The 72089-nt window shown below is 34.5% G+C and overlaps 1 long non-coding RNA gene across 1 annotated transcript; it reads left to right on the forward strand.

Annotated features, from left to right (window-relative positions):
* The first annotated feature begins 14768 nt into the window (after nucleotides 1-14768).
* Nucleotides 14769-26952, forward strand: LOC148224851 (uncharacterized). Its single transcript, XR_015801547.1, has 3 exons — nucleotides 14769-15867; nucleotides 24507-24634; nucleotides 26665-26952. It is a non-coding gene; the product is annotated as an uncharacterized LOC148224851 (long non-coding RNA).
* The last annotated feature ends 45137 nt before the right edge of the window (nucleotides 26953-72089 follow it).

Consider the following 72089-nt stretch of genomic DNA (forward strand, 5'->3'; position numbering starts at 1 on the left):
ATGTATGGAATATGTAATGTTCAGTGACACAAATCAACTGAAACACTAGCTGAGTTTTTTTGAAAACACTGCTCTTGAATTCCTCTTATTTAGTCATTATTTTTCATATATTCTCTTCACGTATATTTCAGTTGATGTAAATCCAAGTTTTATCTAGATAGACTAAAATATTTCTTCAAATGAAAGTGTCAGCACTTACTGCATCTCAGCTCCTCTATATTCCTGACTTGGAATTTTATTTAATATGTCCTACTTTATGTCTCCATTGTCATGTTCAGCTGGAAAGAACATTTATGTACTAAAGAATATTCAAAATAGAAGTAGCTCCTTAATAATTTGTCATTCTCAACATTTCTTCTGATTTTATATATACCTAAAAAATACAAAGAAACATTAATTAATTTTGTACGGTTAATGAAGTCATTCGAATCTAGAAGCAAAACCGTTTTTTTACTTGGTTGCCAAAACTTAATGGCACTTTTTAAGTCTCTAAGCCCCAGATAAAATTAGGACCATTTCAAATGTACTGTGGAAAATACAAATGCATGAACACAATGGCATTGCCCTGTCATACAACCAGAAGGATTTTGCTTTAGAGGGAAACCTGATCTGAAATCTCTTCCTAGCCCAATGCTCATTCTGTTGACCAGATTCAGCCATTCTAAGGCTTTTCAAGATTTAGAAAGGCAAGGAAAGGTAATATAAGAAAAATATTTCTGTAAATTAATTTTATTAACTTTTAAATTATTTTCTTTCTCATATATAAGCTTATTTAATCTCTAGTAGTTGTTTAGTTTTTAAATTCCAGCCCAAACTATTCTATGATTCTAAATTTCTATAATTAAAATTTCTTTCATTTACTTATGCTGTTCTTGCCTTCATCCTTCTCTTAGGTTAGAATAGCTTCTTATAGACTATACAGTGAACAAAGTTTTGGCTTGAGAATAAAAGTGTAATTTATTCTCTTTTTTTTTGTTTATTTTGCAGCTATTTTCTGCTCTCATTCAGAATGTAGTCTTGTAAGCACTTATGCTGGCCAAATGGTGTAAGAAGCTAAATGATAAAACTGAGTCACCAGAATGAAAAGAAGGCTGGGAACTTTGTTGTTTCTGCTTTACATGTACGTTGAACTCCAGTTTAGAGTACTGAAATCAGTATAATTTTACTGCCACAGCATTTCAGTAGCATTTCTCAGATTCAAAACATATTAATAGTGGTTCCCTGCCTGTGTTAACTGCTGCCAAATTGAAAAACCATTTATGGTGTTGGTCTTGATGACAGAAATGCACAATGTAGTACTTGGTAACCATCTTATACAACCTTTTTTGTTTATTTGTTGCACCCGCATTTGAAATGTCAGGTTTATTCCACTTTTTTCTTCTGAAAATTATTCTTTTAGGCTTATCAGCTTCCTTTCAACATATTTTAAAGCATATTTATGATGAAATTGTACTAATTTATTCTTGTATCAGTACTATTCAGTAGCTTTGAGTATTCCTGCTTTTCTGTGATATCCTCTTTGTGATGAATTTGAGAAACATTTGGTCTCAACCTTCTTCATCTTCTTCTTCTTCATCATCATCTTCTTCTTCTTCTTCATCATCATCATCATCTTCTTCTTCTTCTTCTTCTTTTTCTCCATTTTTTTGGACTAGAATAAACTACATGGTATCCTGAAGTAAACCAGGTTATCTATGATACTCCTTATTCTTTACCTCAGTTTGAGCTCATCTTCCTTGAATGAGGATCACCAAAATGATACACAGGACTTCAGTTTGAACAGCTTCTCATACAATGGCAGTCAGATCTATTCCTGTTGAGCATAACCCTCCTGATGCATTCTGGCGTTGGAACTCCCAGTTTTTTGCCACCTATAAATTTTGTTACCTCGTGCTTGGTTTTGATTCTAATGTTAAAGAAAGATTATTCTTCAAATAATTTTTTTGAAGGTCAGAAACTTCCTCAACATTCATTGTTTCTCTTTTCCGAGACATTTACTGTTGTCTTTTCTTTAACATGGTCTTGGACATCACATCTTTCATCACTTTACATCTGTTTTTTGTTAATCCATAACTGTTTAAGAAAGAAAGAAGCCCAAATCCACCAACTAAACTATTTTTAAACTGTCATTTTTGACTAATAATTATATCTATACATATGGACAATAGAATTAATTAAATCATACATTTGTGTTTCTTGAAATGCAAATTTAGCTAACGAGATGTAATTTTATTCATGTTAATGCAATTGGCAATTATAATCTGATTTAAGAAAAATACAGCTGTCTGTGTTCTTTTTCGTGTGTCTAAAAGGAGCTATTGCCAACATTCTGACCACATTTGGAGGACATGAACTTGCTTAGTCTTGAGCAGGCAGAATATAATAACTGATTGTGTCATCCTTGCTGAGTGCCTTGTTTTTCCTAAATTGAATGGCATGTATATCACACAGAATTGTTGAGAGTCAACAGGGAGTTGCAGCTGGGAAAGGCTCTGACACAAACGTGGAAGATTACAGTTATTTTACACCAACAGAAGGAAATGCAGATCTCAGTGGATAGAAATTCCATCTTCAATTTGCAAACAAAATAAGTGAGCCTAATAAGATGTTGACTATTTCAGCTGTGAAATAGAGCCAGTAAGGGTATTTTTTTATTTTATGGACCAGATAATTCTCAAGGTTTTAGATTCTTGTGAATAAGAAATTTTTTGTTTATCAAAAAAGCAATAATTCTGCAAGACATTGTAATGAAGTCACAGTTACCTTCTATTTCTTGAAGGGACAAAATATGCAGCACACTTTTGCTAAAAGCTTGTGCCAACATACTGCTTCCTTTCTCCCATATTGCCATTTTATTATTCTCCATAGGGAGCCTTCAGCCCTCATGGTACACTGGCAGTGGAACATCCATTTATTAATGCAATGCTGCTTACTCTGTGTCTTCAAGCATAGGCCAAGTAAAACCTCTCTGTCATGCTGTGAAACTGGCTGTTCTATCCATACCTCAAAAAAAGTGTCAAAGTAAGAGAAAATAAGCATAAGAGTAACAAAAAACAATGAGAATAATCAGGGGTATGAAAATCATGATTAATGGAAAAGGATTAAGAAACTAGATTGCCTATTCTAAGATAGAACCAAACAAGAAAATAACATCAGTGAGGAGTATCATCTGTTTACCAAGTTCCTCAGACATTCAGACTGAATAGTGTATTAGGCTAATATAGATGAAGGACTGAGAATTAAGAAATAAGAACTGCAGCATTTATACCCCAGTTCCTAAAATCCAATGAGGCAATCCATACCATCTAAGTTAGGTGCAAGGATAGAATGTGCAATCAATGAAAAGAATCAAGAATATCTGAAAAAGGTAGAGGGCACCAGCACTAAAGCTCTCATTATGGGGAGAACTACCTTTACCACCATAGGGTTCTACAAAAACTGGAACTACCTCTACTAGTAGAGGCATTGAACATAATTCGATTAGTTGTGATTGTCAGCACAGGATTAAAGGATCAATCTTTCAAGAGAAACTAGTTGGATGCCTTTGTTAAGACCATAAAGTCCCAAAATATGTTCAGAACTCTTACTAGGGATGTGTAGATGGTTAGGAAACCCTACTGGTCTTTCTGGAAATCTTAGCCTTCTGAATCCTTTTAAAGCACAAATTTTAGAATATTGACTAAGAGTTTTGTCCAGGCTCATCCTTAACAAAACCAGTGAGCTGAAGTGTAGTTGCAGATGACTGGGCATTTTGATTTGTAGTTTGTGTTTATGTTTGTTTGTTTGTTTGTTTTTTAGTTTACTACATAAATTTGAGATTTACATTTTAGAGCTTTTTTGTTTGCTTTAGGTTTTGTTTTTTCGTTTGTTGTTTGTTTTTGTTGGTTTTGTGGTTGTATGTTTGTTTGTTTGGGGGTTTTTTTCTGCTTAAAAGATTATGCAGAAACAGATTGTTATCTAAATGAATAGATACTTCTGCCTGGACTTTTGATTTGGTTTTGCTTATTTTATTTTTCTGCTCTGCATAAATTTCACCCTAAATTCTTATCATGATAATGATAGCCGTGAAAAAATCAGCATTTTTGATCATCTGTTTGAGACGGACCTCTGGCTTGTCTATTGCAACAGCAACATTTTTATTTTAAGGAGCCAGAAATATATTGAAACAAAGGTCTTTTCTTTTATTTTTTTTTTTTCTGAGGTATTATGTATAAGCATATACTTCTTTAATTCTTGCTAGAGATGAATGGTCAATCACCTTTGCAGTGAAATGAAATTCTTCTCACTATTGCAAAGACAGGCTATAAGGCCAGCCTATTAATAGCTTTTCAAGGGGCTCTCTCAGTAGCTCAGCAAAGATTTGGAAAAGTTATTCGCCTGTAACTAATGGAGGGATTACCAAAAGAGCTTTAGCTACATCATTCCAGCAAAATTTCCTGTCACATCAGAAGCTCAGGATCACTACTTGCTGGGTGACATAAAACAGTTATCAGGATGCTCCAACATGTGGAGACGTTGTTGAATTTCTGGCCAAGGACTAGAAAACACATCTGAAAACACATACTTCTCTGTCATATGACACATGTCCTGCAAGCATTGCTGATAGCGCACAGCTGCTCTAAGATGCTGGAAGCCAAAAGTCCTGTTTAAACCTGAATGTATTATAATCAAGAGAGACAGCAAAAGTATAACAGACAAATGTATGCAAGTTAGCTGGTTCGAAAGGCAAGGCAGTAGAAAAACACAGAGTAAAGAAATAAAATGGAAGTTGAAAAATTTCCATGGGGAGGGAACAAAAGAAAAAAAGAGAAATCTAACAAGAATGCAACCAGAATAAGCTTAATTATCCAAAGTATATATCCTATTCAAAGATGCACATCATCATCTGCTGTCTAAGGTACTTTGACACATAGAAAATATTTTTTCTTAGATGGAGAGCACAGAAGTTTCCTTCATGCCAATATTTTTGGAACATTATTCACCAGCTGGAGCCAAAAGATATTTCATGGATTTGCATCTGGGTAGAAGATGAGAACAACCTAGTTACTTCTGTCTGCTGTGCTTTTGTTTTTTACCTGGACACTTGATGAGATTGCACATTGAGACATTTAGAGCTGAAGTAAGTCAGTCTAACAAAATCAGTCTAACAAAAATAAAGATTGAACTCACTCAGATCTCTGAAAAGTAGGTGTTTTGTTCCTTCTTTTCATGTATGTTTCAGCTTTACCCTCCAACAAAAATGAGTGTTAATTAACAGACATATGTGTACAGAATATATAGCAAACATTTAATATTATCTTAATTATACACATACATACATGTAAATGCACCCATATATGTGTGCATACATATTCACATATGTAGATTCCCATGCATGCATCATCCTTTCTCACTTAGAAAGACATGAAAAATTTATACGTATCTGTGACCGAATATTGTTAACAGTTACATGTATACATAAGACAGAATTTACGCACATCCATTATCTTATCTGTTTATAAATATATAAAAAGTTAATTTTCTCATAATTTTTAAGCAAAACAGACATATCAATTAATTATAAAACTAAATATTTTCCAATTTCAAAGTCATTCTAGAAAACTCCCACTGACAAAGGAACAGATCATGGATCCCTGACTGAAAATGGCAACCAGATATTCACATGAGTTTAAACTTACAGATTGCATTTATGCTAATCAGGATTAATTATTCACAATGATCTCACAACACAACAATGAAATAAATAGATTGAGTTCTTTAGAGTCTTACGTCGAATTTAATATTTAGTAAGAAGTTTCACTGACACCAGTATGAATGTTTGTATGAGTAACTTGGCTGGGCCAAACTTCTTATATTAAGAAATACTGCCAAGATTCTGTTGAATGACTGCCTGAAATATTCATGCGTTTAACACAGTTAAAATGCTGTCCCACTATGTAACAGTTGCATTTATCTCCCATATTCATCAATTAAAATGAGTGCCTATATAACTATCCCAATAATTTTTCCTTCCTGTGATGTACAATATATCCATTTTTAACATTCAAAAAACAACACTAAAATAACTTTCAAAAATGTTTAGAACAAGGAAACACCTACCACATTCATAAAACTTAACGTGTGCAGTTTTTCATACCAAGTTAATTTTCAGATTCAGGAAGACACACTGCAAATGAAGACACAGTGTCTTGTGAGCTGAATGTGAGCTGAAGTGCTGCACTTGAACAATCCAATAGAAATGTAAGAAGCAGTTCTGAAAGGTGGTCTATGGAACTTCTTACTGTAATATGGCCACAACATTCTAATGACAAGAGAGTTGTGAAGATGTGTGATATATTTATTAGAATCACAAAGATGTTAGACAACAATTATTAACTTCAGTAAAATCAGAAAGGTAGTATAACTTTGCAGTGACTATAGTGATAATAAGAATTTAAGTCCATGAGCAAGTAATTAGACACTCATTTAGAGACAGAGAATTTAAAGTCTAGTCAGCTTTTCCTTTGACTTATCATAAATCTAAGCTTTTAGTATACCTATAGATTATCTTTGAAATTCATTTTTCAATGAATGGCTCTTTGACATCCTTTTCTATTTAGGTAGATCTATATCTGTTGTGCACTTTGTACTGCTAAAGTATGAGGCCCTATACTTTTTATTGGGTTTTGCTTCCAGTAAATCTATTTATGAGACACCATTTTATTTAGATGTTATTTTCTAGTATATATAAGGTAAATTTCAAAGCTTTATAAGGTCTTTTGAATTATTTTATCCAAACGCATTCAACATTGGATCAGATCTATCATCATAAACTGACTCACAAATGTTTTTACCAGTAAAACTTGCAGGAAGTGATTCTTTCACTACCTCAAAATTCAAGTGATTGTTTTATTTATACCATCTGCAATGTGTCTACTGGATATTTGACTCTGATCAGAGACAACAAAGCACAAAACCCCTCCATAATTCATTTTACTTCCCCATCTGACACTTTTTTATACCAAGAAAAGAAAAAAGAAAAAAAAGCTTTCTAGCCTACTATACACTATTGATACAGGATTGAAATTTCATATAGATTTTAAAGTTTTCATAAGCAGGACTCTTCATCTGTGAGAAATAAATGACTCTGTATATTGCAGTGCTCCAGAATATTTTCCACCAACTCTTATCAGTGTTGTCATGCAACCCAAAATTACCTGGACATAAAGAGAATATCTAATAAAATTCTTCAGTCTTTTTACAACGGTTTTAGCATTTGTGTCCAGTCAGGAAATGTATCTCACTAATAACATCCCTAAACATCTAACATTAGCAAGTAGTTTGATTCAGTTACCAAAGCACAGGTGTCCACTAGCCAGCAGTCATGCACCAGGACATCCTGTCTTTTGTCCTGCTGCTACACAGAACAAATTTTGTATTTGTCAGCCATCTACCATTGTCTCAAAATACCACCTATTGCCACCCTTTTTTCATATAACCATATATCACTAAATTGTTTTGAGAAGGAGTAAGAGGTAAAGTAAAGAAATAGATCTCCTTGCCAAGACATTTGACTCTGACCTTTTTCCTGACTTTTCTGAACTAAACTCAAAGATTCCAGGATTTCATGTACAGATTATTCTGGATAACTCTATTGTATCCAACACGCCGTGGTTCTGTGAGTAAACACAAGAGAAACTATGAAGCTTGTGTAAGCTTTTACACCATGTTAACTTTAAGGCATCAGTCTTTAATCAACAGTATCTATGTCTGAAATTATGAAATTATGTTTTGTCATTTTTCTTTTCTTCCTCAAGTTTCTCTCGACTTTTGCCTGAATTTGACTCAGAAAAAGCTCCAGCACTAATTCAAATCATATGCAGGCAAAAGAGATATGCACTTTTCAGATGTTCCCAAAGAACAGTTTTAAAAGAATATATTTTCAAAGCAAAATGCTTTCCTTGTGTGATGCTTGTGTATAACATATCCAGTCTGCTTTCTGATTTGTCCCTTTGCTTTATTACTGTGTGACATGTTGATTCTAAAGCTGAAAGGCATACTCTTGTAAATTGCTAGTGATGGAATTATTATCAGAAACCATATAATTTGATGCAATGTCTTACTGGACACAGAATTACATTCAAATTAAAGTTCTCAAGGAGGCCATGTGCACAGCCTAGTAGCAGCAATTTAAGGGCAATGAATTGAACACTTTTTCACTGTGCCAGAAAGTGGAATGTCAAGAAACAGAATTTTTTACTTCAAGAAACATTAAAATGTAAGAAATCAAAATACTGTCTTGGAGTTTGCAGCCTCAGTGGGGAAGAGTAGTTCCTGAGAGAAAAATAGATATCACCATTTCCATCACTTCATAATTTCAGTTTGTGAACATCCTGATCATGTGGATTTCTGGACTGAATAACAATTCTTGGTTAAATATTGATTGCATTCTTAAGTAAATACAATCATATTTCTGGCCTTTCTTTAACCAGACTGTCCATATGCATTTTGATGGCATCAAAATGTGGGACTAAAATTTGGGAGTTAAGCATTGTATATCACTAATGTCTCTGTAAAATGTGTTAGCTTTTAAAAATCCTACAGATCTTCTCAATTACAAGGACTGTTGGAAACTCGCACACTCTGGTCAGAAATCAGAATATCCTTTAGCATATGCTCGAAAGATGCATTAATTAAGAAGAGGCTCATATGAAGCCTTAGCTTATGTTAATTTTAAATTTTACTTCTATTAGATGTATTTTCAAATTATCGACACTATGAAAAAAATAGTCAGCAGGTAGTGTTTTTAGTCTCTTGTTTAATAAAAAAGATAGAAAATTTGTAAATTGGTTTAACTGCTGTCCTATATTTTCTCTTCTTATTTTGGCTTGTCAAACAGCCTCTCCCTCCTCTGATTGTTGCTCTCATACAGTAAGTTGCCTTCTCCAGAAGAATATTATAACCTAGCACATGGTCTTTGCAGCATGGAGATGAATCCAAGGGAATTTCTAGATTTCAGGGTAACACAAATATGGGTGATCTGTTTGCAAATATAAGCAGTAACACATGACCAGCAGTTCTGTTTATCACCAATATAAAGAAGTTTCTGAGCTGCAGTTCATATGATACAAATTTTTATGTATCAAATGGACTACAGGATATGTGGATAGAATGAAATCTATGCCTGCATTCATTATCCACCTTCTGAATAAGTTTTTTTATCTTTTTTTCTTTCCTTATAACAGTAGAAATAAGAAAAAATTTCTTTCCTGACCCTGAGGCAGTAGCTTGCCAAAGCCTTGCTAACCAATGTATTTGTGGAGTATATAGATGACTACTAAGGGGATTTTCTTTAACATCTCTTCAGCATCTGACAAGACTCAAATAAATATGTCCTTGCAATTTCCTTATGACAATGAAATGAATTACTCAGTATTGAACTTTGCTTTCCAGAAAAAAAAAAAACAGTAGGCTAATATTCAGTCTGTGTAAGAAGGAAATATGCTCTAGAACAAAGAAATGAAAAGAAACAACAGATTTTGTACCATGTCCCAGAAGGAAATTTATATTTATTAGTTTTTTAATTTGTTAGACTCACTTCTAATACCAGGTAGTGAGCTATGAAGTTGTGGCCAAAATACCTTTAGTTTTTGAAAGCTTTATGTTTTTTTAATGTAGTCACATGCGTTCACATGTTCCTTTCAAAAATGAAGCTATGTTTGGCTACTGATGTTTTTCCCACTTCAAAATTAGTTGGAAATGCACAATGTTTGTCTACTCTTAATTATGCTGACATCTGAAATAATGACCCTAAAGACAGATACTGAATAACAAGATGTGACCTAAGGACAAGTAGAGATATTTGATCTGAACAGTCCAGACTCTCTAGATTTTTTAATTGTTTTCTAAGCTGGGAAGACGGGGCTAGACTTGACAGAGTACTTTCCAGTATTTCCAGTGAATAATTTTTTATAAGGTACATATGAGTTTCCTTTTTGAAGGAATCACAGGCATTGCTCAAAAACAGTAGTATGAATTATCTTTTAAGCAATGTGTACAGTCAGGGATTAAGAATTTAAAGCAAACCAGAAAGCCAAAGAGCTAGTCTAGATAATACAGAAAGACACATCCCAAATCTAATCAGAATATATGGAAAGCATTTGATTTGCTGCCTGCCTCTATGAGTAGTTTGTTGCAATGAGAACACAGGACATCTCAGCATATACTACACTATTTCCTATTATTCCTTTTTTTTTGGAGAGTTCTTAAGATATTATTTTTGACTGAGAAATCATATATAGATAGTCTCTCTTTAACAGTTCATCATTTTCTTGGTACTCCAACTGCACTTAGAGAGTAAAAGTTTTGCAAAATGCTTTGAGCAGTATGAAAAGTTAAACATTTTTGAAGTACCCTGTGACACCTTGTGTTTTGTAGTTAGGTCTTGTTCCCATTCGTACACTTAATGCATATAGTGGATCAATGTACTATTGAATTACTCTTTCAAGGTTATACTGGCCTTTCTGGAGTGTGTCTACAGATGGGTACAGATGTACCTTATTTCTGTCTATACTTCAGATTGACTGCGTTCAAGAGAATAACTTTAAAAACTGCATAACTCTTAAAATTCTTCTATGCCCATGTAAGAAAGCTGTGGCTCCAGTACAAGTAGAAATTCACAGATGTTCTACTTAACATTCAAAACTTTGACTTTGAATACCTTTTATTTTTATCTTTTGTGTTCCAGAAGAAAGAAATTTAATTAACACTACTACTGAATGCTGTCTACTTCACGTTTGTAACGACTTGACATCAGTGTTTGCTGTGTTGGTAAAATCGGTGGCTTCTCACTTGTTTCAGAACGTTAAGATTTAAGAAGTTTCATATAAAAGTAGTGTGTAGAAGATCCTATCATGAGCATGTTAACAATAAAAGCTCCTTTCCTTTTTTTTTTTTTTTTTTTTTTTTTTTTTTTTTTTTTGTAAAATTCTATGATAATTCATTTATTTAGGCTAACATTCTTTTTTTTTGAATCACAGAATCACAAAATACGATGATTTGGAAGAGACCCACAAGAACATCGAGTCCAATGCCTGGCCCTGCACAGCACCATCCCCAAGAGTGACACGATGTCCCCAGAGGCACTGTCCAAACACTTCTTGAACTTTGCCAGGCTGATGCTGTGACCACTTCTCTGGGGAACCTGTTCAAGTGTCCAAACACCCTCTGGGTGAAAAACTTTTTCTAATACCCAATCTAAGCCTCCCCCGACTCAGCTTCAGGCTATTCCCCTGGGTTCTGTCACTGTCACCACAGAGCAGAGATCAGTGCCTGCCCCTCCCGTTCCCCTCATAAATTGTAGACTGCAGTGAGGTCTCCCCTCAGTCTCCTCCAGGCTGAACAGACCAAGTGACCTCAGCTGCTCCTCAAACAGCTTCCCCTCAAACTCCTTCACCGTCTTTGTTGCCTTCCTTTGGACTCTCCCTAATGGTTTAATATCTTTTATACATTGCGGCACCCAAAACTGCACCCAGAACTCGACAAGATTCTGCATCAGTGCAGGACAGAGCTGGACAATCCCTTCCCTTGCCTGGCTGGCAATGCTGTGCCTGATACACCTCTGGACACAGTTGGCCCTCCTGGCTGCAGGGCACTGCTGACTCATATTCAACAGTGGATGATGCAATTAGGCATTTACTGACCAAAAAAAAAAAAAAAAATCTTTCCCAATTTGTGTAGTCCAAAATCCACCTAGCAATCAGATTTCAAATGGCTCAATCCCCTGTTTAAATCTCTTAATGGATTTTTTTTTAACACTGAAAGCCTCCTTACTAAGTCTTTGATTTGTTATAATTTGTGTTTAAGTCTGTGTAAGAGGATGGTGTCAGCAACAGAGCGTGTATCAAAAGCTTAATAATTTCTTCTCTCATTCTGTTGAGTTTGCAGCTACAATTACAATTCATTACCTTGAAAATCATAATTTGATTTAAAAATACAGATATAAAAAGAGAAGACTTTCAAACCAATCAAGTATGAACACTCAGTTATCTTGAGGCTAATGGGTCATTTACTGTAAGGGTCAGTGTATTTTTGTCTAAAATGAAAGCAACGCTTTATTTTCTTCCCCCTGTAACCTGCCCATTGCCAATCTGTCTCTATTCTATTCAAGCATTGCATTTCAATGATAGGCATCTAGGAAACAGATACTTTATTTTATTCTTGTAGCTAACCTACGAGAAATACAAATACAGAAAACATAAGCATCTTTAAAATTTATGCCAAAACAAATCCTGGGCTACAGAGGAACTGAAATTGCAGGAGACAGACAGATTTTTCTCTCACTATATTCTTTAAGGCAAATATCAAATTGGATACTTTTATTTTTCTTCTCTGTCTTTACCTTATATTGGCAGAAAGAAGAGGGATATTGGCAGATAGAAGGTTACAGAACATTTTTAATGCTTCCTCTTTAGCTCACTTGCAAAGCTGGTAAGTGAGTAAAATCTCTGCTGGATGATTTCACAGCTCAGCATGGCAGTCATGTAAGAAGGCAGAGAAAGTGTGGGGTTTTTGTTTTGTTTGTTTTTTGTTTGTTTTTTTTAATGCTATAGGCAGAGATCCAAAAAAGCAAAATGATCTCAAGTGGTTAATCACAAAGGGGAATCACAAGCTGAGCAAGCTGATAATTAAAATACTGAACAACACTGAAGTAATGGTGTACAAGAACAGTAACTTAATTCCCTATATTGGAAAGAGATGAGTATCTGATTCTTTGTTAAAGAAATGGTGAGCTACAATGTAAAAGTAGCGACTTTGTTGTGGTAATTTAGAAATAATTTAGTTCGCCTAACCTAAGGCCTGTGCAGATCTCACAGGATTCCAGCATTTTCTTTGTCTTTCTTTGTCTTGAAAAGCCCTTAGAGATTTACATATTTGAAATTTTATTCGAGCTATATTTTTACTTTCGCTTGAACTTTAACTCATAAAATCATAACTTCAACATAGGAGTCAATGGTTTTATTCAGTTGGCCTTAAATTAAGTCAGACAAACTAGTGGTCGGTTTCCATGTTTATCCAGCAAAATCTGAATTAAATCTGTTCAGCAAAGACAACCTGATGTTTTCTTGACCAGAAATCCTAATACAGTGCTTCGCAATGATCCTGCTGCACATACATAGTTCAGGTATATATGCATAGAAGGTTTGATTCTGTATATGTTGGACTAATTCTGAAATTGGCAGACATGATTTCTATATATTCAAAAAATCCCAAGCATTAGACTTATTGCATGTGCAGATTGATTCCACATTTCATGAAGAGTGAAATGTCTGGTATAGATCTAACATGAAGTTGTTCTTCATATGTCAGATGAAAATTTATTATCTAGGTTTTATGTAGAAGTAATTTTTATAAGTATTTTCAGAATGTTAATTGAAATAATTTTTATTTCTAAGAATGCTGCTATACTTCAGCCATACCAATCTTTTCATGTTTGCTGGTATTCAAAAGAATTTTTCATGCACTTTGAGATACAAACCTTTCACATTATCAGACATATATCTTCTGATTAGCATTTAATTCTTTCTGTGTTACAGATCATGACAGAATAATGAAAGTAATATGAAAAGCAGTTCTGCATATATTTTCCATGAAGAGATACTCATCTAAGATACTGAATAATTCAAGACTAATAGAAGGTTGCTTGAATCTTGACAAGAACTAGTTATCTTTCTTCCTGAAAAGGAAGAACAGGATAGTAGCAAAGCAGAAAAACAGAGTCCTAGTACCTAAATGTATCCATAAACTAGGTCATCCATTACTAAATATCTGAACTGTTGTAGTATTACTTGCTGACACATCCCAGGTAGCACGAATTTTATCATGTGTTAGTTGTCTACCACACAGCTGAGCTAGTCACCCTGGGTTCTCTTTATAGTCAATAGAGAAAAAGAAGCACTATTTAGGGAGAAATCCACCTGACCTATTTCTGACATCTACTTTAGGATGAAATGAATCGTGCCCTAGAAGTGCTTATTTCTCTTCACTGGGCAAAGAAGGAGCATAGAAAGACTAGCTCACCTGTAGAGATATACATTGAAGAGGTCTGAGAGGAGCCTTGTCATTTGATTCTGGTCCTTACTTTAATCAGTAAATTACTAGTTTTACAAAAGAAGAAGAGCTTTCAAAATATGATTGAAAGCCCTGCACTTCAGAATATTCTGCTAGCTGGTGCCATATGCAATGCTCAATAAGAACAATGATTTCAGTTAGATGGAATGGAAAATGAACCTGGAATCAAATGATTTCCTGCACCCTGGAGACTCACTCTGATCATGAAGTTTTGAACTAAACATAAATGACATCAAATACTTCCCTGTGCTTCCTTAGCTCTTACTTTCCTTGAGCTTACCACAGCCCTGGTTTTGCTCTAATGAAATATCTGATTAAAATAGTTTGAAAATATTTTTAAAGAAAAAAGAATAATGAAGTCATATGAATGGCATATTAATACCTTTTTTCTTTCCCTATATCTGAAGTAATTTGACAGATTCAACTTAAATTTTCAAATTGTTTTGAGTGTTTCACACTAGAGATTTGAAAAAAAAGAGGAAGTTTATAATTTTTTCCCTAGAACTTATTTTGTTGTATCTTCATTGAAAAAGTTTTTTCTCTTCTTCTTCTAAAAAAAAACCAAACTTTCTACAAATACAATGAGACTTAGTAGCACTAATTCTCCATTTATTAAAAATCTTCCCTGTAAAAGATACAATCATCATATAAATATTTTTTAAACTGCTATTGTTGTGGTGTTTATAAACTTATTCTTATTTTATAATGAAGAAATGAGAAAAGCATATTGCTTTTTCTAAACTTCTTGAACTTCCTTTTTCTTTTTTCTTTACTATTTTTTAATATTTATCTGTTGGTGATTCACTGTTTGACCTATTCTAATATTCAAAAGCCAATCCCTCAATCCTTTAGGTGTTGTACTCTAGCTGTTACACTGGAAAGCAAATTTCAAGGTATATCATTGAAATCTACAGGGACTCTAAGTGCAAAAAAAAACCTTAAATGATCGTCAATATTTTGTAAATTAATCCTCTGAATAATAGTCATTAAATTCTTAGTAAATTTTTCATGCTCTATACATGCACTTTAGTAGCTGCACTAGAAAAGATACAAGTAGTCTGGCTGCTGTTAACAGATAGAAGCTGATTTTTAGTTTCTAATTACTTTAGGTATGATTAAAAGAGCTGAATGGTTGGACCATTCAGATATTTTAAATGCACAGAGTTTTCCTAATAAATTTAAAGAAAAAGTAATTCCATTTCAATTTGAACATACTCACTTCTTTTAGTATTTTTTCCCACGTGCATATTCTTTCCAATAATTACACTTCAGTCAAATATTTGTAGCAGGATTTGGAGTTGGTAATTATTATAATATACTTGTTTTCCAGACAGCACACGTATTTATAACCAGTGTTACTAGTAGAGTAATGTTTAATATAAGAGGAAGAAAGAACAAAGAATACATAATGTAAAAAAACCCCCAAATTATTCTTAATATATGACAAATTTATTATAGAGCTTTCAGAGCTTTATATTTTTCATATTTATGTTTTTCTCTAGTCCTCTAAAATCAGCTCATTAAGTCACCATGTTGCCATTACTTTTCATAGGTAATCACAAGTGGCCTCATAGTGATATTAACTGGCTGATGTCAACTCCTTCAGTGCTTGTGGGTACATGCTACCAAATCCCATTAAGATGCATGTGTCCAGTTTGTTGAAATGGTAAAACTTTCTAAATTCAAACTTTTCCACAGGTTCCAGGAACCAGGGATCATTGAGACCCAGTCTTAACAATAAAGACCACAATAAAGAAGGTATTGAATATCTTAGCCTTTTCTGTGCCCTTTGTTGCCAAGCACTCTACACCACTTAGTAACAAACTCACATTTTCTAGGTCTTCCTTTTATTATTTATTTATTTATTTATTTATTTATTTATTTATTATTTATATATCTCTAGAAGCCCTTTTTTGATCTTCATGGCCCTTGCCAGATGCAGATCCAAATGAGTTTTGTTGTATCAGGTGTATCAGCAACAAAAGCAAGACTTAAGAACTGCACAACCTTCCCAATAGGATAAGGAACTTGTGCTAGGAACCATTACAACAAGATTTCTTTCTTGGACTGTGCCATCTTTCCCAAAGAATAGAAAACTAACACAATTCATAAAATTTCATATATACATTTGATTGAAATGTTTTTCTGTCCGAATCCCTCTACTCTCTTCCTTGATATTTGTCCTTAAACTGCAACATCTTTGTAATATCATTACCTGTATTTATTTATAGAAGAAATGAGACGGGTACAAATATTTTTGGAATATTGTTCAGCATTTTTGACCATACATAGCCTGAATGATGTTCCAAACATGGCTATTTCACTGATAACAATTATCCCTAGTCTAGAACTTTCTGGTTAATATCTACATATGGTGCATTAGAAATATTGTGTGCCTAAGGTTTCGTTCACCTGCCTATGTTAGCTGGCATCTGTCATCACCTGAAGGCAACTCAATTGACCCCCAGATGCCAGAAAAAATGACACAAGATGAACACTTGTTAAGAAGTAACGAGATAAAAGAATAATTTTAAAATAAAAACATTTCAAAACAATAAAAACATCAGCATCCATTTTATCAGGTCCTCATTGCTTCATTTTGGTAAGTGCAAGTCTATTTTTAACCTAAAAAAATGTCAATTTTTTGATTTTGTTTACTACATCTAAGCATAATAGAACATTGACTGTTAATGTGTTTTGAAGGTTATATTCCCTTTCTTTGTTTGAAGGATGAGACCTCCAAAGTCAGAATAAGATCTTTCTGACTACAGAATTAAAATTATATAACAAAAATCTGACAATAATATAATATATGAGTTGAATTACTGGTCAAGCATATGAAAGCATATGCATGGCCCCTTAAGTGTATTATATTTACAGAATACCTATAAACAGGTAGATTGTTTTATATTCAAATAGAACAATTCTTTTGTTTCATTTAATTTCACTTTTGGTATAAATACATATTCATTTTTACATCCGGAGCAATAAGAACATATGTTTAAGAACATATTTATTTTTATGTTTCTTATTCCTTATTTAGGCTGGTTTTGCATTGTTTTTTTCCTTTTTTTCTCATCAGTTCTGCCTGAAAAGAAATAAGATTGGGAATCTCTAGCCTGTTGAAAAGACTAGATGTGTGCAAGAATTCAAGTAATGTTGAGTTGTTTAATAAGTATTTCATAATAGAGACTAGTATACTTTCATGACATGCACTGGACAAGGACTAGAAAGTAGCACGTATGAGCTGTTCTCAGTACTAATTATGATTCATAAGCCAATTAAAGGGGGGAGAGAATTTCTATTCAACCTTCATTTTCTATTCAAATGCTAGGATTGCCTCTAAACTTGAATAGAAGGAACTGATTAAACTAACCCATAGATTGTAATTATTTTTCTAAAATAAAGTCGTTATTTATGGGTATACAATAAAACATTTCTACTTTAATACAATTAAATATACATAACATAATACTTCACCTGAATTTGAGATAAATCGATAAACAACCAAAAACCTCTAAATTTAAATATGTGCCTAGTGAATATACTAATAAACCAGACACTTAAAATGAAATAACAGCTGCTTCCTAACTGGTGAACATTACCTTATAATGACAGATAGATGAACTACTTCCAGAAAAACTTAGAAAGCAAGAAATATTGTGTTTATATAAGGAAAAGGGAGTTTGTACACCGAAAAGCTAAAAAAAATGCTTTCCAGCTTTTGCTTCAAATCTCTTTGCTCAGTTACCTATTCACTACTGTCAATAGCTGTGGTTTGCCTGACAGATTTACAACTTTTATTTTCTTTCAATTCTTCCTTCACCAATATCTACACTAATACAAATTTCTGCCACTTGTCTCTACAGTATCTCAGCCTTTCCATTCAATCTGCTAACAGCATTGCTGCTTTTTGGTGTTCTCTGTTTTTATCTGCTTTGCCTCATGTCTTTTTGACCTCTTACCATCTTTCTTCTCTCCCTACAGAGAAATAAGCAAGAAAACTAACTTAATCTTCTGTTTTCTTTGCCCTTTGGATCAACCCACTATTTTCTAAATCTCTTCAGCATCTTCCAAAGTTAATCTTTATATCCTCTTTGTCAGGCTTCTGTTGCTTAAACCTTTTCTTTTTTATTTCAATAATATTTTCCTTATTCAATATTTCTTGCCTAATCACATTTTTACTGTCTCATTTTCACTCTACATCTTAAAATTCTACAACTTAGTCCTCTTCTTACTTTCTTTATAGCATGATTTTTGTATATCTTTTAGTATTGAATGTATACTCTTGGTTAGACCCAATCTATTAATATACAACTCCATGGCTGTTCTCATCACCACAATTAGGTGTTATTCAATGCTAGGATTGTTTTCATGCCACCAGGTCAGCTGCTGTCAGATAGCATTCATCTTTCTCATCATTATGGAAGGTATCTCTGGAGATCATTTAGTCCAACCCCCCCTGCCATGGTAGCATCACCTAGAGCAGGTTATACAGGAGTGTGTCCAGGTGGGTTCGAATGTCTCCAGAGAGGGAGGTTACATGACCTCCCTGGGCAGCTATTCCAGTGCTCTGCCACATTCAGTCTAAAGATGTTCTTCCTCATGTTGAGGTGGAACTTCCTATGTTTTATTCTTCTTACATACCCCTTTTTGTATTGCATGTGTAGAGATTCCTCCCTTGAGTGGGGATACCTCTCAAGGTTACTCCTCAAGGTTGAGTGAAAGAGGTCTACCCAGGGTCTTTGGTATGGCTGAATGACATCAATCACTACTTAGTAATTGGCTTTGCCAGGTTTAATAGAATTGCTTTAATATAATTCCTTCAATATTGCTTCATAGTGTACTATATAATAACACTTGTTATAGCACTCATTCAGTGCAATAAATAATGCTGATTAAAATATTTTTTTTATCATTATCATAATAAAACCAGCTTGCCCAGAGAAGTAGCAAATACCCTGTCACTAAAAAAGTTCACGGTCAAGTTGGACAGAAATTCCAGTGATTTGATCTGATTGAAGATATCCTGCTCATTGCAGGGGGATTAGACCAGATGACCTTTAAAGGTCCCATCCAACCCAAACTATTCTGTGATTTTGTGATTCTATGATTCTTTTTCCTTGTCCTCTAACCTTCATTCCAGTCTGTTATATATGAAGACAGACACGTTTATTTCTCTTTTCTAAGTTTCTTCTTGCTGTGCTTAAACATAAAAATGCACAGAATTCAGGTGAGGGAGCAAAACCAAAAGAGGTCAGACAAAGTGATGGTGCTGTCAACTTTTGACATCATGAGTACTCAGATGTTAGTGAAAGGGGCTCAGCTAAGTTTTAAAGTAAGAAAAAATTCTCACAATTTCTTCTGTACTTTTGATCTATATTCTAGCTGTTTTAAGTGTTTTCTGTTGTGCATTTCTATAAATGCAGGGACATTTATACTTTGCTGAATCGCACAATACCCAGTCATTCAGCAGCACCTCCTTCAGTGACATTTTGCCTGAATATGCTCATTATCACCATAGTAACTGAACCCTTCCTTCGCTCAATTCCACATATGTCTTCCTTTTCTCTCATCCTTCCTCCTGCTTCTGAGGAAGAATTTATATGAAGAAGCTGTTATATTATAGGAGCAGTTACATGTTGTGTATTCAAAGTAATTGGCATCTTTTTACTCACGCCCCAAATTTAGGATAGGCTGATTTTTAACTATTTACATATGTATGATCAATAATCACTTGTCTAATTATTTGCCAATATTTTGTAATTGGTTTTAAAACTGAAAGATGTTGTCTGGCAGATCAGACAACAACATCTCAAGAAGAGATTATCAGCAGAAAAAAACTGAGTTCTACAAAAGAAGTGGACAGCAGAAATTGTACGCAACCAGCAGATGGGAACAGGCTGAAGTAAAAAGGAAGCTATCTGGTAAATTACCAGTGATTTGCACAAAGAATGCATTCACATATTCATCTAAAATAATATTAGTAATAACAATAAAAATATATTCCAAAGTTCATGACCATGCAGACATATTAGTCTCAAGTGGATTTTATTCTGGATTTTCCATTACTTCAGGGTGATGCATAGACATTCTGAACACCGGAAATTTTTTTATTATAGTAATTATTGTTTCTCATGTGCACCTTAATCATGTGAATGTATTTAGACACTTCTCCTAGGAAGAATATTTTTAATTTATTAAAAACCCTAAGAGTAGATTAATTACATGGAGAAATATATGTGCAAGGAGAAGATCTTTATACTACTGTTGTTCACTATTTATCAGCAAGCATCTTCCTGATGCTGAAATAGAGTCCTGCCCCAGGAAAACTTCCTTGATGGAAGATTATTTAGACAGAACACTTTTAAGTGTTCCACCTGAGGCAAAGCTGATTAAGCACTCTCCTGGGATATCTTGAATTTCCATGAGAACCTGCATGTCATTGATTGCCTAATATTAGTCACGAAGCCAAAGGAAATAGCAGGAATAGTGATCAGACCTTTCAGAAAAGTCTGAAGCACAACTTGAAAAACAAAGTTTTTGTCAGAGGTTGAATACATGGCCTCTGTCAAAGGTCATGACAAACTGGCTTTTGTACTCACACTGAGGTGGCTTAAGGCTACTAAGGCTTAATTTAAGATGCCTGAGAAGTTGGAATATAAATAGAAAACTTAAGGGAGTTCAGATAATCTTTTTTCTAGGTCACATCCATAGTTCTTCCAGCCATCTGATAGGGTCATATAAGAATGTGAAAAACAGGTTTTTTACCTGTTCCCTCTCTCCCTATGACAGCTACCCCTGCCTAAAATCCAGTTCTGTCAAGGACTGAGCTGGTATCCTGGTCCATAACGTGTCTAGCTATTCAATGATTTGTGAGTGACTCCCTCTTCCATTACTGAAGCATTTCCCTGGTTTGCACCCAGTCCCTGTTCAGTCTGCCCACTTGGATCGTGAATCCTGATATTGTCACTCTCTCTCCTGTCTTCTCTTTGCTAGCTGAAGCTTTGGGATAAGTCTACATGAAACACACTCTCATAGTGGTGGCTGAAGCTTGCTAGCAGGTCCAATTCAGATCCAAGCTAAGTGTCAAAAGATCTGGACTAGAGCCAATTTCAAGATCTAAGTTGCAATCAGAAATTTATAGATAATAAGGATAGAATTTGGAGTCAGACAAAATTAATAAGTTGGCTTATTTATCGACTGATTTGTTATTAGCAACAAATAAACAGACAAATCATGCTAAAACAAAAAAAAAAAAAAAAACTGAGAGAAAGAATCCTGGTAGTTATATTAGACATCTGTATTATGATGGCACATGGAACTCTGAGGTTTTTTCTCTGATTATCTCTCAAAGGAAATCCAGCTGACTTTTTACTGAGATGACTACCTCTGAAGCAGCAAAATTGATAAGTACAATAAATTGCTTTCTTATTTTTGGGATTCCATGGGTTAAGCCCAATTGGCAACTAGGCAATGTGGACCCACATGCTCGCACTCCAACCCACCCACTTCCATCCCCTTCTGGTGAAACAGGGCAGAGAATCAAAAATAAATCTTTTAGGTTGAGACAAAAACAGTTTAATAATTTTAACAAAGTAAAATATAATGATGTCAGTAGATAATAATGAAAATAGAGTGAAAAATCAGACCAAGTGATGTGTAGTACAATTTCTCACCACGCACTGACTAATACCAAATCCTATCCCCAAACCCTGACTGGTCCCTTGGGTCAACTCTCCTGCTTTATGTACTGAACATGACTTTGTATGGTGTGGAATAAACCTTTGGCCAGTTCAGGTCTTCTGTCCCAGCTATGCTTCTTCCTCATTTTTTGTCCATCTTCTTACTGGCAAAACATGAGACACTGAAAAACTCTTTGATTTAGGGTAACCATTACTTAGCAACAACCAAAATATCAGTGTGTCAGCAATGTTTTTCTCATGCTGAATACAAAACACAGCACTGTACCAGCTACTGAGATTAACTCTATCCCAGCCAAAACCAATATGGGGATGGATCTAAATAGAAAGAAAATTAAACCACTGAAAAATACAAAAATCAAAATTGTTGACTGCCAAAGGAACATTAGACCGCTATAGTAAAAAATAGAGTTGATACAAATATAATAAAAATGTGAAAAATACATAGATTTCTGGGAAATTAGTTTTCTTGTATGTATTAAATTAGTCAAATGTTACTAATGCTGCAGAATATTGACAGAAAATAGTCTAGGCAAATTTACAGGTAGTACCAGACTCTTTAATATTGAACTACTTATCCAGAGAACTGGATGCAAAGCTAGTAATCTTAAACACTATGTATTATAAACATTTAATAATCTTTATAAGCATGGAATGAAATCAATATAATAGGAATTAATCACTTAAAATCCATGTTTAGTTGATTTTCTTGTGAATTCTTTAAATCTAAATTGAAAATAATTCTGAAATTTTGCTATGGTCTTGTGCTTCAAGAGGGAAAGAATTCTTTACTCAATTCTATAAATAACTTTAATGTTCTCTTTTTTTTTTCCAAAACACACCTCAAAATAAAATAGAACACTATCAAAAATCATGAAAAAATGTTTCCCTATTTTTTTTAATTTAGAATTTTCTGAAGCTTATTTATAAGCTTATTTATTATGTTGATATTTAACATGATTATTAGCTGGTCTTTTAAAAGGGATGGGCCAATATAAACAGAAACAATCAGAATAATTTTAGGAAATTAATGCATTAGTCCCTAGAGAAAATTTTTACAGGTAGCTGACAGTTGACTGTGTCTGACTTTTAAGATTATGCCAGGATTCAATGTTCTTGACAGTGATATAATCAAGTTTTTTCTCCTAGATAGTAAACTTAAATCACTAAAGCAACTTTCATGTTTATAAATATATTGTTTGCATGTAAGGGTATTATCTTTTTCTTTTTCATTCTTCTGCCCATTCTCAATAAGAGGATGTTATTCTGCATTTTTATACACATCTGAATAGAAATTTGTACAAGATGTTTCTTAGAAAATATTGTTAGCAAAAAAAATTCCAGCAGTTTTGGGTGATATCCTTTTTCTTTCAGGAAACTATGATCCTTGTGGTTTTAGACATATTTTATCATGATTCCATAAGCTGGGCAGAAACCAAGAATCCAAATGATCTGTGAAGATGCACCATGTCTAATGAGGGCTGGGTTTAACGGTCCATGTTCAGAATATTTCGTGTGCTTCAAGAAATATATTTTGACCAGGGAATGAAAGCAGTGTGAATACATTAGGTTGAAATTTTAAGGATTCATTAAATGTATTTTTTTTTTATTATTTTCAACACTTACTTTTTTCCTTCAAAATGGATCAGATTTAGAAATTTTTAAGGTATAAAATGTTTCTCTTTCCCCCTCATCTTGGTTAAGTATTCTAAACATCCACATAATCTGAACAAAAAATACCCAGTCTCTTTGAGTTGGCCTGATATTTTACAGTCTGAAGAACAACACTGTATATTTTGCCTTATAATTTTTTTTTTAATTTAAATATACTGGGTATCCCACTATTCTGATTCCCTGGATTCTCTTGTGTTTCTCCCATGAGAGTACAGAAAAGCAAGAATGATAGTCTGAAAACTTAGGAACTACAAAGAGAAATTAAAATATTTGAGATATTTTAAATTAAAATAATTAGTATTTTAAATGTTATTTTGAATCTCTGAACATATGCTTCTTGGTTAGGAAATAGTAAAAAATCCTATGAAATACAGCACTTATAAAACCTAAAAATATTCTTTTGCCATAAATATAATATCTCCCTTTCTTGGGTGAAAATACTATATTTAATTTGATAAAGAACAGAATATAAAGTATTCACTATTCAGTTATGAAGGGCCTAATCTTTAGTAAATTTATTATTATTATTTATTATTTATTATTATAGTTATTATTATATTATTATATATTATATAACTATTATAATCAGGGATCCTTCTAAATAAAATGCAGCATCTAAAAATGTCTTGGAGGCAATCAGACATCCTGTCTGATTGATGACATTTGACAGTTTTGGTAATCTACATAGAGTTAGTAACAATTAATACAGAAATATATAGACAGAAGCCTAGAAGATCGTGTATTTCCTTAAAGTAAATCTGTAGACAGTCATTGTTTTAATTTGCATTCTCTGAAGATGTTTCACTTTCACTGAATAAAGACTTTTTCATTTTCCATATCATGACTATTCTATTCTGATATGAACTAAAATTTGGATTTCCCAGATTGTACAAGGGAGACTGTATGTAGGTTGTTATCTTTTGGGGTTTTCTTTTTTTTTTTCCTTTTTTTTTTTTTTTGGGGGGGGGGGGAGTGCTGTTTATTTGTTTATTTATTTATTTTCTTTCTAATTTTTCTCAGATTACAGAATCCCAGAATCCTCAGAAATCCTTCTGAATTGGAAGGGGCCCACAAGTCCCATTAAGTCCAACTCTGAGGTGGACGGCCCATATTGGATCAAACTCATGACCTTGGTATTATGAATATAGGTGAATAAATGCTCTACAAAAAAAAAGGATGGTAACACCAATGGCTTTGGTGCCAGATGAACTAGTTCTAGTGCCCAGCAGTTTATACTTTTTGAAAATATTCTCTTCCATTTAATTGGGATTTATTTCCTATATTCTACTGACTTTTCTCCCATAGCATAGTTGGATATATTAGATTCTAGTGAGGGAAAAAACACAAATAAACCACAAGTCCAAGAATCAAACAAGCAAAACACCTCACACTGAGTCCACAATTTAGAATATTTCTAACAGTAGTCCAAGTACTTTTATTACCACCATTCATCAGGAGAATTGAATTCTCAATAAACACTTGACCTTATCTTCTATATTTCTAGAAATCAGTTAAACTCAAACTCCATCAGAACAATTGTTTAACTGACTTCATTAGTCAGATGTCTACTAGGCTACGTCTTCCTCTTTGAGAGTTTCAGAAATTGTTTTGAGCTGATTAAAATAGCTAGGAACATATGCATTAGTTCTACACAGCACCTTTCTTCCTAAGTATATCTGAACATGGTTTAGTTTTCAGGAAGAACGAGGCAAACTTAATTGTCAAACTGTTTTTAGGAAAAATGAGAGCAAATGTTTAAAATTGATTGATTTTGAATTCCACACGGAATTTTAAATTGAGTTAAGCAGCAGCACAAATCCTTCAGGGTATAGGTTGGACTTGTAATTCCATCTTCACGGGCCCGGTGATATGTCAGGTTAGTGCCATAATGTTAAAGATTTTCCCAAACAGCTGAACATGAAGATTTAATTCTTAGTTACACTTTTTAAGTTATCATAACTCAAAATCGTCCACAGGCACAAAATCTAATATGATTTAGTGCATTATAGAGCTGTACTGCTCTCTCACATCCTTTGTGCAACCATGTTCTAATATATGTTTAAAGAAAAAAAAAATTATATATAAAATTCCACCTTATTTACATTATCAAACATTCAGCTTCAATTTATCTCAATTCCAGAAATGGAAATATCATTCAATTCCCCACAATAACTAATGGTGGGGAAAAAAAAAAAGTCATGCTTAGAACTATAATTTTGATACTGGTGTTAAAGGTCTGTCTGAGTTAATGAGTACAATTCTGATGATGGGATTCAGGAATCATTGAAAAGAGAGTAGAAAAATAAATGTTGCATATACATGGTTTATGACTTTCTATACTAACTGCAATGTTTTGAATGAGAATAATTCTGAACTTTGATCCCTTCAGTACACCTAAAATTTAATATTTTCAATTTTTTCAGTGGCAAATTGTAACTAAAGCTAAGCTGACCTTGTAGTATATGTTATATTTACACAGTTTCTGAATATGGATAGGTAGATAATCCTGTTATGTCACTTATGTCACTTTTCAGAATAACATTAAAATTAAATGATACAGCTCTAATAGGAACACCTGAATGCATGCCTCTAACCACATACTAACTTTTATCAGAACACAAAGCTTTAAAATGTTGAATTCAGTTTCACAGGCATTGATGGAACATTTTTTCAGCTATTCTTCTTGCCATAATGAACGGATTTTTTTTTAATTTATGAGACTGAGCAATTGAAAAGCAGGTGAAACTTTGACAAAACACTTAAATTATTCTTGTCTTCAAGTGAAATATTAAAAACCCACAAGTACATGATTCTGAGCCTTATAAGAGGTACTCTGTTTTAAACTATCTAAGGAATCTAGTAATTGATGTATTTGTCCAAACTGCAATAAAAGAGAAATAGTCAGCTTTAAAATAAACATTTGGCCAAATTTTCCAGCACTGCATTCTACACCATAAAAATCTCCATCTCGGTTGCTGGTTTTCATTCTTAGATCTTTGTTACATCAACATTTGCCATTTCAATTTGTAACTAAATCATCTTGCAATAAGCACCACTGGTTACCCCTCTGTAGTGTATTCTGGAATGTTCTATTTCCAAGAATATGTTGCTATTCCATAAAAAATGTTTGTATAGCTACGGGTTAAACACATAATTTTTTTTTTCTTCTTTGTTACAGGTGGAAGATACATATTCTATTAATTCCAGATAGGAGAGTGGATTCTTCATTTTATACTCCTTTGAACACTTTTGGTTCAGTCCTACAGGCATAAATGAAGAGATAAAAATAAAGCCACAGTAATGCAGAACAACAAAAGATAAATTCTCATCTCTTTTTTCTGAAAATATAGGATCATAAGTCCCTATACTATCCTTTGGTGTTTTTTATTATAGTGAAACTGACCTTTCTGAATAGAAGGGTGTCTTTCTCCGTGTGCAACATCTAATACAAAGGTAAAAATAATTAGGAATATTTTAGGCATTGGAATTCATGACCATAGCACTCCAGGAAGGGGCCAAGTTAGAATCCATGTGTTTTTCCATACAAGTATTGTTCTGGAAGCTTGAAACTTAACAGAAGGGGACAAGTGGAAAGTGACTTTATCTTGCAGCCTTATGGTGCTTCTTTTTTAAGAAATTAATGTGTAAAATCATAACTAACCTGATGTCACTTGTATTTTTAGAAGGAAAAAGGGGTGATTAAGGGTAAGTAAGGCCTATCTATAAGACATGCTATAAATCTTTAGATTACAGAACCCCAAAGGACAAGTTCTACAGAACAGCATTACCTGAAGAGAAGGCGAACTGTGGGCCTGGATGATATGTGATAAATAAGCCTGGCTTCCTGTGTTGTACTTCTTTACTGTTACACAAAACAAAACAAAACAAAACAAAAACAAAAACAAAAAAAAAAAAAAAAAAAAAAAAAAAAAAAAAAAAAAAAAAAAGGCATGAATACAATGACTAAACACCTGAGGATCCATACTGAACAATTACTGAACAATTATCCTCTTCCTTTCTCGCTCAGGAACGACTCCAACTCTCTTTCTACTGGGGCCACCTATTATCAAGAGAAATACCCACAATTAATGCAGCTAATCCCACTGCAGAGAGAGTGGCTCCATATCCATTCCTCTTTAGATAGATAGGCAGGTGAATGGATGAGTAGAAAGATAGATAGATAGATAGATAGATAGATAGATAGATAGATAGATAGATAGATAGACAGATAAATAGAGATAGATAATGAATATCCCACAAGCTTCAGCATTTTAATTTATGGAGAGTTACATTGGATGTGCAACTAAATCTGATATTGACTCAATAACATTGGCTTTCCTAGACTCTGCAGGTTAATTCCTTCTATTAGATTTCCCTAAATGTGCCTGTTTCAGTAAATCACAATGCTGGTCACATAAGACAGTTGTGCAATGGGACTTGGGCTTGAGCTGTTTCTGATCCACAACCAGTTCAAGAGCCAGGATCACCAGTCTGAATTTAAAAAATAAGAACTTTCAGCTTTTCAACACAAACACTGAGAAGAAATGAAATAATTAACTGAATTCTACATGGCATTTGTTTTTTGAAGTTTGCCTTGAGAGAAAAATAATAAAAGATGGATCAAAAAATAAGATTAAATTTTCTTTCCAAAACAAAGTACAGGTGAAGGACTACTTCAGGCCAATGTGGAGATTAATTATATGATATCATATTCAAGGAAATATAATTACTATGGAGTCTGATTTGAACATTTCTATCAAGATGCATTTAGAGTGAATAAAGAAAAACTAAGAATAGGAGATAAAAAGTGAAATCTTAGGAAGCAGTAGATAAAATGCATTTATCAAGTCTCTTGGTTCTATCTAGATCAAGTGATAAAAGATCTTCTTTTCTTAAGAGGTACCTTGCCTTACCTTAGGAATAAATACAGACTTAATAGGAGTAATGAGTGAAACCTAACATATGAGAAACCCTCAGGATAATTGGTTGAGTTTACATGATTTCACACTCCAGGCATTGCTCCCCGGAGACATTTCATAGAAGAAATATAATTAACCAAGAAATGTAACAGATAACTTATTTAGAACTTAGCCACAAGTGCAAATCTATCCTTTGCCATATTTGTAAACAATCCTAGGAAGTGCTTTCCTTATTAATATTTTTTCTTTCTCTTTTTTTTTTTCCCTTAAAAAGGTTTTAATTAGCAGTTCTTTATTTAATAACTTCTAATCAAAATTTTATATAGTTTTGCTTCTAAAAGAAGGTCCAGATTTTTTCAAATGTTTGATAGGACTGCCTGTCTGACAGTAACAAATTTACCTGAACTGGAGTTAAACAATATACAGAGAATGAAACTATCAAGCATAGTCATTCTTTAATGTCAGAGTGAGTGATAGATGGTTCATTGCTCCACAATGGAGCATCAACATTCACTACAATATTTTATTTTTGACTCGGCAGTCCTTGATTCTCTTATCTCTTTCTTTCTACAGAGAAGATATTATAACCAAGAGAACTTGCAAAAGTGTACCTCAAACTACCCTGTTATTTTAGTTTGTTTGTTCTCTGTATTTTTTGATACTTTATATTAAATTCGTATCAAATGCCACTCTAATAAATATTAAATTTCCTCTATTAAGAAGGCTGACATCAGCAAGTGTCCTAGAGACTGTATCCAGTTTCTGTTATCAGAAAAATGAGGCACATATTGAAAAATGAGACACCAAGACATCCAGTTGAAAGCTCATTTTTTTTAAAAAGGAAACTGAGAAGATTACGCTCAGCTCAGACTGTAGCCCCAAGAAGGTCTTTGAAAACTTTGATTTTTTCTGAAAAACTTATGCATTAATTCAGCATAGTGTTTCTTTACAAAATTTTTAGTCGAAGCAGTAAAAAGTGAGCTCTTAGAGATTAGGGAACAAATCTCCTTTCATGTTATACTCCAAATCTTGCTATAGGCAAAAAGCAAACACACTTAATATTAAAAAAAACCCAAGAATTTCTTCTTAGTGCAAGTGAAATATTAACATGCTAAACAAAGATGCATTACTAGTCCATATCTACTCATTGCAGGAAAGTTTTTTTAAAAATTAAAATATTAATATAAAATCCTTTTTCTGGTATTATGCTGATCCTTCTGCTGCCCCTGGCTTCAGTCACAGGAGTCACTACAGTGAGTCACCTATATCCTGAGCTCTTCACCAAGAGGTACATGATGGTTTCTTTTTTTTTCGTTATAGGATATGCACAATTTTATTTTACTTGCTTGTGAACTGACTCCACACCTGTCTCCACATCCACTGATCTGAAAGTCCATGTTACATTCAAATTTTCTCTATATTTTGTACTTATGTATATGGTACATTAGATCCTTGTTCTTCATTACTTTTGTTATCCTCAAATTTGTTTTTCACAGTTTATAGGTCTGCAGTTCTCCAGCTATTGGTAAGTTATCTACAGTTTCAAGATTTCCATTGTCAAGATATGCCCTTGCTCAAATCATGTAGCAACTGCACGTTTCTCCCTTATGGAAACTCCTCAACAGAGTGAGAATATCTTTTCACATGTCAAGGCCCCTGCTGTCATCTGAAATTTATCCATTCTCGCCCCTAGCTCAGGACTAGCGAGCAAAGATCTCTGGCTCTGTATTTCAGCTGCCAGTAGCTGCATACTGAGTAAAATAGTAAATTGTTCTGTGTTTTGGGTTTTTACAGTAATTTCTTCAACTATTTAGGCCACTTCCTCATGGGTGGGATTGATGGTTAGTTCAATTTTATTTAAAAATATAGTACTTTTAAAAATTTGTTTCTTGTCTTGAATTCCATTCCACACTGTTTTTCCCATTGTTGATATTTCCCATACACTAATGTATTCTCAAGCTGGGACTTGGAAGATTATCACTTAAGTACCCCAATTTGTATCTATTCAGGTAGCCACTTTGCTGCTTGTTTTACCTCCTCCTAGTACAGAAGGGAAGCCCTGTACTCCACGTGCATGTATTGGTGTATCCATCACCAAGACTGCATGATGAATACTGTGTACTAGGTGAAGATCTTTAGCTGCTTTCCTTCTTGTGTGGCTGCCATTGAAGCTGTCGAGATTGGTGTAAACTGGGTGCTCAATGGGTGTACTAGACTAGGAAATCCTGAGACATACATAATGTGGGCTAACCTGGATTTTGTAAATGTCTGGGCTAGTTATAGCCCTCATCTCCAGCCATTCTCCTCTTTTTCTTAAACAGCTTAGTGAAAAGTCTAGTAAATCCTATATATATGGGTATAAACCCTGAGAAATTCAAATAGCTTCTACAGAGATGTTAACTCATGTACGATTTCAGGGACTTTTTTTTCTTTGTTTGCTGCTCAGTATTTGTGATCAACATCACATCATGTGATCATTGCTCAAGTCAACATACTTCTATGCATTTTACTTTGTGTTGTTTGAGAATTTTTTTTACCTTCGAATATTTTCACAAAACTCTTTGTTGTTAACTCTATCGCCTCTAATTGAGTGGGAACAACAATTAATGAATCACCTGCATCTTAAATTACATGGGCTTGGTTAACTTCTGATATTTTTCATGTGACCAGATAACTTGAGCACCATGTGTATCTAGGGCATTATGAAATCCTTGAGTAACTCAAGGAAAGCACTGACCTTTGGATGTAAAGACAAGCTTGAACTAACAAGTCCTAGAAATGTGATTAAGAAGAAAAAAAATGCAATTTGCCTCCCTCATATTGCCTTAGAAGATGCTTCTTTCAGAACCTTTGGCATTTTTGCTACAACACTGTTTAGTCATTGCAAGACAAAATAGTCCATAGGTAACAATAATCATACTCGGGCAGTGTTGTAAAACAAGTGGATAATTACCTTGACAGAATAAAGTCTGACACTTACTGAGCATCAGCCTCGGGGGCATGCAGTCTAAATCAAAATATTTCACAAATCCAGGCTTTGAGACATTAAATAACTAGAGCATTTTGGAAATTCCTCAGAGTGGCTTAACTCTTCACTGTATTTTTTCAACAATCTTGTTCAAAAGTGCAATTGCTATTTTAGCAATTATCTACTATTGTGAAAAATCTCTTAGGTTTGTGTGGGACTATACCAGTGCCTAAAGTTGTCTGTGTGTTAAAATGCATATTTAATTTGGGCCTATATAAATAAAGTCATACAGTTTGCAATGTCATGATTTAAAGAAGATTCAGTCCTAAGAAATAACAGAAAGAAAGTAGGAAAACAGAGGCCTCTAAAAACAAAGTATTTCTGGGGAAAAAAAAAAGAACAAAACCAAAAAACAAAAAACTGTGAAGGAAAATGTTATAAAATTGGAAATAAGCTGATAATTGAAATGAGTACTGTGGTAACATAATTATACAATTCCAGAAATTGGTGACAAGGTGTTATTAGCTGGGATATGAGGGAGGGTTAATTTGAGGAATTAACTCTCATGACAAAATTTTTAAGTAGAAGAATAGGTATATTCCTTACCTTTCTTAGCAGAAGTGTAGGAAATATGTCGCACCAGAAAGAATTTTTTGGGCAGCTTTGTCATCACAGAAAAAGGGAAGAGTAGTCACAAACTGTTAATATTTTCCCAGTGTTACAGACAGAACAAAATTTTGCTGCCTCAATAATCATAAACTGATGCTAAGGAAAGAATGTGCTGGGAAAAATCAGTATGAAAATAAATGAGGGAAATACCAGGAAAATTATCTCTAATAAAACCCATATACTCATTCCCTTTTTAAAATGCAAAGGCAGTGGTTTAACAGGGTTTCCAGGGCACTGGAATAGGCAAAGATCTTAACAGCTGCATGGTGCTTCTGCTGCTTCCATCCATCCACTGCCCTAGGCAATTATCTGTTTTGCCTATGCTCAGATGAAGATGTGAGGTGAATTTTCTAAGAATTCTTTCACAAACTAACATTGAAATCAGTGGATTTATAGCAATCTGCAATACATTAGAATCTATGTCCTTGCATATATTGTTATTCTTGAAATGGAAAATGACAACTGAAAATGCTGTTATGCTCTTTCTTGAAATGTGTATGCTATTGTATGAAACTCTGTGCTTGCATTCAAACATATTAACATATGTCTCTAATTTCATGTTTGGACCTGTTCTTGTGTTCAGGAGCACTATTAAGGAGTCACAGGGTAAATTTTAACAAGGTCTTTGTCTATTTGGGTAGTTTTTAACACACCTACACGCATTTTGATACATGCATTTTGTAAGTGCAAATGTTCAGGGAACGTTAGTCACACAAACTTGTTTTTAAAGAGCTCATATATCATTTTGGCAGCATAAATACAACGTTAAGTACAGCAGAATTCACCCATGTAAAATCAATGTACTTATGCTACTACACGTTAAAATTCAGTATTTCCTTTAGAGGACATATAGTACATGACTTCACCCTTTAAGTAACTATAGGAAGCACGGTAAATACTAGGATCACCTTATTTTATCAAAGGCAAAAAAGCAAAGCTGACTTTTTTTTTTAGAATCAGTTTTTCAGGTATAAGGCACTTGTGTTTACTGAAGGTAAATAGCATGAAAAATATTTGGTAATTTTGTCTAGATTCCTATTATAGTCTCTGTGACTTGCAGAAATACCTACCTTAGTACCCATCTAAATATATTTTTGAAACAGCTGTAGAACACTATCAAACTGACATGTAGTAGGCTATCCAGGGCATAAAGAAAATTTTCATCTTGTTTACTTCTTTTTGAGGTGAAAATGACAAAAAACTGACTGCTTTCATGAACCATGATGAGAAAATTTCTCTCCCTTTCTAAGAAGGTTATTGGAATTTGAACAAACTTAACATATATGATCCTATAAAAGGCTAAATCACCAAAATAGTTAAATAATAGTTGTTTTTTCACTGAAAGTCAGAAAGATTTTACAAGGAACAAATTGGTCTTGTAACTCTGGCACAAAGCAGCTGAGGTTAGTTAGAGTTACTCTTAGAGCTAGATACACTGTTATTTTAGAATGGCATCAGCAGCTCTCTAGCTCTGGTTCTTCCTTAATTTTTGGCAGAAGCTACTATTCTCAGGAGTTATTAGTAATTTGATCATTTGGAATTGCATACAAGACTTGAACCAAAGATTTGGCATACACGTCATTACAGATGCTTTTTATTGTTACATGGAAAAGTTCAAATCAGTAAGTTTTCTTCAGTTCTATGTTAAAATGAAGAAACATACAGTGATTTCTGATACTTTTTCAAATATTATAAAAAATAAATAGCTTTCTCTTTCATTGTTGGATAAGAGTGGGGGTTTTTTGCAACCTTTTGAAAGTATGCACGTCATACTCAGAAACACTTCAAAGTCATATAACCGTTCAATTATATTAATTTATGGTTAGATGAGAATTTTTAATACCTCTGAAAATTATCTGATTCCATAATCACTCATACATATATTTTTGGTTTCTTTTCTTATTAAACATAACTTAATATATTTTGACAGTCATGACAAGCAAGATAATCAAGAAATGGTGGATACATGATATAAATTAGAATATATAAATACTTAACAAAGGTTCAACTTTGAATAACAACAATTAAATACACAAGCATTTGAAACTTACAAAAGTAGTTTTTGACTTAATAAAAGAAGTGTAATCAAAGGTCTAATAAAAAGAACTTAATAAAATAAGACATTAAATGTTTATATGAACTGTATGCTCTCCCTTGATCATTCTATATGGAACTAAACTATATCTAAATTAATATTAAAAATAAGATAAAGTCTAATTCAAGGCTTTAAGTTCCTCAATGCAAGTGGCTGGTTCACATATGGTCTCAAAAATCTTGTATTATTTTGGAGCAAATAGGTCTGCTTTCTCAGCATCCAGTTATATATGTACAATGCTTTTTGGAAAGCAACAGTGCAAACTGATAAGAAAATAATGCCAAGCAATGGTCAGGCAGAAAGATATTTAAATAATAATACCACCTATCCTCATTTTCAAGGGGTAACCAGAACTTCGCACCCTCTTTATAATTTTCCTGACTTTACAGCTCTGCTTTTATGCAATTGTGACATTAGAACTGGCTCCTAAAGAACCACTTAAATATCTTAGGAAGAAGTTCAAAACCCTAATTGATATACTTTCCTTTGCCTCTTTTCAGATGCTTATATGTGCTGATTTAAAATGTTAAAGAGCTAATTTATACCTATGTATAAGGAGAAAGATTAATTTAGTTTAGAACTACAGCTTGTCCAAGTCTCTAAATGGTTTCTCTAACACAAACACCATTTCAGCTTATACACATTCTGTTTTTTATCTTCACAGGATTTACTTTAATGTCTTGGAAAATTAGTGAGTTGCTCGTTACATCTCTGCATATAATGTACATATAGATATTCAATCATAGGTTCACACGCATACATACAGAGCCTATAGATAAGATTTTCAAAATAGTTACTTTAAGGAAAAAAGTGAAGTAGACTAAAAATGGAAAGAATCATAAAATCACATAGAAAAAGAGATTGAAAGAGTCCTCCAAAGGTCATCTAGTCACACATCCTTCTCAAAGAGGAACAACTTCAATATTAGCTCAGGCCTTATCTAGGTGAGTTTTGAACATCTTCAAAGACAAAAATTCTGCAAGCTGTCTCAGTGCTTAACCTCTCACTGGGAAGAGTGTCTGTATCCAGTAGGAATTTTTCTTTTTTGCAGGCACAGGGTTTTTTGCCTCTTGTGCCTTTGCTGTGCATATATGACAAGTGTCTGACTCCATCAGGTGTACAGCGCCTCTTTACCTTGCTGTAGAATAATGTGAGCTCCCTGCCCCAGCTTTCTCTTCCTCATGCTGGGCAAGTTCTGCTCTGTCAGCCTCTCTTCACACATTTTATGCTTCAGACCCCTGAGCACCTTCGTATCCCTTGGCTGGAGACTCTCCCATTTACTGACATTTTCCCTGCACCTGGGAGTCCAAAACTGGATGCACTATTCCAGGCAATCCCACAAGGGTCAAGTAGAGAAGAATAATAATTTTTTTGACCTGTTAGCTATATTTCTGCTGAAACAGCCCAGTTAGTCTTTTTGTTGCCAGAGTACACTGCTGGCTCATGGTCAACTTATTCTACATGAGGACTTCCAGGCTCTTTTCCATTTAAAAAAAAAAAAAAAAGTTTTCTGTCTAGTCAGTTCTGAGCCTATGCTGAAACACAGAGTTATTTTGACTCAGGAAGGACGTTGCATTTTTTCTGCTGCAGAATTTAATGAGGTGTCTGTTGGCATATTCTTACACTTTGTTGAGGTCTGCATGAATGGTGACCTGGCCCCCAACCCACCATCATCTCCCCTTGATTTAGTATCACTCACAAAATTGCAGCTGGTGCATTCCATCCCTTTATCCAGATGACTGATGAGGATTCCATCCCTAACAGAGACGGGAAGGATGATATCTGAAACTCAAGAAATTGCTGGAGAATTTAATTTGTATTTTCTTCTTCATTTTATATGGAAAACAGTGGATATCAAATTTCAAAGTTATAAGAAAAAAAAAACCCTAATGTTAACTTCTCCCTGTTGAGAAGATTCTTAGGATAAGACAGTAAAATTGTAATAATTTGAAATTATCACTGAAGCAGAAGATTAACAGTAGTTTGTTTAAACAAAGTTCTTTCAGAATGTCTGAACATTGCTATGCCTTCAGGTTTTGAGGACAGAAAATAATAAACCATTCTTACAAAGAATGAAGGCTGAATAGTAAGCAAATTATTTAGAAGTCAACTTAGCATATTTCATAATGAAACCTTTATTTGCATTTTAATTCATTCTGTTTCTCTGCTGCATATACAATAATTTATCTTCATCTGAAAGCTGAATCATTTCCTAGAGTTAGGATATCTAGTAGTTTTGATGATGAATACACAGAACAAAAAAAAGCAATGAACACAATGTTCTATGTCTGCCAAATCCGTTCATCTCTCTATAATTTTATAAACAGATTAAAACAAGGGTTTTTTTTCAAAAATTTTGATAAAATTTCATTTCTCTCAATCACAGTTTGTTTTGTTTTGCTGTCTACTGTGGTTAATGATTTATGCTTCAAGCAAAAAAACCCTTTGTTGTCAGCGTTGAGCCTTAATGCTTTTGATTTTCTTCGTAAGTGCTAACATTCAACATAAAGAACAGAAACCTCATATGTTAAATAAATATACCTCTTGGAGAAACCCCTCACATACCTTTTTTCTTCCACAGGTAGTAGAAATAAATTTCTGCATCTTTTTCTTCTCTTCTTATTTTACTGTGTTATCTTGCTTTTTCTTCAATGTCAGCTCTGCTCTATCTTACAGATCTTTTTCTATTTATCTAGTCAGACTTTCTTAGTCTTCTTAATAGGATCTCTATACCCTTTACTCCCACTGGGAAGCTTCAATTCTCTTTTGTCTTCTCAAAACTCGGAGGAGTTCAGTCACATTTGAGCCTGTCTTTGTTCATCTCTGCAACTTGTTGAAGACTCTGTGGTATTCAGATGGGAAAGGACAGGTACCCTTAGCTTCATTTAGTTTTACAATAAATAATTAATATGCAGTGTTCTGTCTTTCTCCAGGATTTTTTTTTTTTTTGCTTCCACTCTAGGTAGAGAATTTCCCAAATCTAAATGCATATTTTGCTTTGAACCCATAATATTAGAGAACTGCAATCTGATGACAGTAGTAGACAATGTTATGGCAAGGGTGTTTATGTCTTATACTGTAAATTGTGTCCTGCTTCTGGCATATGATGCTTGTACCACAACATGAAAGATAAATATATTGATTTTTTTCTACGAATTTCTTGTAGTTTTCTTGATATATTTTACAAAGGCATAATGGGTTAAAAGACCTTCTTTTTACAGTTTCTTTAAATTAGCTATAGCTTCACTTAAAGCACTTGCTTTGTGATTGATATATGATATGAAAAATCAATTTCCACTGAAAATACGGAAGAATGAGTGATTGCATCCTAGTTTAAAAAGTTTAAGAAGTCTCTCAGGATGATTAAAACAAAAACATGAGATTAAATATGTAAGGTGGAAAATTACAGTTTTTACTTAAGTTCTAATTTAGTTTTTGTGGAGAAAAATAGGAGGGCTTCTTCCCTACATTTATCCATTTTAAAATAGGAGGATGGTCATTTAGGTTACCTATCTGCTCTCATAGGATCTTTCTGTAGTTAAGTGTGGGTGCAGGCGCACACAAAGCATTTTGCCTATTGTTTTAAAAATGGAAATCAAAAAGAGTAGGCTCTTATTTTAGCTCTGTGGTGAATCCAGAAGTCCTACTCCATTACAAAACAATTTTAAATGCAGTGAGTTTTTCCCTAATGAACTAAATTGTAAAGAATTCATAAATATCTATCTTAGATTAAGAACAGATTAATTTTTTACTCTATGGGTCTATAGAAAAATGGGGTTTTTTTTAGGTGTTTTTAATATCTCTGTGTGACTGAACACATGCAGGTGACATGATGGCGACAAAAAAAACACAGCTGAAATGCAAAGAGTAAATTGATTTAATTGCCTCTCTGGCTGGGGGATCCTGAAGCAGCACTGGGAGACAGTGAGACACACAAAATGAGGACACAGGCCCCAACAGGCTCAGTTCAATCCTAGCAGGTGGCAGGGCTGCTGTTGGCACCCATTTATAAAAGGCTCATGCATGCATAGCTTACCATCATGCTGTGATCTGCCTTGTGCTTTTTCAGATCTTTGCTTTGATGCCTCTCCCAACAGGGAGCTCAAGCAGCCTGGGAGGGAGTCTCCAAGTCTCTGTAAACACCTGGTATCTCTACACAGAAATTCTACTTCTCAAAACAGACAGGGTAAACAGTAGCAGGTATAATATATCGTTTCCTACACTGCTGTTCTCCAGTACTTGTCATTCCCAGCTGCAAGATCACTTCGTGGATCTACCCCCTCCTCACCGGTCTTCGGCATTTAACCCTTTCCTCCCAAAAGCCCTCTATTTTCTCAGTTAAAATATCTGAAGTATTGATAACAATGTGTCAAAAAATGTGGGACCCCTTTCTTTTAAAGAAAAGATACAAGGAGTATACACTAAGTGGAGTGGCAAAATACAGTGAGTAGCACCAACTTCCAGGACAAAAAGTAGATTAATAAAATGAATTTGGACTACTGCAGTATTACAAGGATTTCAAAGGTATCAGAAAGCATTAGGAATTAAATCTCTGAAGTAGAGGAAGTGGGTGTCATCGGTTGAGAAGTTTTGAGTTCTGCACCAAGTCCATTAGAGGAAGTCGATAACTTTGGTGAAATCAGAATGTATACAAACAAGACATTTTGTTTTAAATCATAAAATCTTTAAGATTTTTATTTTTTAGATTTGCAACAAGTATAGTCACATTTAATCCATTTGAATGAGTTTTAGTAAATCCTAAATTTACCTCTCTAGGAATGTGGGTGGAAATTCATTCAGTTCTTACAGAGGGGAAGGTTTTAGAAAAATTAATGTATAAAGTTATATACATTTGAAATTATTATCTAGAAACTGTTTATAGTAAGTGAAGTGAAATTCATATCTTTTTAAAATACATTATCTTGTGGATTAACCTTGGTAAACAGCTAAGATTCACACAGTCACTTACTCCTCCACAGCAGGATGGTGGAAAGAGTCAGAAGAGTAAAAGTGAGAAAACTTGTAGGTTGAGATAAAGACAGGTTAGTAGGGAAAGCAAAAGCTGTGTTCACAGAAAATCAAAATGAGGAATTCATTCAGCACTTCCCATCAGCAAGCAGGTGTTCAGCCATTTCCAGGAAAAGTAATGGTTACTTGGGAAGACAAACGATGTCACTCCAAATACTCTTTTCCTTCCTTATTATTCCCCTTGCTTTGTATATTGACCATGGTGCCAGTTGAGTATGGGATTTCCCTTTGATCATTTGGGGTCAGCTGTGCCACCCAGGTATTCTCCCAGCTTCTTGTGCCCTCCCAGACTCCTCACTGATGGAGTGGCGTCAGGAGCAGAAAAGGCTTTTACTCAGTGTAAGAATTGTGCCCCAATCATGAAAACATCTCTTTGTTATCAATGCTGTTTTCAGCACAAATCCAAAACATTGCCCCTCTTTAGCCTCTATACAGAAAACTAACTCTATCCCAGCCAAAACTAGTGCAGATGATTAAATTCTCATATAAGTTTTCCCTGAATATATTTATATCAATTCATTCTCTACAAAGGAACTTCCAGACTGTCTCCCAGATGTAGACTTATACAGTATAGATACATAAAGTTAAATGACATTAATTCCACCCATAATGTCTAGTTATCAAACTTCCTCATTAACCAATGAAGACAAGAAATTACATCTAAAATTAAATTATTCTCATTCTAAAATAGGTGTCTAAGACAGGTAGGATAAATTATATCCTGATGGTATGAATTACTTCCTTCATATTATTTACTCAACTTTCATTTAAACTGGAGCATGAACCCTGATTTATAAACTAATTAAAAAACCCCAACATAAAGAAGACAACCCTTCCCACAAAAAACAAACAAACAAAAAAAAAAACACGTGTAAAATATATTTTTCTTAATAATTCTTTTTAAGAAGTAAGAATTAAAAAAAAAATATTTCACAATGTCACATGAAAAATGAATATTTCCTTCAACCTTTTGTGTCTGATTAACCTGTCAGCACCCCAGGAAAGCCAAGACATTTGTGCCCCAGCAGCCTGTCAGCATCCCATTATGTGCACTCTTCAGTGAGCAGTCCTGCTGGATTGGAGGGTTGTTCAATGGCCTTGTTCCTGGTCACACAGCACAAGTGAGACTCCCTCCCACGTCTCCACACTTCTACCCTAACCTGTTACCCACTGCCAGCACCCTTGAAAGCCTCACAGTAACAGATTACAGAATCACACTCTTTGTTAATAAAATTGTGGCAGGTAAAGCTTTGAGGACTGCCAGTGACAATATCTGACTGGTATTACAACCTACCCCTGAGACAGGCAACTGAGGCTCTTATTAATAGATCATTTGGGGCAGATTAGTGAAAAAAAACACTGAATGATCAGTGTTTATATATCTATATGTGTGTGCGTGTATATGGCAAGTTTATTTTGGAAAAATTTGGTTGCAATGGAAAGGAGGATTGTAGCCATTTTGGTTTTATTTGTAGAAATATAACAATATAAAAGTATAAAAATATCACATAAGAAAATCTATAGGCAAAAGAAATAAAAAGGAAGAAAAAGAAAGGAAAAGAGTAGATGGCAGAGGGGAAAGACAGGACTTGATTGTTGTAATGTAGAAGCCTGTTGGTCAAAGTAATAGACCATCAATAGTCCATTGGTCAAAGTCTGGGACCATTGGTAGGGGAACTTCAATGGGTTAAGATAGGTTCAGGTTCTGGTGAGAATGCCCAGGCCTCTCCTCTGGTGGGGAGCTTTGCACCAGAGCCTTATCAGGAGGGAGAACATTGACATGATAAAAAGCATTATCTCACTTTGTAGGATCTGCTTCTTAAGGACATCCTGCCTTATCTGGCTCACACCCAGCTTGTTGCTAAACAAGGCTCAGTTTGTCCTGGTCATCCTCCAAGGGTCAGTTTGTCCTGGTCATCCTCCAAGGGTCAGTTTGTCCTGGTCATGCTCCAGCCGTGCTGCTCACCCCCTTTGCACATGGCTGTCCTTGTGCAGACCAGAGGGTTTGCCTCCACAAACCTCTCCTCCTCTCCCTCAGTCTGGGGGTGCAAACCTGGCCCAGCAAGGCCCCTGGGGCATTTGTAAATGGCTGATTGATTGGGTCATTAACCTTGAACATCTCAGTCTCTCACAATTGGAAGAACCTATTCAAAGTGATATGCTAACAAGCTGTAATCTAAGTTTTGTCTCCCTTTGATTGTGTGTAGGAAGTCAGCCATACTGACTGCAATCTCTCTTTATTACAATGTAATTTTACACCCAGACTTTTCCCACACACAGCTACAAAAGTACTTTAAAATAGTGACAATATTGTCACCATTAAATCTGATTTGCACTGTAAAAGGGATCTGCATTTTTCTATAATCTGTAATTTTGACTTTGCAGGGAAAGTTTTGGGTTGGTTTCATTTTTTAAAAATTTATTTAGTTAGTGCTTCTAACTTATTTATTTATTTAGTGTTTATTTATTTATTTATTTGGTACTTTATTTATTTAGCTAATTATTTCTCTATTTTAATTAAAATAAGGACTTTTCAATTTTTTTAATTTTAAATTTTCTTCTATGATCATGTACTTCAAAGTTTCTCTGCCCCTTTTTCTTAATTTGAAGGACAGATTTCATGATTTCTGTAAAAAAAAGGTAATTTTGTAAAGGTGTTTTGAGGTCTTGAAGTGATTTGAAAGGTTATTTATTAAAAAAAAAAAATTTGAATCGTCAACTTATAAATTATATTTAAACTTCATGAGGTTATTTCCCAAGAAGTTTAAAAAATATTTTTTTAAAAAATCTCACAATGGCTGAAAGCCAAGAGAATTTTGATCTCTGTCTCTTCCTTTTTATGTTCCCTGTGATTGGTGGTGTCATCTTCTGTGTGGCTGTTGACCAAAATGCTCAGTGTCCAATTACAAGATCAGAAAAGAACACCATAGCATAAGAATAGGCATCAGAGGTCAGTTCAAAGGTCCATCTAACTTAGAACCTTGCCTCCAAAACTGGATGACAACAGAAAAATAGGATCATAATAGAAGCAGAGTATAAGGATACAGTAAACTCTTGGTGATACTTCTCAAAAAGTTTCCCAACCACCAACAGTCTACATCTGAGAAACTTTCCAAGGAAGTTTTCTAAGTTTTTAGTGTCTCTTGAAGGTTTTCCTTTGCTCAGAGTTGCCCATTATCTCTTGAATATCCGTCAAGCTTTTCAAACTCATCAGGGTGCTGGGGCTAGAAGTTATGCAACTGAAGTTTTAATTTTATAAAAAGATTCCTCCTTATGTTTATTCTGTACCTACCATCTGCTAGTTTCATTCATTTGTATTTCAAGAGAGACAATAAACAACCTCATGCCATTCACAGTTTCAAATACAACCATTTTTGACTATTCCATCATTCATTTATCTTATTTAACCTTTGCCTTTTGCCCTGGTCATACTTGCTGTTTTATGCACTTTTTCCAGATGTGTGTATTTTTCAGCTATAGAAAGAGGGGAAAGAGACTGTATCTGCTCTCAATAATCAGGACATAGATTGTCACAAATATGTGCAGTGGCATAGAAATATTCTCCAAGTTCTTTCAATATAATTTCTATTATTTCACTTGGTATTCTTGATTGCTTCTGAGCGTGGATCCTTCTTCAGGTTTTTCATTCCAGGAGCAAGTATTTTCACTAGATTTGGAGATAAAAGCTTGTGTTCCAACACATAATATTTAGGATCGAGTCCTGAATTCTAATGTTTTAATGCCACTTTCTGAATTATATCACTAGAAAATCTGAAGAGTTTCAGTTTGAGAGCTAGGGTAAACTTTTTTTATTCTAAAGCCCCTTCTTAATTGACAGTAGAAGTAAGTATAATAATAGAATTGCATATCAACATTTGGGCAGTTTAGAGATTTTTTTTTTTTTTTTGCTAATTAGAATGCAATTAATTTTAGCTTACAGAGATTGAGAAGTTTGTTTTCCCAAAATATCTTCTTTTAATTTATCAAGATTTTATTTTTTTATAAGAAGAAAATAAAGATCTATAGGGACAAAATGTTAAATAATGTAAAAATATGTTTTACTGGAAATTAATATTTTGGGCAATAATTTCATATCTATTAAATAATGACCACTACTGATCTATATTTTATTATGAAATTTGAAAATTTAATGCTGAATGTGTTCAACTTGCAGTGAAGGTATTTACAGATCATAGTGAAATGAAACAATCAAGAAGATGATCGATGCAGTTTTTAATAACATCAACATTTTATTGCAGAAATAACCAGCTTCATTGTAAAACCCAAATCATGTATCATTTTAAAGTTATAATAGAAACAGTGAGTAGCAGAGCTAGCCTCCTTTCCTTGTTCACCTCAAGAATCCACTTATTTTGTCCCTTTTCTGTTGGGGTTTTTTGATGGATGGATGGATGGGTGGGTGGGTGGATGGATGGATGGATGGATGGATGGATGGATGGAGTCAAAGGTTAATTGATTTACATTTTTATTCGAGATTTCTGTGGAAACCTGGAAAAATATTCATTATCAAACATATTTTTGTATTACATTTATAAAATTTACTCATCATGAGAGTCATAGAAGAGACTGTTCTATGAAAAACATGAAGGTACCTATCTAAGCAAAATGGTTGTTAGTTAGAGTCCTGCAATGGACGTGCACTGCAGTTGAATGCCACCTAAAGTGGGTCTTTAAAATTATTATTCACTAATACTTTTGCATTCACATTTCTAAACATAATTTTATCACAACTGTGATGTTTATCTGACATGAACTTTGTTGTCAGCACTCTTACAATATCAACATTGCTTTTCTTTCCAAAAATATGATGTGGCATTTAAACAGTCTTGTACTCATCGATATCCCAATACCAAATCTTTAACTTAAAATTGTGCTTGAAAAACTGAAATGCACTACTTCTTTCTGGTTTTGTGCCTGTAGAAATTCTTGGGTTCTGTTATTAAACAGAGTTCTAACATTGCAGAAATTAAGTTATTTGATTATATGCAAAATTTCACAATCACTATTAGATACATCAAAAAGTTCCAATCTTTGCAAACAGAAAACTCATAATTTCAGCTTGCTAAAGATGTGCAAGAGAAACATTTCACTTTTGTTTTTAATTTATGTCAGTCAAGCTTCTCAAAAATCTGGAAACATTTAAGAATTTAATTTCTAATTTGTGATGTACACGTATAGTCTTTTAGAAGTACAAAGAATCCTCTACAGAGAAAATTAACTTGGTGAAAGTACAAGTTTAGCAGTTGTATGGGGACATTTTGGGCTCAATTACACTTTACAGGTTTTTTGCATTTTACTACAGCATACAATTATTGACTTCACAGAGGCAATCCAAATCTTGTTCCTAGTATTATCATGTATTTTCGGTGTGACTCTTAAAAAAACAAAAGGACTGTGAACATTAGTTTCTCCATCCGTAAAATGAGATAACTTTCTAAAAAGAATATTAGTCAACAGTAATCAGAGTTTTTAAGAGCCTCTGATGAAAGCCTTAAGCAATAGCAAAGAACAACTATCTCTATTACTACTGAACCCTAATTAAAAAAAAGAAAAAGTCTGCTTTCCAGTCAGGCTGAAAACTTGATGCATTTGTAAATCAGATTTATTTTGTACAGTAGTAAAAAGCTGAATCCAATCTAAATATTTTCTTACTTATAAAATGTATGTGACAACTTCGTGTTATGAATCCTGTCACTTTCATTATTTCAAAATTATTTGATCTATCAGTAGACAGAATATCTTGCATAGTTCACCCTTTACTGCACTTGTTTTGATTGCTTTAATATTACTTGTAATTAGGAGTGCAATGTTGAATTATAAAAATATTAAGCAAACATAAAAGCTACTAACTGAAACATTTTATGATGGAGAAAACAACTCTGAGCTTTCAAAAAACTGTCTTAAGTCTGTCTAGCAAGATGCCAAATGATGAAGTACTCAGTTAATGAAATGTCAAATTAAGGATACCTATTACATGATTTATATAAGCTTCTCTACATTGAAGGTGGTTGGGGGGGGTTGCTGTTCACTTGAAACTGACTGTAATTAGCTCAAACTAGCTGATGATACTGCAAAATGTTTGAATTTGGAAGTAAACATCTTTAGATTTCTAATTGAGTAATAATGTAGCAGGGATCTAAATATCACAGAATAGTTGAGGTTGGAAGGGACTCCCAAAGGTCCTCTCTGCTCATGTAGGGTCACACAGAAGCAGTTGCTGATGACCATGCCCAGAAGGCTTTTGACCGTTTCCAAAAGGGGACATTCCAGAGAGTCTGTGGGCAACATGTACCTGGTCATCCGATCATGAGAAAAGGTATCATGATCAGAGGGAATCTCCCATACTTCACTTTGCACCCATTGCCTCTTGTCCTGTCATCACCACTAAATATGGCCTAGCACCATCCCCTTTGTCCACTGCTTTATGGTACTTATAGCTATTGATAAGATCACCCCAACTTTTCTACCCATGGAGAGAAACAAAGGAGGTCTTCCAAAGAGTAAAAAAAAAAAAAACAACTAGTATAAGCTACCTTTTTCTGCAACCACATTCTTTGACCCAATATATTTGCTGCAAATGAACTTCAAGGTGACTTTATCATAGCTCAGTCTGTCACTTCTGAGGTCAGTCCTGACATATCATTGTAACTTCATCATTTTCTATATGTGGTATCAGCAAAAATAACATTCCCTTTAATTACAGGATAGGAAAAGTTGCTTTCATCCACCTCTGCTCTCGTTCCTTCCCTCCTTCTCTCCTCCTTGACCCTGAAGCTAGACCATACTTCTCATCCCTGTCCTCATATTCTAGACATGCAGCAAGGTCTCTCCTCCTCTACAAGATGTTCTCAGCTTTGAGCAACTGCAACATGTATCCTAACTAAGGATCAGAAGTTGAAGGATATTCCAAAGGAAATTGAGTTGAGAAAACAAGCATATGCTGTGAAGTATAAAAATGATTCATTATTACCATTGAAAATCATCAGAAAAGCATCAAATAAATAATGTACTGTTACCAAAAATAAGATAAATTCAATAGCTTCACCTCAAGATGTAAGGGCATGGCTGAAAGCACTTTAATTGCCTAGCATAGATAAAACCTGTGAGGTCAATGCAAGTAAGGCATTGAAAATGCACAGGGAAGCAAAAAATTTAAGAAACATTATACAGAATGGACTGAAGTCATCACTGCCAGGAAGGCAAAAAAGATGGGAAATAAAAGATGAGTAAATAAGGCAATATGTAATTGAATTTATGTCTAGATTTTTTACATATATTCTTTTGCCAAATATAATTTATCAGGAAGTCAACAAGACATCCAGAAAAGAACAAGACATCCAGAAGGAAACTAGGCAGATAGTTCTGGCTGTTCAGCAGGCATCAAGGGTATGAAACTGAAAGTCAAGGCAGTGGTTATATCATAACGACCCATGGACATGGCACCCATAGCCAGGCTCCAGGACTTGTGATGCTCCAAGGACTGTGACACATTAATTATGTGCATATGAACCCTGGTAGAACAATCCAAAAGTGTGTTCAATAATGGTAATGGCCCAATATGAGCAGTGCCCACATAGGAAGATGAAAGTATAAATTCAGCATTGCCCCAGACATGAAGTATGGGAATGACAGTAAAGTGGTGAAAGGTAATATTTGTTGAAGGCATAGAACAACACAGTCCATTAGCAATTATGATCTAAATGTATGCGAATTTGCTGGACAAGTGGGAGCTGTGCAGGATCATGTACTCAATGATAAAACTTTCCTCTTTCTCTCAAGTGACACAGAAGCTGCTGAGTAAATTGCAGCAATGGTGCACAAGGGCACATCAACGCATCCTTCATGCTGAAATGACTCACTGCACAATCTCTAACAGAGTATATAGAAAGTACATAGCTCCCCTTAAGTACATCTCCCACTGTAATGCATCTTTGTCAGTGGCTGCTGTCAGTTTCTGGACTATTATGTTCACTATTACACCCCGTCTTTACACTGTTCATAACTGCTACAATGTTAGTCTTTCCATGGTTATGACCATATTGTGGTATACTGGTAACAGCATAAGGAGCAGGGAAGTGTGCATTACATCCAAAGTGATCTCTGAACTCTGAAGCAGCCTAGAGCAGATTATAGGGTGGGCAGACTGCTCTGGATGACAAACCAGGTTACAAAACTTAATGCTGACAGAGCAGTGTCTTTGGCCAGTGTCCTGAACAGTGAAACCCTTGGGGAAATCAAGTAGCATATTGGTGCACAATGTCACAGATGCCTTAATCTTTGTAATGCTAAGGACCTTTCTATTCGCAATTCAGTGGTTGATTTTTCACTTACATCCCAGTAACCCTTGACCTAAGCTGTTGTGGCAGTATTTTTCTGAAACATTTGTGGCAATGTTTTTCCCTTATTGCTTCCATGCATACTTATGAGTAGCTGTCTAGTAAAAAATGAGTTGAGTTTAATAAGCCTTCTCCTAACAAGATGCTTTCTGCTGATTTTTAAAAGATGCCAATATCTTTTTACGTCTACCAAAATGTTTTGAAAAATAAAACTATGTGAATATTTTCAAAAATTGAGCACATGTGCTATTTTGTTGTGTTCTACCTTGATGTTCCTTTTTTTCCTTAATTCTTTTCTATGTCTTTTTCTTTTAGAATTTCCCTCAATCATCTTTAAAATGATCATGTGTCTTGTCTGCAAAAAGTTGTTTTCTGAATTAGGAGACCAATTTGGATGCATTGTTTTTTGTCCCCTTAATCACAAGGTAATGGGAGACATCAAAATATCAAATGTCTGTATTTCTGTTCAACACATGAAGCCTCCTTGGAATGATTTATGTATTTGCTCATCTCACAAATATAGTGATACTTATGTTTATCTGACCATACAGTTTCAAAGAAACAGGGCTTTTTCTCCCTTATACCTGTTCTTCTAGAAGACTGAAGCCAAACTGAATTACTGATATGAACCACTTGCTTGGGAATATGTGGTTTTGCGTTTTGATGACTGGTTGGGTAAAGATGAGAAAATAAGGACCTACTCCAGTAATTATTATACATAAGTACAATTTTACTATTCATATATTAAGAGTTTCAAAACATTTGTAATTGGGATACAAAACAGGTCTGCTCCTTTTTTTGTCCAGACCAGGATAGAAAACTGAGAATTAAATAGTTGCAAAACAGCCTTTGTCTAGTTCCTATACCTAAGTATAGGGTTCCAGAAAGCTGCCATGTCATAAAAGGTTATTGTACTGGTTTCCTGAAATGAAAGCTGCCATTCCGTTTCAAGAAAAACGGTGTTTATGGAAGACTTATTCCCATAGTATTTATTATATGAAATTGTTTTGGAGCTTCAATTTATGCACATAGAGTATGCATGCATATTGATTTCAGTATAGATACATATTGATATAATTCTAGAAAATCCATACACATTTTCTGGGCTAGTGTTTTCAATATATTATATTTTGACAGTTGGAAACAAGTCAAATTTGAGGTTTATTTGTTATCAGTTCATAAAGTACCAACATCATTTTAACTGAATTCTATATCTTAGAATGTTAATATGAAACAATTTCTGACTACATACTAATTTGCAGAAGAATTGGAGTTCTCTCTCTCAAGGTATGAAATTAATACATAAACAAGTAATGAATTTCAAAATCACATTTTCCTCCATAAGTATGCATTCAAGTGACTTCAATTATATGCATATTTGACTAATTGCATTGTAGGACTAAAAAAAAATGGAAGTACACAAAAAATCCCTTACTGTGCACAGTTGTTTTTAAACTAATCTAAAAAGCTTACAGGCATTTAATATTACAGCTGAATTTCTCAGCCATCTTTAGATATTGTGTGGGTGGACTGAAAGCAAAAAAAGTGATTAGCTGCTTTATTTCTTCTGACTTTTAAATTGTCGACATCTTTCTATTTATTTCTCAATATGTCCTTTATGACTAACACTCAAGGATAGATTTTATCGATTAGAATTTTGTCCTTTAGGTGTCATAGGGCAGTGTAGATTGTCAGAATCTTTGAAATCTCTACAGAAAAATGAACACAATTTCACCCTTATTGTTTTATTCATAGTATAGTGAAAAATAATAGCAATTTTGATCATTTTACAAAGAAAAGGGTTTTTTTTAAAGTATTATGGAGGTATGTAGAATTAAGATTGAATATTAAAAAATAATATCCTCAAAATGACAGTCGACTGGCATGAAATAAACAAGATTAAACTGGCATGAAATAACCTCTGTTATGTAGGAGGTGAGATCAGATGATCTAATGGTTCCTTTTTGACCTTAAATCTGTGGTATTATGAAATTTCCCCTCTTGTCACAGTGTAGAATTTTTGTTGAAGAAGCGGTATGTTCAGCCAGAAACCAGGGATCAGATGAAGAAGGCGGCTCTGTCAGGGACAGTAGAAATGAGTTTTGGAAACCGAATCCAATAAATCAGAAGTGTCAAAAGAGTTGTGAATTTGAAACTGTGGAAAGTAAATGTCAAGAGTAAAGGAGGACTTTAATAAAGGGAGGCATTAGAAAGTTAGCCACCTTATATGACCTAAATGCAAGTTGTTAGAGTTCTATATTCGTCTTACATCTTTCATAAAGTGCATGCTTTGTTTCACAGCTTGCTATGCTTGACTCCTTGTTGCACAAACATTGATATTATTCTGCTAAATGTTTACCTGTGCTGTGTATAACCTGGGATGTGCAAGTAAATTGATTAGCCCTGTCACCTTTTACAATTACCACCCAAATCAGTAAAGAAGGGTCTGTTTCTTTTGCGATCCATCTGTTCCATTGGCGAACAGCTCTCTGACATGGCAGAAATCCAAGCACTGGCCAGGTTTACAAAAGAAAGAAAATAGGTTTACAGCAACCATGCTATCTGGAAGGTCATGACAGGAACCTGACAATGAAAATTAAGGGCTTCCTGTGAAATATGATTACATTAGCACTGAACTATTCAATGTGCCTGTTGTGATGAGGATCATACTGTTTCATGTTTAGTATTTATTCCATGGCAACTATGGCATCAGCATTCATCTCTCATCAGTAAATGGTAATTGTCAGTATGCATGTGGTTTGGCAAAGAACTTGATAGACTTCTGTGACAGACAAGCATTTCCTAGCCCACTGAGAAGCAAGTTGTTAACAGAAAGGCCCAAAGATTCATTAAAGGTATTGGGAACAGAAATCTGAACTGGAGCTGAATGCCAGTATAAGCAGGAGTTTCTATGCTGCTGGTATAATTACTCTCTTCACAAAAAAATGGCTTTTATCCTGAAGCCAGTTCAGACAAATGCAGATAAAATTCCAATTTATGGAAAGACACAAGCAACCTTTTTTCTTTTAGTCCACCCACATAAAGACAGCTGAGAAATTCAGCTAAAATATTATATGCCTATAAGCTTTTTGGATGAGTTAAAAAGCAACTGTACACAGCCAGGAAGAATTTTTGGTAATATTTCTGTCTTTTTTAATGCCACAATGCAATTAGTCAAGTGTTCACAGTTTAGTAGTTACAGACCTTACTTCAGAAACTGTTTGTCGAGTTAACAGCAGCTTTGATGAATTTGAGCAAGTTGTTCTGAATGGAAAATAGAGAACAGACGCTAAGACAGGAAATCTCCTTCTTTAAAGTTTTGTGTTCAAGGTACCTGGCTTTTTAGAAAAGGTTGCCGTCACCCCTCAGCACTTAATGTGTATTACTCCATACCTCTCTCTTTCTGTAAATATAAAGGTAGAGCATGGGCACCTGTATGATTAGAATGGTGACTTCTGTGCCTGCAGGATGATCACATGCTTATAAGTTTAGTCACCTACATGTTTAGACAGTTTTGAACTGATCTGTTTTTATAGTGTTTGCTAAGTTTTTGGCAATTATGCCCAATGTGGCTAATGCTATTTGCCTTCTTAATAGAAAATACTGGTCATTAAAAGCAGAGCTTCTCTGAAACCTTTATACCAAAAGATACTGCTAGACCCAAAGAATAATCTGTCACACATCAGTTCTGGTTGTTTTCAAAACATTGTTTGATTCTCATCTGTTTACAATATCTCCAGTATGTTCCAGAAAAGAAACAAGTAGATCAAAAATGCAAATAAATATTTGAGCATCACATCAGGTGCCTTCTCTTTCCTGGAATTACTGGCTATCAGCAGTTGATACATTTCCCAGACTCACTGTGCAGTATGGCTCTCTGGATGCTAATAAAAATGTAAATCCTCCATGGAAATCGAAAGTCCCTGGCATATTTCATAATTTGCAGCAATCTCATGCTTACTATTTTATACTTATGCCACTTGATCGGTAGCTTTGTACACACAGCCCAAGCTTCCTGAAACCTTTCAGTGATGCAACATACAGAGAGGCACTTTTTCCTCCAATATGTATCAGGGAATGTGTAACCATGCTGGCTGAATTTGTCCACTCCTGCAGCTGAAAATACTCATAAAATACCTCAGTTCATGTTGCATTGTATGTGTTTGCAGGAGTAAAGGTCATTGTCACAGCTCAATAAATCACACTGTACATTCACTTTTTCCCCTGACAGCATAGTGCCTCATACTACCTACCATACTTCTTGCAGGCATCCTGTACAGAAAATCACTTCTTCAAAGCCTATTCTGGGAAGCAAAAAAAAAAAAGACAAGAACATTAAAATAGCTTAGGTTAAAAGCCATCATAATGTACAATTGTATGATATATGTACAGACTAGGGAAAGAGATGGTGAAAAACAGCACTGTGGAAGAGGATCTGGGGATTCTCATTGACGACAAGTTGACCATGAGTCAGCAGTGCCCTGGCAGCCAGAAGGGCCAACCCTCTACTGGAACGCATCAGGCACAGCATCACCAGCCAGGCAAGGGAGGGGATTGTCCTGCTCTGCTCTGAGCTGGGGCAGCCTCACCTCCAGTGCTGGGCGCAGTTCTGGCTGATACACTATAAGAAAGACACTGAACTGTTAGACAGCATCCAAAGGAGGGACATGGCAATGGTGAAGACATACACAGGGAGGATGAGGTCACTCGGTCTGTTCAGCATGGAGGAGACTGAGGGGAGATCTCATTGCAGTTACTTCCTCATGAGGGGAAGAGGAGGGGCAGACACTGATCTCTGCTCTGTGGTGACAGTGACAGGACCCAAGGGGGTGGTGTGAGGTGTGTCAGGGGAGGTTAAGACTGAATATTAGAAAAATGTGTTTTATCCAGAGAGTTGTTGACCACTGGAACAAGCTCCCTAGGGAAGTAGTCACAGGACCAAGCCTGGCAGAGTTTAAGGAGTGTTTGGAGAACACTCAGGAGCATGATGTGATTCCTGGGGCTGTCCTGTACAGGACCAACCAGGAGCTGGACTTTGATGATTCTTGTGGGTCCCTTCTGACTCTATTATTCTGTAATTCAATAGTAGTCAATAGTAGTCCACTGGGTGAACATATAACAATAAATACTAAAATGAAAAGGAATGTCTTGATCTTGTGGTCAATATCCATGTTTGCATTATGAAGAGATCTTGTTTCACATATCCGATACGTATTACTCTAATAACTAGGAAAAGTTTCTTGTACTCTGTTCAGTCCACCGTTTCATAATTTCATAGAAGATTTTATTTCCTTGACCTTTTTGAAAAACTGTTTCTTTTTAATGAAACTTAGTGAAATCACTTGAAGAACTGAAAACATCTAGCCAAGTAGGTCTATCTTTCCAAATATCTATAGTTAATGTTAAAAAATTGGATTTTTTCTAAAATCAGTTTGTCGCAATTACCTCTGATTACTATAAACTGGTGTGTTTTACTAATAATTTGACTTTCTTAGTGAATTTGAAGGTTTTATTGTTCCTTTCAGGTTTGATTATATTGCTTTGGGTTATAGCTATTTCAGTTTTTATCAGCTGACTATTTGCCTAACTTAAGAGATCATTAATTATATCAAATGGAAGTATGGTATAACTAGAAGTAGTTAAATTGTATTGGTGAAAGACTTCAAAAAAAAAAGGAAACTCTCAGGCTTTGTTATAACTCTCAAAAAAAAAAATTAAAATAAGCATAACCTTTGAAAGCAAAAGTTCAAGCAGCTTTTAAAAAAAGTTGCCTGTGTATGAAAGTAAAATTATAGAAAAAAATCCAAACAATGGTTTCTTTGTATTTTTTAAACAATAGTGAAGAACATGCTTGGAGTGCAGTATGTACAAATACAAAGGTCACTACTTTGAGTGAGAGGTCTCTCTTCTGCTGAGATTGACAGCTATAGGGAACCAATCTAAGACAGAACACTTTGTGCAAGACTGAAAAACAAGAATTTATTTGAATTTTAAACACTAGTGTATCAAGAAGAAAAGTTCAGTTCTTAGTGCAAGACAAATCTGTAATGCAAACCAGTCAGGAAGTTTCTCTTCAAGGCAAATAGTAAGAAAAAAAACATTCCATTGCATTCTTACAATGATGAAAAGATGTATTGTGAGTATCACATCTGTTAGAATAGGTTTAGTGAATATGACAGAGTGATTATTTCTACTTGTCACACCACTTATCTTGCCATCTGTGAATATAAATTATAAATAGACTGTAACACTGAGGTATTCCTTCTAAGTCTTCTTATATTTCTCACTGCAGTAGTCACCAACTTCCTTTTATCAAAATTTTGTTTCTTCAAAGGTTTTTATGTGACCTCTGCTAAGATATAGTACAAAATCCTGTAGGTAAGTGATTCTCCATTGTGCTTTTATTTATGACAGATCATGTAATATGCATTTAGAAAAAACAACAGTAAAAATATGTATAAAGAGAGAAAAAATATTTTCTGTTAGTGAGAGTGCACCAAAATTCACTCTTAGATTTACATTATTACAAATTATTTTAGCTTACGACTATGGCTGGTTGTTATTTTTCAATAAACAGCAAACAACAATTTCATCTGTAACAGGGGAAGTCCTGTTTTTCTTTAAGAGTACCTAAAAATTAAAAAACAAAACAAACAAAAAAACCCTTGTAGCTCTTGAAATTCATTATTTCATGTTTTTTCATTAGTTTATATCCTCTTGGAGTTGTTTCATAGAAGTCATGGAGAGGAATTCATATGACCTGAATTAGTCATCTCCACTAAGGATGACTGTATCAACTGCTCATTTTTTTGCTTCTTTTTCTTACTGTTAAAGGACAATGGCATCCTTGGGGTTAACTACATTTTGTCACACTGCTAAAAAGAACATAGATGCTCAATTCAGTTGTCTAACCTTTTGCTTTCTAATCCACATTACAGTCTCTAGAGCATCTGCCCATGAGTGGCAGAAAGGAATCAGAAACACACTCTTGAAGAGGCAGAAGAGAAACTATAACTAGCCAAGTGTCTTAAACGGTGCTAGAGACCTTGATTTAAGCAGCAAATGAAGCTCAGGAAGATAAGCTCTCATGTAGGTATCTACAAATGTTTACACTTAGTCAGAAGAGTCATATCCCTTTACTGACGCAGTTGTGCTTCATAGAGATGCTTCTCACCATGGAATGGAGTGGGTTTTCGTTTTTTGCTCTTGGTTTATCAATTTCCTCCAGTGTGATTTCTAGTCTATAGATCCCTTGAAGTTACACCATATGGTAGATAGTTGAAAAGGGTGAGGAGTGAGTTTTAGAACTGCTTTTATAGGCAACCTATTCTTGACTAGTCCTTGACAAGATGTCTGACATATTCACACCAACATATATAGCTCACTCCCTCATAAAAATGGAAAAGAGTATCCTCAGAGGACAATCTTCTACCAGGCTTAAATAATGCTTGGCAGAGCTCTCCCTCAGCCTGATTCAAGAAACAATGGTTATTCATGTGTTGTCCCCATACAAGATTAAAATGATCTTATGTTTCTGAGTGCATATGTGTGCTACTGTGTGGCTCAATTCATTGAATGTATATGTAATAAAATAGGGCTTTTGTGAGGACAATTACTTCAAATTTCAGAATTTTTTGAGCTCTGGGAGCACCTAACATCAACACTATTATCATTATTTCTCCCACATTTATTGATCTGGGCTTGTAATTGTAATTCTTTTATATTAAATAAATATGCAGTAGTCTTCATTTTTTCATGATGTTTCATGTTGGCTTATTAAAGTTCCTTATTATTCTTTAAAAAAATTATTTTCAAAGTTAGAAAAAAGTCTTGCACTTTTGTGTTTTTGCTCTTCCTGCATACCTTGTTCAGTTGAGTAATAATGTGAATACTATGTGTATTACTTTAAAAAAGAATATGATAAGTAGAAGGAAGAATAAGAGTTATTTTTGGTAGTTATTACTTAGACGTTTTTATTAAAGACAGGTGTGAATACAGAAGACATCAAAGCTTGTCAGAAAGTGCAATTATTTCTAAGTCTGAAAGTTTGCTTATTCTTCCTGATACTCCAAATGTGCTGCTTGCAATTTATTTCAAAGGGTGAATGCTTCACAACAAAAACATGACAGAAGAAGGTTAGAAATGGAAAGTGCTAAGAGCTGGCATATCTACTTAGTAAAAGCAGAATTAGAAATCTGGTTGGGAATCTGCACATTTGGAGTGCTAAGACTATCGAAAACTACCCTTGAAGATCTTCCACTCACATCTTCTGAGGATGACTAAGCACTGCAGAGGTGGCTGTATAATAACAGTAGGAGTAGAAGGATTTTGAATGCTAAAGCAAATACTGTTTGAAATGTCAGATAGGAAACTCTAAGATGTTTCTCTTTTGCCTAGAGGTAGGCATTTCTGTGGAAAAGTTTGCACTTATTATTCATGAAGCACACTGTTGAGTGTGCTGGTTTTGAAGCAAATCTAAAACATAGCACTGTACCAGCTACTGTGAAGAAAATTAACTCTATCCCACCCAAAACCAGCTATGAAATTACAGTTTTATAAGGAGCACTGTGGAGGCCCTTACAACTGCATGGGTATGGCGGGTGCAAGTTTCCCATGACTTTTGTTAATGGTAGCTAAAGTATGGATAATTACCTTAGAGTAGCATTCTTGTTGAGAGATAGATGAGCAACAGTCATGCATCCTCATATTCTCACCTTCTCATAAGATAAAGGAACAGGAAGAATTTAATAGGAATTTTTATTATGATCAACCCTAACATACAGAGGCTAAGGAGGAAACTCCATGGCTACCTTTTCTTCCATTAGTTAATTTGGTCTTGTCTCTTGGATTAGAATTTTGAGGGTACAAAATATAAGGAACTCAAATACCCCATTTATTCACTCCTATTTCAAAGTTCTTTTCTTTCATCTAAAACTCGCTAATTTTTGTTATTTGGTGTTAGCTTGAACATGGTATTTTGTTTGTTCTGTTTCATGCTACAGATATGTGACCCAAATCTTTCAGTAAGAGAAATTTAGAGTGGGCTTTTTATTGCTGAGAAGCAGCAAAAATATAGAATATCACTTCTTTTTCTAAGTGCTTTTAAAAATGTATTAACAGAAAATGTTATATATTATGATTAAGAGAAAAGGATAGAATGAGGTAGTTTATTTAAAGAAGAATTGACCACCTCTTAGTCCTTTGTGTCTTTTAAATATTGCTACCTTGAATATTAGACTGCAGGAGGCTTTGAAAATAAATCTCAGAAGGTCTATCCAGGAAAAAAAATTGTGCCATAATATATTTTTCAGCTCAGTCAATGGATATTGCTGATAGAAACCCTTAGAGAACCAGACTCAGTTAGTAAATACGTCAGTATATTCAGCCACCTTTTATTTTTACCTGGAGCATTAAAGTCTTCCACTGAGTTGCAGTTACAAAAACTTTCATTTCATAAATCTAAAGGAAAATGAATATATGAATCTTTGTTTATTCCATCTATTATAGAAGTCACATTAATTGGTTAAGATTCAAATCCATCAGTAAGTTTTGGATCAATTCTTAAACATCCACAAGACTGCATTTTAAGTGTATGTAGCATCAGACTATACGATTTGTGTCCTTTCTATATTTTATTCTTAAAAAAAAACAGCATTGTGAACTAAAATACACACAAGCTAATAAGCACAGACAGCTTCCATATATGTTTTCAGCCATCTGCCACTATCCCTGTCCTTTTCCCTCTTTGCCACCCATGAAAAAGAACTCAGCAAGACATCAACTATGTTGAAGTAGTCAAGCCTGAAGACAAGTCTGAGCGACCTTTCTTATGGGGTGGGTATGACATCTTTTGCATCTGTTTGGAAATGAATCACCAAGCCAAGCACCAGCTGTGCTAAAAGTCACATCCAAAACCAAAATGAGAATGTAGACTGAGAGGATAAGACTTTTTTTCCCAGCTTGCTGGAGATAATGAATGTGATAATGCAGATGAGGCAGGCACAGTATATTCAAGATGGATTTGATGTATCTGACTTTAGTGGGAAGATGGATAGATGAGGAAACCAAGGCTCTACACTGTGCTGTACAGGGAGAGCAATGCTTTGTTTGGGAGGAGAATGCCAGCCTGCAGCCATTAGGGATTGCCCTGGCCAGTGATGAGCATGGTTCATTTCTCCCATGGCTCTTCTCCCACAACATCTTTATCTCAGTGTCACTCCATGTTTCTTTATTCCTCCTCCTGTCTCCTACCATTTTTCTTGTGCTTTCAATGTCATAGCTCCTTTTACATTTTTTACCACTGAGCCTATAACTTCCATGGTATTTACCCATTTCCTACTAATATATATTACTGACATGTTTGTTTTTAAGTTCTGCATCTGACCTTTCCATTTGGATCATCAACTCTATCCAATGAATGTGTTTAATTGTAACAAAATCCATATATGGTTTATTTAGGTTAAATAAATTTAGTTTGAATTCATGTTAGAAGGATTTGCTCACCTGCTTTCTCCACCTCTCAGAAAATTAATTAGAAATTAGCATAGTCTTGGATAAGATTGTTTTAATTTATTTTTTTTTTAACTGTAGGGAGGGAATTTTTGTACTGTTTGCTACCATTGTACCATAAAGATAATACAGACAAAAGAACAATCAGCAGAACAATATGACTGATAATGTAGCCTTGTATTCATTTTCTCCTCTAGAAATGAAAATATGTGTTCGTTCTTATTCTGTAATATGGATTGTTTCACTGAGCTGGTTTGCAATATGACTCCAACAGTTATACCATCAGCAAATGTCAGTGCGTTTGTAGAAACACGGAGCTGAGAAAGAAAGCATAATCAGAATGAGAAAAACTTCAGTTCACCCTCAATTAGATATCTCTGCTTGGATGGATGAGAATCCCTCTACACGTTGTTTGCTACATTGACTAGAAACTCAATTCACTTGCCAGAACACAATTTTTTTTAGTGGAACTGGAAATGATTGACCTAACCTCTGGTGAGTCTAGTAGCTTGGCACAAAGCAAGAAGAGATTCCATCTGATATTATCAAGCTCTGTGTTGATGTTTTGCATGGCACAGGGTGTTTCAAATGGTTCTGCACATTTAAGTTTTGACAATTGAATTAAGAATCCAAGTTTACGTATAAAAATTACATTTTGAACAGATACATTTCAATTTTTAGTATCACCGAAGATGTTGAAAGGGCTAAACTGTAAAACACTGTCCTTGCTGTATCTGTGGATCCAGGTTCTGTGGGTTTTTTTAAGTTTTTGTAGTATAGTTATAAAAAGAGGACTGACTTATTCAGAAAACTGACAGTTCACCTAACCTTGTAATTGCGGAGATTTTTTTCTCAGAAGCCTGGTTGACAATCAGCTCTCTGTTGACTAAAACTGGAAGACCACAGCCATGCATTTTGGTATTGGCTAAGCAATTTTTCATGTTGGATAGGAATATTAGATTAGAAAGAAGTCAAAACCTATTCAAAATGTTCAGAGAAATAAACGTACAATTATAGTCAGATGCAAACAGATTATAATGCACCAAGTGGCAACCGTTTGCATATTTCTGTGTTTCTAAGACCATGTTTAATTTTATTTTTTACTTTTTCATCCAGCTCTAACACTTATTATAATATTTTATCTATTGTCTTGATTTTTTTTGTTACTTCATGTATTTTAACTTTATATAATTTATCAAAGTAGTAACAACAGTAGTAAAAAATTAAGTAAGCAAAAAATTCCTAATGGAAACCAAATTATGTACTAACGAGAGGACAAAAAAAAGAGTACTTTTATTTTCAGACATTGCCTTCAGACTTTAGTTGAAGCGTTTGAACTGCTCTGAAAATTTTGATGCTTTGTGTTGTGTACCTTTAAGCAAAGAAAGATACACTTAAGATATTATGTCTACTAAAAACTATCAGTCTTATTCTCAGAAATGTCAAACATCTATAAAAAAATCCTTGAGTTGGTTATCTAATTATAATTAGAAAAGGTTTGGAATCTGAACCTAAATATTTCATTATTTTCATGCAAGTGACATTATTATCAATGTCATGAAAACCTGCCATAAGTTTTGCTGCTCTTCTGTTGCCGTCCTGAAGCAGCCATACACAGAATAGAAAAGGGGCGTTTTAATAATGTTGACAGTTCAGACAGCTTCTTTATGCTGTAGGGGTTTTTATTCCTTTCAAAAATCAGAATTTGAAAGTAAAATTATTACTTCTTTGTTTTTTCCTATTTTTTTCCCCAGCAAGACTTTATTTTTCCTAGTCCTTTTGTAATCGAGATACCTCTCATAGTGATGAAAGTTATCATGATTGCAAATGACCTATAAGCTTCGAAAATTGTCAGGATTGCTTAGTTAGTTGTTCAGATTGTTCAACTTTTGTTGAAGTGAAAGGAAGTAAAGTTTCTGGAGCAATGAATTGCCTTGGTAACAGAATAATAAGAGGTTGGAATGAGCCTTAAAGACCAGGAAGTCCCAAGCCCCCATGGCAAGGGCAGGGACACTTCCCTCCAGACCAGGCTGCTCAAGGGCTTATCCACCCTGGCTTCAAACACTGCCAGGGCTGGGGCAGCCACAACCTCCCTGGGCAACCTGTTCCAGTGTCTCACCACCCTCAGTATAAAGAATTTCTTCCTAATATCTTACCTAAATTTGGCCTCTTTCAATTTGTTCTTATTACTCCTTGTTCTATCACTACAGCTCCTGATGAAGAGTCCCTCTCTGGCCTCTCTGCAGGCCCCCTTCAGACATGGCAAGGTTGCCATGAGTCTCTGCAACCTTCTTGGGGTTGGACAGTGCCAACTGTCTCAGCCTGTCCTCACAGCACAGGTACTCTGGTCCTCTTATCAACCTTATGTCTCTCCTCTGGACTTGCTCCAATAGCTCCATGTCATGGCAATGGTGGGAAGGCCAGAGCTGTGACCGTACTTCAGGTAAGGTCTCACAAGGGTTGAGTAGTCGGGGAGGATCTTACATCATGTGTAAGAACAAAGCATGTAAATATAACCACGCCTCTCAGACGTGGTCATTTGGTGATCTTCATTGTTTATGGAAATATTTTGATTTGCATTAAATTCTTCTTTAAAACCACTCTACACATATTCCCTTGCATCCAAAAAGCATATTGGATTTATAGCAAAACCCAGGGACTGTTGCCAACATTAGATACTTGTTATACACACCATTCTGCTAGAAAAATTCTTCCAGCCTCAAATGCTTGTAACCAAAAGAGCAGTGCAATCTAATGTCAGGAAAAAGGAAGTATCACTCTCACCATTTACAGGTGGTAAGATACAGTCAATTAATTACATTTTCAGCGGAAGCCATGCTTGTTCATTTACACCTTTATATAAATACTTGACTCAATGAAAGGTTATCCCCAAATCACTTTTCAGTTTACTGAAATTATTTGCAAAATAATCCTTTATATAATGTGGCTTTTTTCAGACACATTTGCATCGTGTGTCACATGACACTGAGAGCTCTTACTAAAGTACTGAGAAAGTACTGAGTTTTTCCATACAGTTAAAAGCATTATTTGGCATAAAAACATTACTTCTTATAATAATTATTATTTAGTTCAGCTGTAGTTCTTGTTATTTCATGTCATGAAGTTGGGATTTAGTAATATTTTCTTGTCGTTGCCATTCCATAATATTGTATGTGATGGGATCTGCTAAGCAAATAATATTGACTGTTATGCATGTAGGCAATACAATAGGTGAGAAATATTTTCCCAGATATTTAAGGCCATCTATTTTTACTTTTACTATCTCCTAATTTTCTTGTTTATGTTCTCTTTTGACAACTTTTCTATTGCATATGTTTAATTTCTCTTCCTGGGTGCTTAATTTGTCTTAAAAAAAATAAAAAATAATCTCTTTTGTACAAGTAATCACTTTGGCCTTTTGGTTTTGTTTTGTATTGGGTTTTTTTCACCCCAATTTCACTGCTAATGGTGAAAAACTGCTTCCTTTTGGGTGATGTTAAAAGCAAAAACGTCAGAGGTTTCCTTTGGCTACCTTCAGACACTAAACGCTCCATATGAAACATTTCACAGGAAACAGAGTATACAGCTCAGACTGGTCATGACTAAACTTCCCTTTACTCCAGGTTCCATTGGTGTGGTGGAAACAGAGTGGATTAGTGCAGTGAAAAAAAGAGAGACTTACTAGTAGCCAGTTATTCTCAGAATTATTTGTAGATATATATGTTTTCCCAAGGAGAGACTTGATGAACCAGTACATCTCTCTTGACTAATACATATAGATGATTTCCATTAAGTTTTGTGTTGCTTCAAAATTATCTGTGTAATACCAAATGTTGACATCACAGCTATTCAAAGAAAAGTACCACTTTTTGAGAGACTCTGGTATTTGTAATATTTACTCTGAGCTGATGAAAACGTAAGTACAGGTCTTCGTCCACTTAACATTTTATTACTCATACAAAGTGGAAAATTCCCCAAAAAAATAATTAGACAAAGTGCATATAGTCAGGCTAACATCTCAGCAATTAAGATAATATAATCTGGTGTTCTAGTATACAAGATATTGGGTCTTCTGTGTTCTTACTTTTTTTGTCTGTGGAAGGAAATGTACTTTATAGAACAAAAATAAAGACATTTCTTTGTAAAGAAAACTTTCCTGTGCAACTCTAGAAGTTGATTTTCCACTAGTATTATCCACGGATACATGGAGACAGATTTTTTAATGTCACACTCAGACACAAAAATTGTGTCTAGTTGTTTATATATGCTTTGGGGAGAAAGAAAAATCTAAAGGAATTGTCTAGGAAGGTTATGAGAAATTAAGAGATATACCTGTGAAAACTAGGAGAGTGAAATCCTTACCACCTCAAGGCACTTATGCCCAAATTAGTCATCAATGGACTTTGTTTCTAGTGGGTAGAGTGGGTAGGGAGAAAAAAAGATGTCTTGGAATAAATTAATCTTTTTTTTTTAATAATGGGGCAAACTGTATCTCAGTTATGTTGCTGCCTCACGCATAGGGAAGACCATAAGAAAGTGAGACAACACAGGAAATGGAGAAGACTATTCTATTCTGCTCAAAGGTCTATTTAATTGGTCTGGAAAATAAGAAAGAAAATGCAGTATGTGAGACAGAATACCATGGGGACAAATGAAGGCAGAGTCACAAGAAGCAGAAAAGAAATCTTGATCCATTGAAAGCAATTCAATCAGTGGTAGTCTAACAAAGTTGAGGGTGCTGTGAGAGCCTGGGGAGGACCTGATAATCTTTTAGTGATTGGATGAAGTAAAGTTGCTGGCCATACAAAAGGGGTATGGTGGAAACACCCCTGAAGTGAAAAGATTGCTCTATAAAGCAAAAGGACTTGTCAGTCACAGGTGGTGCTTGGAGGACTGATTCCATGTGCAGTAATCCTTCCTCGTCTGCACTGTGGCTTCTGAAATCTCCCTCACTGGAGATATTCCAGAACCATCTGGACAAAACCCTGTGCCCCTCTGTGCTCTAGGATGACTCTGCTTGAGGAGGGAGGTTGCACTGTATGACCCCCTGGGATTTCTTCCATCCTCACCCGTTCTGTGATTCAGATGGCTTTTCCTCTGGTTTTGCAGCTAAAAGAGAAAGGCATTAGAACTGCAGATGACAACACACGGCCATGGAACAGAAAATAACTTGCTACAGAACATTAGGAAAAACTCTTTTCAATAACAGAAAGTTAATTTATGTTCTGGCATGTTTTTCCTCTTTCTCACCTCTGTTGTCTGGAAATCAATCATAAAGCCTTCTCTTTACCAGTTATATACTTTCAAATAAAATTTAAGAAAAAGAATTGTATATACACAGTTCAGTCACACATATGAGCCAGAAGGGGAAAAGGAACATATTGACCTAATTTTTTGGTCTGTCTTAACAACAGTCTCACAAAGTTTAGGAACGAGTAAAAATTTGGGAATGATCTGGAGCACAGATTCTTCTGTGGTTATAATTACTAATACAGAATATAACGAATGATCACTGTCATTTTTTGAAAGTGTTGCAATTTCTATAAGTTATGCTGTAGCATTTATTTTATTTAAATCTGAATTCCTGTTTCGTTTCTGATCCTTGTTACATCATATGAAAATTCTTAAATATAATTGTTCTGAATCTTTTAAATATCTAATGCAATTAATTTAATTAAATTTATTAGATATTTAATTTTTAGCTGCAATGCACAGTTAAAAAATCATCCAAATTACATGTAAATAAGGCACGAACTTGCAACGGACCATTTCTGTAAATTTTGTTGAATTTTAGCTTTGAAAAATATCAACTTTAATCATCTTCTACTATTATTTTCAAAATCAGATATCTGCTTCATTTTTAGTGTCTCGTGTTTTAATATTAAAGCATCAAGTAAGGGAGAACACCAGGTCCCCGTGATTAAACTGCTACAGCTAATTCTACAATGCTTTACCCTCAGTTAATTCACTAGACCTATGAGTCTAGCCAATTTCAAATCATAATCCATATCAATGGAGGACAAAAACAATGTTTGCCATAAACATAGAGGGGATTAAAATTTCGGGGACAGCAATGTGAAAATGTAATGAATAGAACACACATTAAACTGAAAATCGAATAAATCCTGTAGTGGGCAGGAATGGAGCATGCTATGTAGGCAGAACTTCCATTTATTGTTGCAGTAATTGCAATTTTAGCAATCAGATTATAGCAAACAGATACAAGAAATCCAGTCCTACAAAACAAAGATCTGTTGTCCCCTCCCCCTTACAGGATCTTTCAGGACTTTGATCCAGGCTTTGGAAATTTCATAATTCACAAGTATTTTTATCCTCCTCTTCCTTCCTCCATGAATGACAAAAGACTCATAATTCTACCTTAATTTGGTTAATTCAAAGTTCCTTGGAGCAATGTTAGATGGAAAAATTCTTCAGAAAAATTTCATAGAGTGATTCCTTAAGGTGCCACAGAAAGCCTTTATGGTGGTCTACAAATAATGGAATGGATTTAAAAGGGCCTTGTGAATTGGTGTCTGGTCTGGTTGTTTAGAGCTAGCACTTAAAACCTGTAGTGAACAGCAGGACTGAGCTACAATAAAGTATAAAATAATACCGTTAAAAGTTCTAGAAAAGGGTAAAAGGAGTCATTAAGAGGATGTGTAGGATGAAAGGGAAAGTGTGGATAAATGTCCATATAGATAATGCCATAAAAGTACTTTGAAGAGACCAAAAGACATAGTATTTATAGTGCCTTGATCAGAGAAGATACTCTGATACTAGAAAGAAAAAGATCGTAACTATGAAATCAAGTCTAGTGGAAGCACAGAGTCAGAAGTGCTACATCTAGGACATAACATAAATAGTGTTAAAAAAGACCTGAAAATATGAAACTGTCCACTTTACTTTGAATACAACATCTTATGGTACCTAAACCTTTATAGGCTTTACTAGAAATACTTTTTATACAAAGTTTTCCAAAACTTTATCACTGAAAAATTTCAAATACCATTTGAGCTTCATCATCATTAAATCAAATCTGAATATTTCTTCCTTCATATTTTCATCAGAAGTGTCAATGCTCTCTGTTATCTCCACTAGAACAAGAACTAGACTCCCAAAAGTAAGATGCTATTTATTTAGCCTCTCTGACTCTCATTCTGTTTACTAATACAGAATAGTAATGATGCTTGCTTTTTTTTTTTTTTTTTTTTTATGTTTTTCTCAAGGGGAAAACCTCAGCAAATGATAACATATCAAAGACCACAGGTTCCTCTAATATCATAGCAGTGGTTTGGGATGATGACTGAGAGGTAAACTCTTTTCTACAGATTAACTTTGGGTTTTTATTATATTTTTATGTGCTGCCTCTAGCTAGGTCAGGGCCTAGAAATATTAAGTTAATCAAATATGGGAGAAATGGAGGAACATAAAATACCTTTTTGGTTTACAAATATGTAAGTGTGTATATATATATATATATATATAGAGAGAGAGAGAGAGAGAGAGAGAGAGGTGTTTATATCTCTCAAAGCTATGCTGCCTTTAAAACATCTGAAGAAAAAAAAAGTGGTTTTCTCTGGATTGATAATTGTTCTAGTAATTTACAATTGATGATAACAGTATGAGAGAAGCTGTGCACATACCCTCTAATGACAACTAACAAATATAATTGAGCACTATCAGCAGAACTCTTGACCACCCTTGACAGCTACTACTAAACAGCTTGAAGACATTTCACAGTGATAATTTTTTTTAACTACTACATCTATACACAAGAATGACTATATATTACCTTTGGAGAATCTTTAATCAAATAAATACCTACACGTGAACAAAGGAACCATGTGTGCTGGATCTGAATGGGAGGGAGCTCCTTTTGCCTTAGCAGCCCTCATTTTGCCTGCTCTCTGCCCAGCACTCCTCCCCACCAAGGGGCTGGGGGTGTGTTGCCCTTGTGTTCAGCCTTCTGATTGCTGACAGATAATTTCTTGCAGTTTCTCACACTCTGTTCTTGCAAACAATGAATGTTTTTCATTCCTCTTTGGAGGAAGAGAGAATTGATGGACTGTTGATGGGACCTGTGGGGTCAGGAGGTATTATCCTCACTGTCCAATCCATGATCACTGTTGGAATTCTATAAATAGACATGAAATGTAAACAAAGTGGTTCTTTTCCTGCTTGATTCCTCGGAGTCAGTGAGTGTGAGTGTCTCTCTCTCTCTGTGTGATTTGGTGACAGGGGTGGGCAAGATCCTGGGAGGGGACACAACCAGGCCAGCAGACCCAAATTAACAAAAGGAGTTTTCCGTATGACATCAGCTCAGATATAAAAGCTAAGGGAAGGAGGGCAGGGATGGGTCTTTCAAGATTAGGATGTACTTCTTTTCAATTGACACATAATAAAATATTTTGGACATAAGTAGCAGCAGAGGTAAACAAGCAACCTGATACTGTTTTCCTGCCTACATTCATATCACACTGAAACCTCTCTCAAGAGAACATTTATTTTCTTATGACTGCAAAGGATGTGGAGGCTTCACAAAGTGCAAGGATTCCTCTTAGTAATCATATTATTAACAGATTATTTGAAAACAAATTGCTGCAGATATAGAAAATCTTGAAAATATCATTAAACTATATTGTTATTACAAAACTGACAAAAATACTGGAAAGCTTACTCCCAATTTATTAAGTTCTCTCCCTTTGTCAGCAAAGAAATAACATATCAGAAAACAAATAAATTTGGAAGTCTGGCCTACAGACAATACAGAAGTACAGACAGGAATTTAGGTCCAACTAAAGGTGCCATTATACCATCAATCTCTTACAGCACTGCTGCTTTAAAACATAGGGTTTTTGCATCTCTATCAAGGACAGGGGGAGTGCTTTTAATACCATAATTGATTGTTGGACAGAAACAGCTGTATACTTCCAGACTCAGAATTTTTCCTTTGTGTTTCTCCCTGCCTTGTCTAGTAAACTTTGAAATTTACATCTCTATCCATACAGGTGATTTAGGCATAACAGCTGTTGCACAGGACATTTCTGATAGTCAGATCCTGACGCCGAACAAGGCACATTTCAAGTGACATTATCTCCATTGGGAAAATATGAATAAGGGTCATCTAAATTGCAGAAGTATAATTTAGGAAAAAAAACAACTGCTATTGCATTATGTGTTGCACAAAAGGAAAGATGGGATATCACCTTCCAGCATATAAAGTATAAATATATAGGGAACATAGTCTGAGATGCATTTAAATGTGTTAACTTTTTTTGTCTGATTTTCTGTTTCATTGTCTCTTAATATATGTGTGCTCATGCGCTTTTAGTTTTAAACATATGATTTAACAAGGGAAAAAAAATGTATTTACCTCTCTAGAAGATTACTTCTCTGAGAAAGGAGTATATAAACTATTTTTCCTACTGATCAAAACTAATATAATTTCTCTCTCCTTTGTATATCTCTTTTAACACATTATTGCTAATAGTAATTATTTCTATTTCTCTCATCTTTTCATTTTCCTTTATTTTTCCTATCCATGGAGCTGTAGCTTGGAGAAAAAAAAATAATGGAAAAAAGATTAAGTAAAATAGGTAAATGATCTCTTTAGTCTTTTAATGTTTGAATTTAGGAGGAGAGAGAATTTCTCTGTGAGTGTGTTTTTTACTGTTCCAAAACCTTCTTGGATTATTTTCAAGCTAATATTTTTACACCGTTGCCAGGAAGAAAAAAAAAATGCAAGCACAAGCTGCTGTTCTGAAAACATCGTTCTTGTAATTCCAGGCTTGTGTTTAGTGTCCCCATGAGTGCCATTCCAGCACCATTGGCTTCTCTTCTGTTCTTGCAATTTCTGTTGATTGTTGTGTGCATGGCCTCTTCCATCTGCTGACAGTAGGTCAAAGAAATAAGTAACACTGGTAAATATTTTTCTTCACACAAATACCATTAAACTTTGAGTTAGACAGGCACACACAAAAATAAACAAAAAAAACCCCAAAAAACAAACAAACAAAAAATATTAAATGTACTGATATTATCACACTAACAGTACTCATACTTATTTGTATAATATATGGAGAAACTGTCTTGGGAAAATAAAATTATTTGGATAATTTGGATGACATGATACTACTACATGTAGTTTTCTTAGCAATTTGTTGCATCCAAGTTAAAAAGTAAATTTTACAACCTCAAATCAGGGCTGGGGAAGAGAAGCAGAAAAGAAATTCTATGCTAGTTCTTAAGGTTAATCAAGACTTATTGGTTGGCCCACACTTAGTTCCAATGTGCTTTTTACACACACATGTGCACACATGCACTCAGGCACAGATATTGCACATTGATTGAGGAGGGTGTACATTATATATCCATAGTTACTGCAACTACCTTTTTCACTACATAAGCATAAATTGAAATAAAATATTCATGTACAGAAAAATAGCTATATAATTTCTAATATCTGTAATAGATTCCCCAAAACAGCAATATTAAAACAAGCTTATGCAATGGTAGCAGGATTTGTGCCTTCAGATGTTTTTTTGTTCCCTTTCTTGTTCATCCTGTTATCACCAAAACTGGCTCTAGCTCCTCACTTTGCATCTGCCTGAGAACTGTAATTGACAGCTATAGCCCTGAGGCCTCTGATATCATCATGTGCTTGGACTTTTAAGGCCCCTGATATCATCTTCTATCCTCCAGTTTTTACTTTCGAGTCATAGAAAAGTCATTCTGTATAGAATAACCAGTTCTTATCTGTCTGTATGTTTATATTCCAAAATTATTGTAACTATAAGCATTGCATTGCACAGTTGCATTGCACTGAAACTTGAAGGAATTTATCCTGCTACAATTTGAAAAAAAAAAATTTGCTCTCAAATTACAAAAAGCGTTTCTTTCCATCCCCCTGTCCTACCTTCTCTATCTTTTTTTCCCTTTCTGTTTCTTTAGGGTTTCTTTCAATGTAAACTAACTGTTTACCTTAATCTTCTTCATGCTTTTTCTTTATGGGGATATAGGTCTGAGAAAAAAAAAAATCAAGTTCTGTGACTTTACTGAAACTGTCCCAAACTATTTTATAGATGAGCTTATACAGAATCATTAAGAACTTATTTCTCTCCTTTGTGTTCAAGGCCTGAAAAATTACAAAAGTTATCAAAAGTTTATAAAACCCCGCTGACAAGTAGGAAGAAAAATTGTCTTAAGATACTCTGAAATCATTGAAGTGCCTTTATTTCCAGGAGCATTTTTAAAATATTAATATCTATTTAATACTATAATAATTTGGGTCTGATTTACCAAACTATTTGTTGTGTAGGTAAGATTCCATGCAGAAATAATTTCACACTGATTTTAGCAACTTTGATTTGAGGAAACAGGAAGAGCTTATAGTTGGTCAGAAGACACCTTAAAAGGTTCACGAACAACCTAATTTTTTTAATCCAATTGAAGAAAATATCCAGCAGGGGAAAAAAAACACAGGACATAATATCTTTCTCCTATTCATATATATGTTGGAGCACATATTAGCTCTGAGCTAATGTAATGTCTAAATATTCCAGAATTACTGCTAATTTTCAATGGGATTTATTTAACTGTCTTATTTTTAAGCAATTTGCAAACAACCACAACAATGTTGTGTTTCTCAGTTGCAAAGTATTTAATATATAAGCTCTATAAAGATTATTATGTTGAAGTTATGATTGTAATACATCTCAGCTATGTTATCCCAAGGATTATGTTAATGAAAAAGTGAAATTGCACCTATTTTATTTACTTGTGATAAATTCACACAATGATAAATTTGTTATTGTCATTTCAAACTCTAGAGAAATTAAAACTATTCCTATTGTGCATACAATAATGATTGCCATAGGGCCAGTTCTTAAAAGATTCATAGTGAAAATGGGGATGTAACTTCAACTCATGTGAGTTTTCAGATGGTGAGAAAGATAAGCTGCAATTTCTAATGGAAACCTTTGATGTAAATGCTGCTGAGGAGCTTTGAGAGGCCAGTTTCTAGTCTAGATGGAAAACACCAAATTTGAAATTCAAGCTTTCATATTACAGTTATAGTGATAGTGATCTTCCTCTTAATTACAATTTGTGCATTTAAGCTTACCACAAGGAATTTCTACTCAGAACTTTTATCATTTTTCTTTAATGACACTATTTTTCAGTGCCATGACACTCTAAATAAGACAGTAGAGATGTCCATTTTGGATATAGTGAGAAAGCATATTAAGTAACCTGGAAATGGGGCAGTTGTGTCACTCATATCCCTCAGAAATTAGGAATCTATATTTAATTAGTTATAGAGAATCCCTCTGAAGGCAGTGAAAGAAGACCTCTGAAGAAAATTTATCTTTTCTTGTAATAACTCCAAAAAACAGATGGACTCCTTCTTCTTTTTACTCCCTCCCCTATTCTTTTACCTGAAGAAAACCATTTACTTTAATATAAATACAAAATTTACATGTCTGAAGTTAGAGAAGATGGATTTCTTCTTGATGGATTCACCATGTACTGGCTGTGTTCCCAGCTGGAAGTAAGCTTTCAAATAAATATCATTCTGACTTATTGCTTTTATTTACTTGTTTTTGTTGTAAGTAAACCATGTTTCCAAAAGGACTGCAGAATATCCGTGATAACCTCTCACTAGTAAAAAAAAAAAAAAAAAAAAAAAAAGAAGTGATCAGAATGCTGGGAATTTTTTTTGTTGTTTGTTTTGAGGTTATTTTTTAAAGGCTGTATTTGAGCTAGTCAGACTAAAGTCCTGCAATAATTGAAACAAGTAATTTTAATATGCCTTTATTCATCATCATTTGAGATGTTTATGGTAGGGAGAGCTAAGTGTACATATAAACAACCAGGTAGATGAACTTCATCTGTTAATATCCCATCCACAAACACATGCACAGATGCATGGGGAGAAGAGGTTATAAAAAAAGCATTACAAAGATACTCATTTTATACTTTATGAAAACATAAGAAGTCTATACATTTTAGTCCAAAAGTCATGAAGCACATGGGTAGATGGTCATTGACAACTGCAAGATTTAAATCAAATTCTTCAGCTACCCATAAATTTTGCAGAAACGGTGTGTTGCCTTCTTTATGAAGAGTGTGTGTAAAAGTTTATTTGTCCAGCTTTAATCCATTCTACTGAGGGAAATATTTCAAGAGAGGAAAGAGGTACATCCTATTCAAAAGGGTTTCAGTGATTTCTTGTATTATGCAATTTACTTCACTGCTCTTGAGGAATGACATTCAAAAAGCAAACAAATACTAACCTGTATGAAAATTAATGTGAAGAGTACCAAATATTTGCCCACTGTTGAACTTGTTTCTCTGTTCTAGAAATCTTTTTGAGTTAATTTCACCTGGATTACATACATGCCTTGTTTTGTAAACACAAAAGTACTTGATTTATACTCTGCATTATATGCTGATTCACCTCTAAAACTAAGAATTAATATGTATATGTATCTACACTAGGATCTTTCTCAATCATTTTTCTAAGCATTCAAAAACTATCAAAACCAATATGATTTTAATTTTAATGTGTCTTTTCTATTTGTAAAACACGATCTCCTTATATTCTACATATTAAACAGAAAGACTGAATAGCAAATCCAGTCTTGTATGCAATTTGGTGGAAATTCAACAGTGAATAGCATGAGAAAGGTTTTACAGGGAAGAATGGTAAAAAAACACTATTTCTAGTAGAAGCATCCCAACTAACTCATGATAAAAAGGTTATAGATGCAAGAATGTAAAAAAATGCATAAAGTCATACCACCTTTAGCCTAGATGCACAGTAAGTTCTTTAAGAGCATTGTGAGTACATAATACATGCATGCTTAGAACACACAGGACTGATGTGATGGTTTTGTTCTAAATACTATTGTGTATTTGGGGTTTTTTTAAACAAAAAAACAAAACCAAAACCAACAAAACAAAAAACCCAAAACCAAAAAACCCACAAAACCAAAAAAAAAAAACCCCGCCAAAACAGGATATTGGACAAAGGTCTTTATATTTCACAATTCCTGACCA

Source organism: Sturnus vulgaris, chromosome 2 (assembly GCF_052056855.1).
Source record: "Sturnus vulgaris isolate bStuVul1 chromosome 2, bStuVul1.hap1, whole genome shotgun sequence".
NCBI lineage: Eukaryota > Metazoa > Chordata > Aves > Passeriformes > Sturnidae > Sturnus > Sturnus vulgaris.